The sequence below is a fragment of the Antechinus flavipes genome, chromosome 1 (genome assembly GCF_016432865.1).
Source record: "Antechinus flavipes isolate AdamAnt ecotype Samford, QLD, Australia chromosome 1, AdamAnt_v2, whole genome shotgun sequence".
NCBI classification, from domain to species: Eukaryota; Metazoa; Chordata; class Mammalia; order Dasyuromorphia; family Dasyuridae; genus Antechinus; species Antechinus flavipes.
The window spans coordinates 253,993,466-254,065,554 of record NC_067398.1 but is presented as its reverse complement, the minus strand read 5'-3'; the positions used below and the strand labels follow the sequence as shown (position 1 = coordinate 254,065,554).

The following is a 72,089-nucleotide window of genomic DNA, read 5'->3' as shown; positions in this document are numbered from 1 at the left end:
TTTTCTAAGTTCAAATCTGCCTTTAAACACTTATTAGCTGTGACCCTGGGCACCCTGTTTGCCTCAAGGAAACAGCAAAAACAAACAAACAAACAAACAAACAAAACCAAAAAATTCCCTCTAATTTCTGGCCAAGAAAACTCCTAACTGAAAAGCCAGAAAAACAATAGCTTGCACTAGCTCTGGAAAAGTCATCTGCCCCGTGCTTTTCTTATGTATCAGAGGCTCTGACTAATTCGAACTCTCACTTCACTGAATTTTCACTTTGGAGTTAGTGGTGTGAGACAGTGCTCCCCTTACACACACCTCCATTCCCACAATGGGACTGGGTAGTCTCCTCCTCCTCCTTATTCTGGGACTTATTCCTTCTAGGGGGAAAAGTTCAGCTTGAAGCTGGGAGAGAGCTCCTTTATAATTGTTTGATAAGCATCTCCTATCTAGTGATCTTTGATTTCTAAAGAAGCAGGACCCTGGGTAATAGCCTGGATTTTCCCAAAAATTTTATTATTTATTTAAAATATTCTTTTTTTTTTTTTTATTTAAGTTCCAAATTCTCTTCCTCCAGCCCCTCCCTCTCCCATTATAGCAAGTAATCTGTCCATTTTACATGTGGAACCATGAAAAAAAATATTTCCATATTATCCATGTTGCAAAAAAGCAAGAAAAATAAAGAAAATGAAAAAATTATACTTCAATTTGCACTAAAGCTCATCATTTCTCTCGGGACATGGATAGTATTTTTCATCATGCTTCCTTTGGAACAGTTTTGGTTTCTTGTGCTGATGATAGTAGCTACATCTTTCACAGTTGATCACCGTTACAATCCTGCTATTTTGGTATACAGTGTCTCCTGGTTCTGCCCATTTCACTCTGCATCAGTTCATACAGGTGTTCACCGTTCTTTCTGAAACCATCTCCCTTGTCATTTCTTATAGCAGAATAATATTAGTAATAGCTCATGTTAAGGGATGTCCACACACCTTGAGTAGCTGCCTCATCTTGGTGCGACAATTTGGGAACCATATCTAAAAAACAGTCCAATACATACACATGTATATTCATGTATGTATGTGTAACGTATATGTATGTGTGTGTGTGCATGTGCGTGCATTATGTGTGTATTTGTCTTGGACTCTCTGTAGGTGCAGTTCCAGAACTGCTATGCTAGGATAAGAGAGCAGCTCAAGGTACATGGTCCTTCCTTAACATAAATAAGGTTCTCTGACTCCAAAACCACCATTCATGTACATATGCATATATCTGATTCCCCTTCAACTAACTCCTAATCTGATCAAATTCTGAACTAGGCTGATGGCCTTGTTAGTGAGTAGAAGGTAGAATTTGTTAATGTTTGATTAATGATTGGCTCTGAGGGATGGAAGGAAGGGAAAGAAGAGAAGGAAGATATTGAGACTGTATCTGGGAACTACATTGTGCCCAGTGTTCCTGTGCCTAGAAGGATAAGAGATTGACTTAGCATAATAAATTTAGAGTTGGCAGTAGCCTCTGAGGCTGCCTAGTCCAACATCCTCATTTACAGATGAGGAAACTGAGACCCAGAAAGGCCTCTAGAGTAGGGCTTCTTAAACTTTTTCTACTCATGACCTTTTTTTGCTCACGAAATTTTTGCATGACCTGAGTATATAAAAAAGGTTTACCAATCAAAGATGATATGAGATGAAGAGCCCAAGCAAATTTGTACAAACGCAAATATAAATATAAATATATATATAATATACATATACATAGATACATATATACACACACATAAAAATTCAGAAAGAAGAAAGAAGAGGGAGGGAAGGAAGGGAGGAAGGAATAAGGGAGGAAGGGAGGAAGGAAGGAAGGAAGGAAGGAATGAAAGAAGGAAGGAAGGAAGGAAGGAAGGAAGGAAGGAAGGAAGAAGGAAGGAGGAAAGGAAGGAAGAAGGAAGGAAGGAAGAAAGGAATGAAAGAAAGGAAGGAAGGAAGGAGGAAGGAAGGAGGAAAGGAAGGAAGGAAGGAGGGAGGGAAGAAGGAATGAAAAAAGGAAGGAAAAGAAAGGAAGGAAAGAAGGAAGGAGGAAAGGAAAAGAGGGAGAGAAGAAGGGAGGGAAGGAGGGAGGGAGGGACAAGGGAAAAAGGGAAGAAAGAAAAAAGGAAAGAAGGAAAAGAAAGAAAGCAATATATTTATACATATACTTATACATATACATAGATACATGTATGGATGTATATTGGTCTTGGGCTCTGAGACTAGGAGTTAATTGGAAGAGAACCAGACTGTGTGAACCTAAAAACAAAAGCCAAAGATACTAGAAGAAGTTTTGGGAGTGAGGGGGGGATGTGGGAAATCTATACACAAACATATACATGTAAATGTGTGTATCCATGTATACATATGCTGTTTTGTAGTTAGAGGACCTTATTAGATGCATGACCTCAAATAAGTTTCTAGATCCTAGCTTCTTAAATTGTGGGTTGTGACCCCATATGGAATCTTGTAACTGAATGTAGAGATGGCAAAATTATGATTTATTATGAGTAAATTTTTGATTGGTAAACCTTTTTTATATACTCAGGTCATGCAAAAATTTCTTGAGCAAAAAAAGGTCATGAGTAGAAAAAGTTTAAGAAGCCCTACTCTAGAGGCCTTTCTGGGTCTCAGTTTCCTCATCTGTAAATGAGGATGTTGGACTAGGCAGCCTCAGAGGCTACTGCCAACTCTAAATTTATTATGCTAAGTCAATCTCTTATCCTTCTAGGCACTGGAACACTGGGCACAATGTAGTTCCCAGATACAGTCTCAATATCTTCCTTCTCTTCTTTCCCTTCCTTCCATCCCTCAGAGCCAATCATTAATCAAACATTAACAAATTCTACCTTCTACTCACTAACAGGGCCATCAGCCTAGTTCAGAATTTTATCATTTCTCTTCTTACTATTGCAATAGCCTTTTAATTGGACTTTCACATTCTCATCTCTCCCTTCTCTAATCGATTTTCCCTCAGTGACCAAAATTATCTTCCTAAAGAACATTTTTGACCACATTACTCTACTGATCACGAAACTTCCATGGCATCAGCTTGGCATTTAAAACCTTTCACTAGCCTGCAGAACCAGAACACTGTATACAGTAACACCAACATTGTGTAATGATCAACTCTGATAGACTTAGCTCTTCTCAGCAATACAGTAATCTACAACAATTTCAAGAGATTCATGATGGAAAATGCTATCCACATCATGAAAAAGAACTATGAAGACTACATACAGAAGATCAAAGTATACTATATTCCTATTTTATTTTATTTTCTTGTGGTTTTCCTTTTTGTTCTGATTCTTCTTTTACATTATTAAAATGTGGAAACATTTAATATGGTTGTATATTTATAAACTATATAGATTGCTTGGGAGGAAGGAAGGGAAGAAAAAAAATAAAAATAAAATTCACTATCTGGCTCTAGACTATCTTTCCAAGTTTATATCACATCATTCCCCTTTTTGCACTCTATGGACTAATTCCACCTAATGTGGTACAGTGGGCCTGGAACTAAGAAGACTGGAATTTAAATCCTGTCTGACATGTATATACTGATGAAATTCTAAATGGTGTGTTGGACAGAGAAAAACTAAAGAATATATATATACAGAGAGAGAGAGAGAGAGAGAGAGAGAGAGAGAGAGAGAGAGATGATATATTTATCAAGGCTAATTTCAGTAAGGTTATCTTAACTCTACCCTTACATATGAAAAACTTTTGTATGAACAAAATTTTTTCCCAAGGCAATTGGGGTTACAGCTAGGAAGAGTTAAGTGTCTGAGGTCAGATTTGAACTCAGGTTCTCCTGACTTCAGGGCTGATGCTCTCTCCACTTAACTATCTAGCTGCCCCCACATGAACAAAATTAATGCAACTCAAATATGAATGGAAGTAGTGAATGGAAGAAATATTTTTTGGCAGGAACAAAATTAATATAACCCAGACATGAATGGGGAAAAAAATCTTTGTACCAATATTTCTCAAAGTTGTGTGATAGCCAAGAAAATATAGGCAACTAGAAGCAATATATAAAACCAAAAGGCATTACCCAATAGATAAGTGACCAAAGACTATGAACAAATAAGTTTCAAAAAAAGAAATAAAACTACAATCAAGCATATGAAAGAAAGCTCCAAATCATGAGTTTTAAGAAAAAAGCAAATCAAAACCACCTTGAATTTCACTTCATAGACAGCAAATTGCCAAGATATGAAAAGCAGAAAACAGTCAATATTAGAGGGCTTATGAAAAGATGGGGACATGAATGCACTATTGGTGGAGCTGTGAATTGGTTCAATTCACAATTAGTTCCATTCTGGAATACAATTTGGAATTATACAGAGAAAGTTAAATAAAATGCCCATTTTTTGACCCAGTTCTAGATATATATTCCAAAAATGAGAGTGACAAAAAGAAAGACTCCATAAGCATACACTAAAATATTTAAAGCAGTACATTTTGTTATAATAGTTGGGGAATGCTAAGCAAGTTGTGGTGTGTTGATATAAAGTGTTATAAAACAGAAACAACCAAATATAATGAATACATAGAAATATGGGAAGAATTGTATGACTCTATGCAGAGTGAAATAAACACAATTAAGAAAATAGACAAAATGGCTATCCCAATGTAAATAGAGCAACAACAACAAAACAAACCCTGGAGAAACTGAATGCTATGAAATTATTATAACCAAAATCAATGAAGATACTTTCCCTTACTTCTTTGCAAAAATGAAAGATTTGGATTATACCATAGGTATAGTATTTTGGTGGAATTACTTTTCCCTTTTTAAAAATTCTATATAAAGGATCATTCTCTGGGAGGAAGAAGGGCCATACATATGAAAATATAGGTGATTCCCTCCCAAATATACGTCAATAAAATTTTATTATTTAAAAAGAATGCTGAACTTCATCATAACTTTTCACTTGGATAATACATATCACTGCATCCTGTATAATTATAAAGACCAAGCTTAGACTAGAAGAGTTGAAAAAAATTAACTCTCTTTGAAGAGGTGGAAAACTAAAGCTGAGGAATATGTTGTCCTACAAGTAATGTCAATATGAATATGCTAGTTGATTTTACTAAACATTTTCTTCTAAAAAAAAAAAAAAAAAGGTTTCCTTTATAAGAGAAGACTGGGGGCAGCTATGTGGCGCAGTGGATAGAATACCAGTCCTGAAATCAGGAGGACCTGAGTTCAAATGTGACCTCAGACACTTAACACTTCCTAACTGTGTGACCCTGGGCAAGTCACTTAACCCCAACTATCTCAGCAAAAAAAGAAAAAAAAAAGAGAAGACTGCCTGGAGAGATAGACATATATTAAGAAATGAAAGTGATAAAATAAGGAAAAAGAAAGAATGCGGATCAGACTTAGAGTCAGGAGACATGAGTTTGAGTAAAGTAAGGTCTGAGTCATGAGAGTTTATTTATAAAATGACAGTAATCATATTTACAGGATTGTTGTAACCTTAAAGCCTCCAGAAATGTGAGTTTCTACACATAGACCATGAATCCAGAGCCTAACTGGTATCTAATCTTTGTCTCTCTCTCAGAGGTCTGCAGAGGATAGCTGCTTAAGAATTGTGTCTTGAATTGAGCATAATTCCAACTTGCCCGAGTTGCCCCTTCATGCAAGACTAAGATTTCCCACTATTCTCCCAGAAAGAGAAAGTCGGAAGGTTGGAAAATCTATTTACCTAAGAAAGTCTCATGAATTTGCATACCTGACATGGGGCTGGCCAATATCAGTACTTGTTTGTAGGATTTCCCCATGAGAGAATAGATAGCCAAAGAAAGGAGTCAGGAGGAATAGCCTGGGGTTAGAGCGAGAAAGGTTTGTTTGGTGCTAGGTGGAGAACAATGGCCTATGCTATAGCACATCCTTTGGACTGAACATTCTATTCTTTCTTCTTAGATCAGGAATTAGTTGGAGACAAATCAGACCGGGCCAAGGTGAAAATAAGAACCAGGAGACTAGAAGAGGTGATCAGGGGGATAGAGCAGACTCAGCTCAGGAAAAAAACAAACAAAACAAAACAAAAACCTAACCCCAAGACAGAATGAGTGAGCTGGTACCAGCCCTGTGGAAAATTTTCATGTTTAGGAAGTCCAGGAAAATGAGTTTATCTTATCCTTCTCCGTATCTCTCCCCACTCCCTACCTCCCCTCCCACCACCTCACTTAGCCCAGGACTTGGCATATAGTAGCTGATCAACAAATAGTAGCTGGTTGAATGGAAAAGAAAGGTTAGTTAGCTCAAAGCTTCTTAAATTGTGGGTCACAATCCTATGTGGGATCATATAACAATGTGAGATTCGTGAAAAAATTGCCAAAATTTAATTTTTCATGTAAAAACAAGCAAGTATATCTATCTCATTAATATACAAATTTGTTTTCATTTTTCAATAAATAGTAAAATTATGTTATATATGGTATATACAATTATATGTATGTATATATATACCAAAGAATAGTTTTAAAATAAATTGCTTAATGATTTCTTATCAATCAGTAAATGTTTCTATATCTATTTTATACACCTATCCCTAGGGTTATTTCTCAGCTGAAAAGGGATCCCAAGTGGATAAAGTTTAAGAAGGCCTGAGTTAGTGGAAGTGACTTCTGCTTCATCAATTTCCCCATTTTTTTGTCCTCTTGCTGCTTCCTCCCTCCTATCTCCTTTCTGGTCCTATCCCTGATGAGCTCCTAAACTCTCAAACGCAGGATTTCTCCCAGCCCCAGCATCTTCAGTTCCAAAGAAATAAGTTCCTTACAGTGTGTGAACAGTCTGGGGATCAGGCTTGTAATTGTATTGGCATAAAATACAGAATAAGGAATCTCCTTCTACGGAAATGGGTAAGCACTTTGCTGCTTAAAGCCATAAACAATTGCCTAGGACACCAAGAGGCGGTAATTTGCCTAGGTTTCCCCAGTCAGAATTTGTTAGATGTAAAATTTGAACCCAGATCTTCCCAATTGTTTCTTTATCTACCATGGGACCTGGTCCAGAATGATCACATTGTCAGAGAATGATCTCAAGGGTCATTTAGTTCAGGCCACATATAAATAAGAAGTATTTTCATAACAGACCCCACAATGGTAGCATATCTATTCTTTTCTAAAGACCACAAATGAAGAGGAAACAACTACCTCTGAGGGCAGCCTATTCTACTTTAAGGTAAATTTACCAGTTATTAGGATATTTCTTAAACACCAAGCTAATTTTGCCTCTTTCCACCTTCCACTCATTGCTCTTGGTTCTGCCCTCAGGTACCAAGTGACCCAAGTCTGAGCCTTCTCTCATAGGACAGACCATCATATACTTGCTCCAGTCACCCCCTCTCCCCGTCCATCTCCTTTTCTTCAGATTAAGCATCTGCGGGAGAAATCCTGCCCTTCCCTTCAGAATGTTATCAGGCCTGACCTTCATTCCAGGTATTCTTACCTGTGCTCAAGCAAGGCGTGTGAGCCAGGCTGGGCCCGGCTGGAATAAGCTGGGGAATCCTCATGGGTGTAGGCGTGCTCAGAGTAGCCTGCATAAGGCAAAAAGAACAAGGGGGGGGAGGTCTTCCCCCTCCAGGCAGGTGTGAAATGCAAACCACCACCTTACCTGGCATTCTTCCCTCCCTCACCACCCCTTTTTCTTCTGAATCAGATCACTAGTTCTCCCCCCACCTTTCTATATTCCTCCCAATTCCCCTCCCAGTCAAGCTATTTCTTCATTTCAAAGAAATTCTTCCAGTAATTAGCAAAGAATGATCCCCATACAGATTGAATTTCTTAGTAAATATTTCTGCTAATGCATTCTTAGGCCTGACCTGTGGACTCTCTTCTCCCTCCAGCCATCTCCTTTCCACAGGGCAGGGTTGTTTGGAATCTGAGGGTCTCTGTACCTTGGATGCCTTTGAAAAAAAGACCCAAGGACTACAGGAGTGGTGGAAGGAGTTGAGAGAGAGGCAAAGAAAGGATAATATTCTCTCCTGTGGCGTGGGGAAGGAGGTAAGGAAAGGGCAGCGAGAGAGGTTAAGGACAATATTCCCAATCCTTAATTCTCCATCTGGGAATTAAAAAACTAGGTTCCTAGTCTGAGTTTGGCCACTGAGTTGCTATGTGACATTGGGCAGATCTCCTAACCTTTCTGAATCTTGGTTTCATCCTCCAAATTCTTGAAGGGCCTAACTCCCATAGTAAACATAGTATTCTGCCATCCTCAGATCTTATATGGAATGACTGTTCAGTTCTGGGCCCCACAATTTAAAAAGGACACTGATAAGCTGGCAGATGTCCATAGGAGAGTAACTATGATAGGAGAGTCTCAAGTCCATGTTACAGGGGGATCAGTTAAAGGAAATGAGGATTTTGAATTTAGGTAAATCTGAGGGTAGATGTGATAACTACTTTCAATTCTGGAATAGCTGTCTTGGAAAGCTTTCAAATTGCTCTGATTTTAAGGGGTATAACGAGGAGAAATGGATTGAACGTTGCCAAGAGAGAAATTTAGACTATCTGTCAGGAAACATTTTCTTTCGATTAGGACTGTCCATGGATTGGATAGGCTGCCTAAAGAGATGGTAGCCTCTTCCTTCTTTAGAGGTCTTCAAGCAGGAGCTTTAAGACTGCTAATTATAGTGGGGATTTTTCTCATGTATGGGTTGGATTCTCTTTCACCACAACCTTTATCAGCAAGGAATTCTTGTTATAGCTCATATTCCCCTAACTCTTGTCATTCTTTTGAAAGTAATAGAATACTAGATTTTATGTCACAAGGCCTAAATTTTAATTTTGACATTGCAACTTTTACCTAGTCACTTTTCTTTTATAAGCCTCCCTCCTTTGTGAAATGTGGACCATGTGATCTTTTTTTTTTGAACTGAAGCTCTCTTTTTATTTTCAAAACATGTGCAAGAATAATTTTTCAACATTGACTCTTGCAAAACCTTTTGTTTCAATTTCTTCCTTTTCCCCATTCTCTCTCCTAGATGGCAAGTAATTCTATATATGTTAAACATGGTAAAAATATATGTAAATTGAATATAGTCATACATATTTATACAATTATCTTGCTGCAAAGAAAAATCTGATCAAAATGGAAGAAAAATTAGAAAGAAAATAAATTCAAGCAAGCAACAAAGAGCAAAAATGCTATGTTATGATCTATACTCAGTCCCCACAGTCCTCTGTCTGAGTGCAGATGGCTCTTTTCATCACAAAATCACTGGAATTGGTCTGAATCATCTCATTGCTGGAAAGAGCCATATCCATCAAAATTGATCATAGTATAATCTTGTTGTTGCCGTGTATAATAATCTCCTGGTTCTGCTCATTTCATTCAGCAACAGTTCATGTAAGTCTCTTCAACCTCTCTGTATTCATCCTGCTGGTCATTTCTTACAGAACAATAATATTCCATTACATTCATATATCATAATTTATTCTCCAACCAATGGGCATCATTCAATTTCGTGTCTTACCACTACAAAAAAGGCTGCCACAAACATTTTTGCACATGGGTGGACCATGTGGTCTTGAAGGTGCCCTTCCAGTTCTAAATCATGTGGTTCTATGGTCTCTCTCACTATTTTTTCCTTTCTTATTCTCTCTCCTCCCGGCTCCGTTCCTGACTCTCCAGACTTTTCCATGTCCAGTAGCTTTCTCACCCTGGAAGATGCCCGTACCACTCTGCCTCCATCTTCAGTTGGTGAACTCTTCCCAGGAGCTCCATTTTGAGGAAGTACCCAGGACAGGCATGTTCTTACCTCCTGACTCCGTGAACTTTTCCACTTAACATTCTTCCTTCCCTTTTCCTTCCCACTCTACTTTTCAGCTCCCATTTGTGCCTTCTCCATTAGAAAATAAGCTTCTTGAGGGCATGGACTGTCTTTTTCTTTCTTTGATTGTATTTTGCATTTCCAATGCTTAGCTCTGTGCTTGGCCCATAAGTGCTTAATAAATGTATGCTCTCTCCATTTCTAATTCCTTTCTGTTGTTGTTTGCCCTTCCTTCTCCAAGAGCACGATGACATCAGAAGGTGATGGCCAGGACAAGCAAGTGAAAGGCATTAAATGCGGGAGGGCTATGCAAAGTCACCTGCCTCACTTTCCCCTCCAGACCCATCTGGGTCCAGTGGAAAGACACAGATTAGGATGGCTGGCCCTTCTTGCTCCTTGAAGATCATCTTGTCAGCTCCCTCATTTTAGAGAAGGAAGAAAAGCCCAGAAATAAGTGGGAGGAGGGGAGGAAAGAGTGGGAGAACTTGCCCGATGTAACACAGTTAGTGGCCGAGGCAAATCACAATTTCACAATTTCCACAACATGTAAAATGTAAGGATTGGATTAGTTGGTCTCCAAGGCCCCTTCAAACTCTATTTTGTGATTCTAAAGCTTAATATTAGATCTAGTTTTTGAAAAGGACCTTAGAGGTCATCTGGCCTAGATTCCCTCATTTTTATGTAGGAGGAAAGACAGGCACAGAAAATCCAAGTTCAGCATGTAAAAGACCTGAGGTTCAAACTGAGATCTTCCAATTTTCCAAATTTGTACTTCCAACCACACTATGCTACCTGATGTTGCTATCTGTATCTTCCCAAAATCAAGCAAGATTTGACTGGGAATTGACTTGTTGGCTTTTTTTATTTTAAAAGCATCTTTTAAATACCCCAAAACGATATAATTCTTATCTTCAGCATGGATTGTGCAGATTGGAACCACTGGGAAAATTGGAAGTGGCAAACTGGAAGATCTGTATTTCTACTTCACTACCCACTCCCATCCTTGGGGAGTAATGCTAGAGAAGAATGGGATTCTTGGCCTCTGTCTCATGGTGCAGAGATCCCCAGCTAACATTCCAACACTGCTCCTTGGCAGTGCATAGAGATGAGGCCCCTGGCTTTAAAAACAGAAGCTCACTGTGCTGTTTCCATTCCTCAGGGCTGCTGAAGATCCCTGGATGGAAAGGAAAGGAATCCCAGTGTCTTAGAGCTTTAAGGGATCTTAGAAACCATTCAATCCAACTCCCTCATTTTTTCAGATGAGGAAACTGAAAAGGAACGGCTTGCTCCAGAAATGGGCTTAGAACAAGGAACCTTTCTAGACCATGTAAGGCTAAGTGGAGCAGGAGGTAGAGGGGGCAAGCAGCCCCTTGTCTCCCTAGTCAACAAGGCTCCCAGTATTCATTGTACTGTCTGTGATGGTAGTCTACAATGGCAGAAGGGCAGCTGATGGCTTCATCCATTTAAGTCGGAAGACTTGAATTCTGAACTTAGTTCTCTGAACTAAATCCTTTACCTTTAAAGGATCCATTAAGCCAACCTTATCCTACTATTGCTGAGAATCAAATGCAGAGCTCTTTGTAAACAGTAATGCTCTAAATATCAACTATTATAGAGACGATTTTTGAGACCTCCATCATGGTCACCACCTTTCAGGCTGTCTACTTCCTAAGGCATAATGCCCAGAATGGAACGTATGACCCTGCGCAAGTCACTAAACTTGCTTCGGTTTCCTCAGTGGTAAAATAGGGCTTGCCCTGAAGACTTCTCAGGATTGTTGTGAGGATCAGATATTTGTAAAATCATTAGATCACAGTGCCTGGTAATTGTAGGTATTTAATATTTATTCCCTTCCCTATGAATAGTATGGGAGAATTGGAGATTGGTGGTGGTTGTTTGTCCTTTGTTCTCAAAGCGGGCCATGCCATCAGGGAGGCCATGCCACAACACCTAAGTGGATTGGATTTCAGTGAGGGAGAGCTCCGCAGGGCCACCTGCCTCACTCACCCATCTGGGTCCAGGGGCCAGAGATGGATCAGGACAGCTGGCCCTGGGGAGTTCGGAGTATCACAACTGCCTATCTCCCTTCAATAGCAGTTTCTAATAAATTCTCAAACGTTGGAAATTAGTAGCAGTTGTGAGAACTTAGGGCTCAGATCCTCAAGCTCTACTGTTTTCACAGAAGAAAAATAATTTCAAGTTACTAGAGATGACACAGATAGGTTCACAGAAACCAGGTGTATAAATTTAGTAACACTGCTTGCAACTGATGAATATCATAGGGTTTAATGCTGGAAGGGAATTTAGAAATTCTCTAATCTATTCCCTGACACTTTATATAACTAAAGCATGCTCAGGATCTGGATTTGTACATATCATGGTGGACGTCATGGCTTTATTACGTTGGAGGAGTTTCATACTTCTGGTCAGGGTTGGAATAGAAAATCCAAGGTTCCTTCAAATTCTAAGAGCCTGTGACTATAGCCACCTATTGACTACTTTTTTAATGACAAGGCCATTAGAAGGATTGGGTGCATGGGGCACACAAAAAAAATCATCTCCAAATCTCTTTCAGTCTGACATCTGCTTAGAGGTTTGCTTGGGGACACTGAGAGTGTGTTTTAGATGTTTACATGAATCTGTCTCATAAAATCCTGAAGTTAATGTCACCTTGTCATCGTTCATAGCTATCTGTTTTCCAGGCCATGTTTTTCCATGATGGGGTCTAATCCTTGAGGGAAATGCCCTGGGTTCTTTGTCCCCATCTCTTTCCCTTGCCATTAACAGAAATAAAAAAGTTGGAAATAGAGGCAAGTTTGCAGAGGAAGATCATTTATTAAATTCTGAGGTAGCAATTTTTTTTTCTATATATATAGAGAAAAAGTACCCATTGGGGATTGAAGACATGGGGTCTATATTTCAAAAGATCAGAACTGGATATATAGATTTTAAAATCAAAAAGGGACAACTGAAGACATAGTAGACAAGCTTGCCAATGGAGAAAATGTGAATGAGAGAAGGCCTAGGGTACCACCTTAGTAGCTATCCATACTTAGGGAGAAAACAGATCCAGCGACAAGAAGAAAGAGTAATGTCACAGAAGCCAGAATATTCAGGAGGGATGTCCAAACTGCCAAAGAAAGGTCAGGGAGGATAAGAACTAAAGAAAAAAAAAAACAAAAACCCAAAACTGTATTTGCCATTTAAGAAATCATTGGTGACCTTGGAGAGTATGGTTTTAGTAAAGCAGTCAGGATAGAAGACAGAGGGGACAGAATAATTAGTGGGCAATAAGAAAATAGAGGCAGAGACAATACTTCAGGCATTATCAGAGCCAAAGAACGATTTAAAAAAAAAATAGCATGATGTGAGCATGCATGTAGAGAAGCAATCACTAAAAAAAGACTGAGACAGAAGGACCAACAGATTGAAGTCTATCCCAAGGAACAGAGAAGGCAATAAAATCAAAGATACAAGTGAAAGGCTGGGTACATCATCTACCCAGACCAAAGGAAAGGGTAGAACAAGGGAAGAGAGGTTTTGAGATGTGAAGTTAAGAGGACTAAAGAGGGGCTTTTATCTTCTCAAAAAAGTGGGCAGTCAGATCCTTTGCTAATAAGAGCATGCTGTGTGCGAGGAGATTTTGCAGAGATTTTGAGCAATTACTATGGACATGTGGTAAAGTCAATCAAGGATGGAAGGATTGCCATTCAAAATGGCAATTTACAGTAAATGTCCAGTTGTATTATTAAGTGACTCAATAAGCATGGTTTTGTTACTTCTAGAAGCACTCTGGAATAGGAAAGATAGCTCCTCCAAATGGAACTCACTTATTTACCTGCAGAATATGATGTAAACCTTGCATCCATCTTACCTACCTTACCCAGCTATTATAGAAAACCAAGTGAGATAAGTATGTGAAACTCTTGGTAAACTATCAAGTCCTATGACAATGATTCTAAGACATCCATTACAGTCACCTACCTTCTCGGGTTTTCAGTGAAGCCCATAAAATACAATGCCCAGAACAAAATATAATTCTAGATATGACCTTATTTAGGCAGAAGACAGTGGGTCTATTACTTTGGACATTATACCCTCTACAGCCTAAAATTTCTGTATATCAAGAAGCAGTGTGACATAATGGAAAGGACAGGAAAAGTCCTTGGAACCTGAAAGACTTGGAGTCAAAGAGTTCAATTTTTGCTTTGTACACTTGCAAGAGAAAGAAAACTCGAAGTTCCAGTTCCCTCATCTAAAAAATAGGAAGAACACCTGTAGTACCTATCTCAAAAAATTGTTATGAAGATCAAATGATATAATGGCATATAAAATTAACTTAGAAGGGTCAGCTATTATTAGGATTCTCTTCAACTCCAATCTAGAGCTTTAATAAAACTGTTTATTCCCCACTCTACAGAGCTGTGCCTCCATTCTCATCTATCGTTATCAATCCCCCGAGAGACAGTCCTTTTCTCTCATCTCTTTTTAGATTTGGCCTAAGGTGACCCACTCTGTAAATTGATTACAAGTTCCTGACTTACATCCATTAGGGAGTACTTTTGCCAAAGTACCAAATATCACAGCTTTTGCAACCTTCTCACTACAAGAGGACTCTCCCTCAGGAAACTACTTACTCAAGCTGAAGCTCTTTTCAGCTTTAGCTTTTCTTAATTTATAATTAACAGTAATTGTTCAAGTGTCTTCATCTGTTACAAAGCAGATACTCTGGAAGGTGGGCGTATGTTGCATCATTAGCAACTGCTCTAATTGTTCTATTTAAAAGATCACATTGCAAATCAGCACTTGATCTAGTTAAGCCTGCAGATCTCTCACCTTCCTCCTTCCAACACGGCCCCCTCCTCTCTCCTTTCCTAGTCTGTGCTCTAAGAACTGGAAGAAACTGGCTGTAGGTGCTTAACATATCCACCCAAGGACAAGGCAAGTTCTGCTCAGCTCTTCCAGAAGGGCAAGGAGGAAGGGTTCCTCCTTGGGGACATTTCATCAGAGGGATTAAGTGGCTGTCTTCTAGTGGTCATGAATTCATACTGCTGTGTACTGTTTCTCAGTTCTGCAAATGGGACAGTACAGGGAGGCTCGACTCTTTATCATTTCACATTTCTCTTCTGTCACTCCAATAAAGACTTTCTCACAAGCTTCACTTGCTCCTGAAGCAGACTGGTACAGTGGCAAGTCTGGAGTCAGGAGGCCTAGGTATGAATCCTGTAGGGCCCTGATGCTTAATACCTATGTAATCATGGGACAAAATACTTAACTTCTTTCATCTGTAAAACAAGGGGTTGGAATAGATGTCCCTAAGGTCCCCTCCAGCTCAACATCTATGAGCCTTTTATTTTCTGAAAGGTGGCCAAGCACAGACAAGTCACACATAGTCTTATAATAATTAGTATTATAAGTGCACTATTCCCCCAACTCTCATATATAGAAACACTTTCTCATTATGGCATTGAGGTAACCCTGTCTCAAAGCTTTGATGCGAGGGAAGCACACAATAATTTCAGGTACACAAAGCTAGTGCTGGACTTGACACTACTTGAAGGACCAGCCTAGTTAACTTAGAGGGATGATTTTTTTGGCTCCAGCAATTCTCAGGGATCATCACTGTCCTAATTTTTTAAAAGATATCCAAAGAGGTTTAGTACCTTGTGTAGTCACTCAGTCACTGGGCACAGACATTAGAACTCCTTCCTGACTAAAGTTCCCAAACTAATCTTTATCTGTGAATAGCTTAATGAATATAAATAATAACTGACATTTTATAGCTCCTCAAAATGTGCAAAGTGCTTTTCATGTATTAGCTTATTTGAGCCTCACAACAACCCTGTGAGGTAGGTTATACAGTAATTATCCCCATTTTAATGATGAAGAGATTGAGGCTCACACAAGGTTTTTGTGGCTCCAGCCCATTATCCAAGCTGTGCCACTGTGCCAAGCTCTTCCTCAAGTACACTCTCAGCAGTCTGAAGGGAAGTGGTTCCCTCAAGTTAGATTTCAGACATTAGGCAAACACAGAAGAAGGAGAGGTCAAAGAGGAAGTCTAAGCAGGCAGTACATTAGGCATTAGATTTAATTTAGAAAATTGTGATTAAAAACAACCCACTCCAACCCTATGTCCCTTTTGGTGCTGACTCAGAACCTGGCTTCTGTGGCTGTGACGTCGACAGTGTCTGTGCAGCATTCCAATTGGACAGGACCATGGGATGGCAAACAGGCTCTCCACACTGAGCAATTGGCAAAGAAGTCGATGCCCTGGTTATCCAACCCATGGGACTGGGGAAAGAACCCCAGGGGGCCACTCTTGACTGCTTAAAAACCTTGATGGTCCCCAGTGGGAAGCACTTGGATTGGGAATCCTTCCCCTTTCCTTTTCCCACACTTACATGGCACTATGTGCACTTCCCACCCCCCAGTGAGACCACAAATGGACCCTGAACCTCTTAGGGGTTGACCCCTTGAGACACAGTTCAATGTCTTTAAACCAACCAAAGGTCCAGCCCCTGACTAGTCACATTACAGCCTCCATGTGCAAAATCTTCAAGGCTTCAGAAATTTGGGGACTGGTGTCAATCTGTCCATACATCCCAACCAAAAAGGCCCGGTGCAGCAGCACAGCTGCATGCTCTGAAAAAGGAAGCAAAGAAGATGAAGTGAGTTGCCTTACTCTGTTTCTGGGGCACCCCAGCTGCCTCTCCAGGGCATCTCTGGGACTCATCCTGGCCAGAAACATGAGCACAGTGCTCAGGCTCTGCAGTACCATTCCCTGGGGAACATAGTATGTGCTTAACAAGTGGAAGACCAGAGGAGAGCGATGCCAATCAGTTTGTCAGGTAATTATTTCTCAAAACAAGACTTCAGCTCTCCAGGCCTTAAATCTTTCTTTAAAGAAACAAGGAATTTCCTAAGACCAACTATAGCAGAGGATCCAAGACCTGCAGGTCAGGTGCACAATACTCTCCTCTGACTAGTAGAATGATCCACTTGAGGTTTCCCGGTCATGGGGGGCCCTCAGGGACAAAAAAATGAAGGGAATCCAATGAAACAACGGGACTCTGCTTCCCAGACACTGGGGACTGGCCTATTAGGGCCAGCCTGGGTGAATGCTGGAAAGGGAAATGGCCCACCTTGGCACAGGAGGGTGTATTCCGGCAGGTTCTTCAGTGCTGTCTGCATCACCTCGAAGTCCCGACTTCCAAGGCAGTACATGAACGTGGGCAAAAAGTCAGCAGCAATGCTACAACACACAGGCAGGCTCCCATCAGCACCTTTGTGCCCCTGGCCCTGCCTCACTGTCCTCCTGACAATGGCCCTAAAGGGCCACAGAGTGAGGAGGAAGGAAGAGGGCCTTTACCATTCACAATACAGAGAACGAATGAAGGCACAATTCCTAGAAGGTTTGGGCTCTATCCTAGCTGGTCTGTGATGAGGTTCCCCACAAATTAAGGATACAAACTACAAGTTTGCTATAAGATAAGAATTTTTCAGATCTGTTTCATCTCACATATAATGAGAGAGTTGGATAATTTCCAGTTCTAAAATTCTATTATTTAAATTTACTTCAGAATACACTGGCCCTGGTAAACTTCTCATTTCTATCCTTTGGATCCCCACAACTCCATACCACAGTATCCCAAAGATAAGAGCCTGAGCTGATTTCACTTTTTTAGGGGATATGTTTCTTTTAAAACTGTTTTATGCAAATGGGATGACTTTATGAGCTGTGTTATTTTTCTGTGTTGATTTTCATCTTCACTATTTGGTTGAGCTGTTAACTATGCTCTATTACAAGTGTTTTCACATTGACCAGACTCCAAATCTTTAGCAAAGGAAGCAATTTGTCAGCAAGTTCATCAATAAAAGATGAGATATATTAAGTGTGTGAAGTGACTTAACTGCTCCTCTTATTTCTCACCTAGGGTTGTTCTGTATTGAGCGAAGAGCAAGGTTGAAGGCTAGGTTCCGACAAGATTCTTCAGAAGAACTCATCAGCCTCTGCAAGTTGGTCTGAGAAGGAAATGTGAAATTATTACCTGGATTCCTATTTCCACATAGGGAGGTAGATCCCTATGCTCAGTAGGAAATGTATAAAGAAAAGAGAATTCTGATTCATCTTGGGGAGTGGGCTAGGATAGAGATCAATGATGAAGTGCCTGAGATTCATAGATCAGGGGCAACATGGTCTGTTTTGGTTGAGGCTCCAAGGACTCCCAGTCAACATTTCTGCCATTCAAAGAAAAGGGCAGCAAAGGGGCTCCTCTCTGTGGCAATGGGAACCCTAGGCTTTTTTTTTTAATGGATTAAGACACAAAAGAAGTGAAGTAGGTGGACATAACTACTAGAAGAGTTAATTTCTACAGCACTTACAGAAAAAAAGGACAAGATTTCTGGCCTCCGCCGGGACATCTCATCTATGTCACTCAGAACTTCCAAGATATCTAAATAGAGAGAAAAACAAGCTGAAGGTGTGAAAGATTAAAAAAGATATAGAATAGCACCAAACTAAAAGGGAATAGTTAAGCACATCTAAATATCCATTAAGAGGGAACCCACAAAGATTGATGGAGTTGTTCTGTACTGTGTAATGTTTCTTCAAAAAGGCACATTCCAAAAATACACTGTGCATTCCCCCCTAACTATCTTAATGATCAATAACATTTCCTGGATTTAATTTCTCTCCATTTTGTGTAAGACCAAAGAGATATAGGAAATTAGGGGTTCAGAGGTTGGGGGAAGGCTTTCAAGTCATTTTGTTTACGCTTCTGCTGCAATACATGAGCTCTTCAAACATCTAAATCAATTCACTGTCTAACTCAGTTGCAAAATTCCCCAATAACAGATCACTCCCTAGATTTATTCTAGGGTTTGGCCCATCAAAAACATGACCCCTCATATTTTAGAACAAAACCTGGTTTGTTATTGGAAATAGCTTAACATCATCCACCATATCTAAAATCCCAGGAAATAAAATGGTCTCCTCCCTTTCACAATAAACTCTTATAAACACTCCTGTTTTTTAAATGATAAGCTAATCTGCTAGGATACAAGCTTCTTGAAGACAGGAACAGGGCTACTTTTTGACTCTGTATCCTCAGCAACTGGCATGGTACATTTCACAAAGGAGATGCTTCATAAATGTTTCATCTGAATTGCTGCTTTCTCCATCCTTTCTGAACATCTATATCAGATTTAGGCTGCTGCCAATGGGCAGCAGTCACTTCATCTTGTTCAGATAGGCTCTCTCTCCAGCTGCTTACATTGTCTTTCTACCATAAGTCTGACATTGAATAAAAAATTCCTTCAGGTGTCTGCACACATATTTCTGCACATTACTATGGCTGCTATTCATGCCCACAAGGGAAGGCCTCAGAGCTTTTATACAACATACACTATTCTAAAGATACAAATGTAACTGAATACTGCCCAGCCTGTATTTCAACTGGAGTCCTTGCTTACCCTCTACGGTTTGGCCCCTGGACAATCTCTTCATATAGGGGGTCATTTCAGCTGCTGTCAGAGGAGTGAAGAGAGAGACACTGACTAAAGGAAGGGAGCCAGCAGAAGTGTCATCTGGAAGGAAATCAATAATGATAACTAAGACTTATAGGTACTTTTAGTTTTGCAAAATACTTTATGTATATTACTTCCTTAGAACATTATAACAACCATGCAAAGTAGGAACTACAGAAAATATTGCTCCCATCTTACAAATGGGGAAAATAAGGCTCAGAAAGGTTGACTTGCCTATGGTTACACAGCTACTAAACGGCAGAAAAGGATATGAACCCAGTTCTTCCTGACTCCAGACACTTTATACACTACATCACATTCAGTATGGTTAAAAAAGATCAGAAAGTTTCTGATCTAATACTTAAAGTGATTTAACCCAGCCTGCCCTGACGCCTATCAATAATCAGATTGTAGGAAGTATAACATGAAAGTTGTTTTTTAAGCATAAATATTCACCTGAATGTTGTTCCATTCAAAAGAATCACCTGAACTTATATACTTATTCTACTATTCAAAACATTTCTGAACTCGAGTTGGCAGTATTTTTTGAAATAAGTGACTTATAGAGAATCTAGTTTCTAAGGGTCAGGATGGTGACATCAAGAGCAAAAGAAGATGCCTGCAACATTTACCTCAAATATACTGGCACTGAAAGAGGTATGTTTTGCTAGACAGCAACTTCTTGGACAAGGTTTCCTCCTGTTATTTTATGATCTCTTTTTGAACCTATTCTCCTCAGCTTAGAACAAAGATTTCAAATGCAATCAAGAATTTTCATTTGGCAAAGTGGTTGGTTCCCATTATGCAGGTACTATATTTGCCTGAGCAGGAAGCCAAGTTCACAGCTAACTGAATTTTGAGAAATATTCCCACATAAAGTGGGAATAAAATATCCTAACAAATTTATGGTTCCTCTATGAATAACAACTGAGTCCTGGATATTTTTTGGGTCCAATACAATCTAAAACCTTCTTCATAGAAACTGATATCTACTTGACCTTACAGATAGTGTCCTGTGGTAACCCTTAGAGAGTAGACTTCTCTAAACTCACCATCCCTCTCTTCATCTGAGCCATGGTCAGAAACACTATTCTTGCTAGGAAGACTTAGCCCTGCTAAGAGAGACTTCAGCATCACCAGGTCACCATTGTCTGAAGATAAGTCACTGTGAAGAGAGAAAATACTAGCTGTCAGTTCAATAAAATTCCAACAGGCAGACTTGATAAAGAAAGTTATAATTACAAGGGCTAAAGAAAAAGGGAAGAAGAAAGTTTTGTACTAGGCAAACCAATGGATAGAGAAGAAAATAAAGTCTAAATAGAATACCAGTAAAACACAGAAAAGGAAAATTTCTAGAATGGATGTAAAGGGCAAAAAAATCATCTGCTATTCATGCTCTACAACTGAGACCCAAGAATCTTGGCAAAGACTTCATTTTTCTATATACAGAATTAGATCACATGGTTAACATTATTTTTAAACTACCTTTTAGTCTCAGACTTTTCGGTTACCAATTTAAAGAGTCCACCTTTCCTAGCCCATCCATCCTCACTGGGACCAATGTATCTACTAAGCCCAAAGACCAGGGAGAGTAAATACCTGAGAGTTCCCAGCTTTCTACTGTGGGTCTTTACTTGTGCAGGATGTAAAGACTTAGATCCTAGAGAGTAGGCCTTAGGAAAATAAAAATTTTATAGAAGTGACACTTACTGGAGTGAGTCAGAATGCTTCTGCAGGAAGGAGATTGCAGCTGGTGCATTGCATGTGATATACTTGTGAATAAGTTGGACGAACTTGCTGATGAAGGCAGCAAGGTGACGGGAGGATTTCCTATAATTCTGAAGGGAAGAACCCATGTGAACACATCTCATGTTAAACAGAAATGGTAGTATCAAATTCTGCAGATGCTGCTTGCCTAATTATATATTTCTGCATTTATAGAGACAAAGTCTTCCTTAAAGAAAAACACAAACATCATGCATTGGTGTACCATGCCTCCAAATTAATCAAAGACCTTCAAGAGATGATAAAGAAAAGGACAATGGTCACCTACTAGAAGCAATCGAATGAAGGAGAGAAGACAGTCCCAAAGCGCCCTCTGGTGTTCATCTTGGAACACCTGTGGCTGCAGCAGCTCTATGATCCCCAGGACATGAATGAAGAATGTCAGGTGATTCTGTTGACGAAACTCCTGGAAGTTGAGATGGGTTCGCCCATGAAGCAGGGCAGCAATCATGGCTAGATGCCTAGAAACAGAGAGACAAAACATTTTATGTTTATCCTTACTTCTACTGGGTCACCACAGCCTGTCACTGATTCAGGTAGAAATTCTTATCTTCGTAAGGTCACAGTCTGAACTCTATAATGGGATGAAGGAATGTGGTCTCCCCCTCCTTAGAGATAAAAAAGGAAATTCTCCCACCCATCACTCAAGCAGAAAAGGAAAAAATAATAGGACCTCAGCAGCAGGATAGGGTGTGCCACAGCCAATTTTCTACATGCCATGTTGGCATCTGCCACACGGCCTTCAGAAGATCTAGAGTCACTGGTGTCTGCAAGGAGGAGGATGAATCGGTGAACCAGAGCATCAAGCTAAAAGGAAATTTGAGAATTTTAAGCACTAGAGAAGCAACTCTTCACTGATTTTTTACTTATATCAATCAAGCAATAATAGTAGTAGTGAGAGGGTATAAAGTACAAAATTGCATGGAGCTTATAATTTTAAATGAAATTTACTTTCCCTTTCTCCTTAACTTAAAGTTTCCTTAGTGCTACTGAATTTATTTTTGTTGGAGGTCAGTGGTTAAACTAACTTTTCAGTTCCCAACCGATCAAGTTCTCTAGCAATAAGGCTACACAGAAGTAAATTTCTTAAGGGTAATAGATTCGAACAACACTCAGTAAAAAACTAATTTGCATGGATATTCATCCTTATCAACCTTACAACCTGAAAATTGTGACAAAAAAAGATGCTTCAAGGTTTCCTGAGGTACCTTGCTAGGATGGGAGCTTAATACAAGAGAGAGAAATATGATAAGGTCAAAATGCTGTCTTGCATCAAATGCAGGTGAGAATAGGGATATAAGGACCTCCATCAAGGTCACTAATCTTCTAATCTATTTTTTCTCCAATCTAGGCAAATACATTTTACATTTTGAAATAGAGGTCTCCAACTTTAGAAGAAAAGAACTGGAAAAAAAAAAGTCACTTCTGTCTAAATTATCCAGATAACTTTAAAGCACTAAATTCAAGTGCTAATGAAGCATTAATGGGATAACTGCCTCCATCCTCTTTTTAAACCGGTCACTATAAGTACAACACACCTGCCTTGCCTCAGCTGCAGAAAAGGAACGGCTCTGCCTCAGATCCACTCACCTTGCAGGTGCTACTATTCGTTGCCCCCTCACTGTTCAACAGTGTCTCAGGCATGGGCACCAGGAGTTCTGGCAGCTGCAGATAGAGCTGGAGGAGAAGGTCTTGGCAGCGTTTTCCTAACAAGCTGAAAGAGGTAGCATCATTTAAGGTTATATTATTCATTCTAAGGTGCTAAAAAGAAGCCTTGAAATTCTTAAGGATGTCTGAAGAGCTTCATGCAATACATTAGGCTTAACTGTGTATCAAACATAAAATCAGTGCCCACCAACATTCAACAGCCCAACATTTGCTGGTTTTCAACAATTATCACATTCAATCCCTAAGAAACAATCAACTGTAATGGGACAACGACAATGCTTCAAACACCAATGCCAATCATATCCACATTGAAACTCTGGAAATAAGATGATGTACCTTTTGATTAATGGTCATAGTTTAAGAAAAGCAGTCAGGGCCAGAATCCTTGCCAATTACATTTGCTAACTAAATTACTTTATTCAAGCATAAAGATTTCCAAAGAATATTTAGGAGTCCTCACCTGTCTCCCCATTGCTGGATGCTACCTGTCAGGTACTCTGTTACTTTTTTGATGCTCTCAACATCTCCATGGCAACAGCTAAGCAACAGGGGCAGGCGTGACTGGATAAGATTACATGAGGCATCTTCAGTGGTCTGGCTTCTGGTTTCTGACTCAGCCAAGATCAGTTCCACCAAACTTATCAGTTCTGGAGCTTGGACCTGAAGCACAAACTCTTCTCGTCGTTTCTGTAACATAAACCAGAGGGCAGTCAGGAAATTCTCTATCCCAAAGGACAGAAATACAATTTGCTGAAGGATGATGGCTAAGATACTAGACCCCAAACATGAAAATACTCAGTTACATTTCCACTCATTCATCTTGAAAAACATCATTTGGTACCTGAGGAGTCCGCTGGTCCCTTCCTTGCCAGATGCGAGGAACATGAATACAAGCCCACAGGAAATCCAAAGCAGCAGATGGGTCAAACCTGAGAGAAAAAAAGAAAAGAATACAGAACAGAAATATCATTTCAACTTAGAAACAGGAAATAATTTTTAGGAAACTGAATTATGAAAGTGTATATGTGTGAAGAGGAAAGAGGGAGACAGGTGAAAGAGTCTCACCTCTTCACAAAAAGAAAGGAATAAAAGATTTTGACTAGTACAACAAAAAAAATTGCTCCTTGGAGGAAATTAGTGTTCTCTAGGGACTCTTTACTCAGAAGCCAAACAGCATAACATGAGTACCATGAGGTATTTATGTATTTTTTTATTTTACTAATGCTTTTTAATTCTCCAGTGAAGGGTAGATAAAAAACACAAACAAGAAGTCAGTGAAAAATGAATCTGCCAAAAAGAGGTACTGCTTTCTCTGAAAAGAGAAGAGAGGGATTTTTAAGATTCAGGAACACCAGTGTCAAGAACCATGACTATGTGTCTACTAGATCTGCCAGCCATAGTCTATAAATGGCATACACTATGTACTGCACTTCAACAAAATCATGCATTATTATTCTCACTCACAATAAGTTTATGTCTTCTGTTGACTAACATTTAACCCCAAAGAACTTGTAAGGTTGTCTACCAAAAGCCTATGTGAAGGTAAACCACAGCCATCATAATGACAGAAGTCACTCTGGTTAGCAGTGTGTCTCACACTACAATCAGGAAGGAACAAAAGTCATTTAAAGATAAAAGCATCTGTACTGATGAGATAAAGCTACAAAACCAGGTTTCCTCATATGTATGAGGAGTACTCACCTTTGCTCTCGGTTTTTGCAAAGCAGAATGTGGATGCACTGATGAAGAGTACTCCAATTAGACTGGTGTGTAAGGAGAGCCAAGAGGTATGGGCGGAAAGACAGCACCTGAGAGCCAGAATGACTCTTGGACTGTGAAGAAAGAAAACCAAAAACGTGTTCACTAGTCAGTCTAAAATTAGAAAATCAAGTTTATAAGTTTATAAGTACTTTCTGGCTATACCAAACATGGAGCAAGAAACAAAATGTTCTCTTGATAACTTGTCAAAAAGAGGATAAATAAATATGAACTGGGAAAAAAAAATATGAGTAGGATCAATGGAGTTTTCTCAAAAAACTAAACAAACTAATAGGTGCTATAGGAATGTTTAATAAGGCTTTATTGAGGAAAATCAATTCCTCTCATCTTGCTACCCATTCAAAAATAGATTGACATTAGATTCACATTAGACAGCAGAAAACCACATAAACAAATGCTAGAAATGGAAAAAAAAAAGGGTCAGATATTAAGTTACTAATTAAAGTGCAAAACTTCTTTGAAAAATCCATCATATTCCTGCTTTTTGTGTATATGTATATGATTTGTGTACATGATGATTCTTTTCCCATGCTTCTGCTAACAGCTTCCAGAAAGAAATATCTTCCTAGATTAAGCTCAGGCCAAGAGAAAAACTCAAACCTTATTCCAAGAGAAAAGAAGCCTCTGCTGGAGATCAGGGCAGCTGTTGATCACTTCAGGATCCAGCATTTCAAGCCAGTCAATCAGAAGTCCTGAAGAAGGACCAAGCCAGGCAGTTTCACTGCCACTGAAGAGAAAAAGACAATTCTAGTGTCACAAAAAGTGTTATTAAGATCAGAGAGTGCTGCTGCTTTCCCTTTTCCATAACTCACCTACAGATATCCAATTCCTTTTTCCCTGAGGCCTCCTCTCTTTCCTGAAGCAGCAAGGAGCTTACAACAGCAATTGGCTTAGTGGAAGGAAACTTGGAGGCAGTTTCTGGAGTAGATGAGAAGAGGATGGCCAGGAGCTCCTCAAGATAAGGAGATCTCACCTCTATCAGACCTTGAAGGACTAGAAATATTAAAGAAAAAACAAAGTTGGAAATGCTAGCAACCAATAGCACTGTATGACAACACAGCTATGGAGAAAACCTATTAGCTTCTGAGAAGGTTTAAGAGTATTCTTTGTGGCCTATTTCTAATGTGGATTCCAAATTGTGAATTATCTAATATGTTGATTGGGAAAGTAGTTAGGAAATTTTATTTTTACTTTCTGATATTACTCCCCCCCCCCTTTTATTTTTAACATGTGGAACAAAGAGAATTTCTATTCAAACATAAATATGCTGATATACATTTACTTATTTGAAAGGGTTTGTCTGCTTTTCCTGAAGCCATGAGACATCTATGTGACAGACAACAGACAATTCTATAATTATTTATGAAGCACTTCCTAATTTTAGAATATTCTATCCTAGTAACTGAAGATAAACTCCAAGTAACACTGAATCTCTGTCCTTGCTGAGACAGAAATGGAAGTAACTTCTTTAAAGTGGTAACCAAGAATACTTTAATTCCCATGTTCAAAGGACTATGAAACTGTGCCTATCCTTTAATCCGGCAGATATACTGGCTATGTATCCCAAAGAGATTATAAAAGAGGGAAAAGGAGCCACACATGCAAAAAATGTTTGTAGCAGCCCTTTTTAAAGTGACAAGAACTGGAAACTGAGTAGATGGCCTTTAGTTTGAGAATGATTAAATAAGTTATGGTATATGAATGTAATGTAATATTATTATTCTATAAGAAATGATGAGCAGGCCAATTTCAGAAAAGCCTAGAAAGACTTAAATGAACTTATGCTAAATGAAATGAGCAGGACCAAGAGAACATTGTACACAGTAACAAGAAGATTATGTAATAGTCAACTGTATGGACATGGCTCTTTTCAACAATGAAGTGATTCAAGGTAATTCCAAAAGAGTATGAAAATGTTTAGAAGAATTGCATATGTTAAATTTATATCATATTGCATGCTGTTTGGGGGAAGAGAGGAGGAGAGAAGGGAGGGAGAAAAATTTGGAACACAAAGTTTTGCAAAGGTATCTGTTGAAAAGTATCTTTGCATGTATTTAGAAAAATAAAATACTATTATTAAAAAACAAAACAAAAAAACTCTAGTTCCAGACAGGGAATGGATGTGGAGTCTTTCTTGCTCTTCTCTCCCCAGAATCCTGCTGCTACAATCCTGGTTCCATATACAAGGGATACATCTGCTCTATTCAAAGTCATAAGAGCTCTGTAGCTTTCCACGACCACTCTAAGTAGAAATGTCCCATAGCCTTCTATGACCACTCTAAGTAGAAGTATCTCACAGATGGGTTCAAGGCCCTAGAACATACTTCTCTTTTCTCCATCAATGGTCACAGGAGAGGGATTTCAGCCCAATAATCTCTAATGACCGCCCTTAATCTGGAAATTGCAGACACTTCTGGAAGAAATATGTGCTTTGTCCTGGGTAAACAAACAATCTGAAAAAAAAATAATGCTATAGCTCTCTATTACTAAAAAGCATATACAGATTGAATTGTACAAGTACTACTTACTCCCTATCCTATTACACTAAAATTATCTGAGATAATCAACAATGTCTCAGTCCTTTATATTCACTGAACAACCCAGACTCCAGGCTTCCCAATGACAAGACTTCAGCTACCAGGCCCAATAAGGAGCTAACTGCACACTCTATGAGTAAGGTATTCTAGGCCTATATAATCTCACTTCATTTTAGGATGATAGAAACAAATGGCACATAGTCTGAATTCAGATTTTTAAGAACCCAAACATAACTTATTTATTCACTCAGATGTCTGAATCAGATCTGAACCCTAGACAACTGACACTTCCCCCATCTGATGGCTAGCAAACTCTCATTCACCTGAATTATTTCAAAGGTATGTTTGCTGAAGTGGGATCTCCTTCCCCCACCTAGTGTTGTCTACTCTCTTCTCCCTACTTACTGCAATCCTATTATCTTCTGCCATCACTATTCCCCTTATTGTGCCCTCTGGAATTCTAAGTCAGCTGGTAACTTTCCTTCATTCCTGAACTTTCTTACCATCCATATTCTTATACTTATGAAAACTTCACTCCTTCCTGAAGCCAATGCATACCTGGTAATCTTCTTTCCTGGATGTTCTTCTCTCATCTCCTAATACACTGGGTTAGGAGAACCAATTTCTCAGTGTCACTGTCAGAACATCCTATTGCCATCATTCACCTTCCACTTGACCCTGTTGCCCCTCCAAGTTTTTTTTTACCACTTAATTTTTAGTTTCTTATGATCACTCTGACCTTTCTTCAGTCTCTGACACTTTGACTAGCCCCTCCTCTCAAATACTCTCTCTTCCCTTTATTATCCAAGTATGAGATTGTTCTGTGCTGCATTCTCTACTCCACTGCTCTCTATGCAATATCTTGGTGTGCTTCCATTCCACAGTTCAAAGAGCAAGTCCAAACAGATAACTATGAAATTTATCTATTCAGTTCTATGCTATCTCCTGAAATCCAGCCCTAAATTGTCATTCTTGTTGACTCTTTGTAATCACCATCTCTTATCTATTTGTTAGTTCATCTCTTTAATGATTTTTTCTAGAAATTTCCCAGGAATGGAAGCTCACTAGCTTATAGTTTAGCATCTCTGTATTTTTTAAATAGAAACATTTGTTCTGTTCCAATTTTATGGTACCTCTGTTTTCCAAAACCTTTCATATTTTCATTATCATAATTAACATCATATAATTATATCAGCCAGTTTTTTCATTAACAGTTCACCTGGGTCTCCTTACAAAAACTGTTAACTCCTTACTTAAGTGGAACTTATTAAATATGCTGAAGTTGAACCTCTTTGATTCACAGTGTCTTCATGTATAAAACAGATAATAATGCCCATGTGGCACAGACTCAGAGGATCAAATCTGGTCATGTATATAAGTACCTCAAGTAATCTATATGTAAACATGCACACATACACATGTATCTATACATATGTGTATGTAATTATATATGTATAGACTATCAGTATATGTATGTAGACCAGATCTGTGATTTCCTTAGTAGAGGGAATGCCTCTATCAATAACAGTTTGGGATCTGCTCTGCAAATTATAGCCTTAGAATACTGCTTGGCTTAAGTGACTTGACACATAAAACTAGTCATGTTAAAGGAAGGACTTGAATTCATGTCTTCCTGACTTTAGCCAACTCAAAACATCAGAGTGCCTCTCAAACAACTACATAAAAGTCATCTACTTATTATTGGGTCAGTACATCCTCTTTGGAGTGGGATAGATGATCAAGAACCAAAAGGCATTATGAAAGATAATGATCTTCCCCCTCCCTTTTCAGGATCAGTCAGGAATATGTTCCCATCCCCAATAACATGAAAGGTTCCTTCTGCAGGGAGTTGAGGCCTCTGGCACTCCCTGGAATTCTCTAAAGGAAACTTCCTCTAGAATAAGACTGTACCTTTGCCAATAAGTTCAGGCTCCACACTGCATTTTTCCCCCGACTTCAAGGTAGCAATGATGGCACGCACTGTGGAGCTGACTGCCTCAGAGTCTCGGCGGAAAGCCAATGTTTCAGCCAGGTGCAAGAATCCACCTCGTACTGCAGGAAAACATTTCAGCATCATCACTCTAGCCACAGAAAGGAGACTCTACCCTCTTTAACTTCATATTTCCTTATAGTTATGGCTACCACCATTCATTCCTGACAATCTGTTCCCTCCAGGGGAATTTTACCAAGGGAGAGTTATCCCCCAGTGAATGCACTGTCTGAAACTCAAGCAATGTCCCCTTTGTACTACATAAGCTCTTTCTCCCTTGGTCAGAGAGACCAGCCCTAAAGGAAATTTTATCACTCTAAACTCTTAAATTATGAAATCATTCAGCCACATTCTTATTAACACCATTTCAAATGCCTATAGACACAGAAGTTCTGACAAATTCCCCTTAGTTAATGAGAAAATTGTTTTCTCCATATAAGTTAGAAAGAAACCATGAAAAAAAAATCTCATCAGGGAACTTTTTCTATTTTCAGCATCACACTTTGCTCCTCCCGACTCTTCATACCATCACTGATCCTGTGTCGTGAAGAGTACTGGGCTGCAAACAATTTGAGCTGGGCCTGGAGAGGGCCATCTTCCACCGCAGGGTTTTCCAGCCACTGCAGCATTTGCATGAGGACTTTGAAGAACAGCGAAGAGAAGGCTGTGTCCTGTGGAACACAACGCTGCAAGAGAGTAAAGGACCAAGAGTTACAAGCATGACTCACAGCATACAATTCATAAAAGAGCAGCACTGATGTAATGGTCAAGAAAGCAATTATCCCAACCATAAGAGATTAGGTAATGCCTTCTGATTAGTGTATAAAATGGTATGGTCATTGTATCTACTCATTACCTACATGGTTATCCCTTCCACATGGCAATTTTCCCATCCCAGGGGGTTCTGACAGTATCACAAATTGGCATAAGAAATTAAATGGAAATTTGGGGGGAGTTTTGTGGAAGCTGTAAAGGCCAACAGATAACAGAAAAAAAAATTAGAAATTCAGAAATGAAAAAATATACACATATAGTACTGTGTAACATCAACATAGTTTATCTTTCAGATACATTTCAGACTTCTCTGGTATGAACAGAGGGCCAAAAATTTTTACACAGATTTTTTTAGATTGTGGAAGCGCCATGCCTCTAACCCCTGTTATATGGTTAGTTTTTCCCTTCCCCTGTTATATGGAAGGGAAAAACTGTAAAAACATCTTAGTATTTTTTTTTAATGAAAATTAAGTATCACCATCACCTAAATTCTTTTAGAGAAAACTCTCAAAAATCATCCTAGCGGCACTTGAGAACAAATAGGAGGCAAGATTTGCTAATCTTAGAGATTAAAAATGATGTTCAAAGGCATTGAGTGTGGCTAAGTATAAACAGTGGCAATGATCAAGACAGCAACAGACCAACCTCCAACACTGACTATGCAAGTATTTTTTGAGTGCTTTTAGGACCACTATAAAATTGGATACCTCAGGACAGAACCCTGTACTGGTTAATGAAGGTGTTCAACAAAAATGCTCCTTGTCCTCAAGAAGCCTCTTACCTAAGAGAGAAGGTAAGACACATGCACAAATACAATACAAATTCAAATATGACAGGCACTTAGTATTTGAAATCAGGATCTGGGTTTGAATCCAATTCAGTCACAAAGTCAGCTTTATGACTGTGACTTAACTTCTCTGGGTCTCAGTTCTGTCAACTATAAAAAAGGGGACTGGACGAAATGACTTTTCAAGTGCTTTAAAGCTCAACAGTTACAATCCTATGAGTAAAGATTAATTCAGTGGCAGGCAGAGTTGGTGAAAGCTTCATGGACATGTCACTGAAAAATGGCAAGAATATCAGAGGGAATTTGGGAGTTAGCGACAGTGTGAGCAAAAGCATAGAGACAAAAAAAGGCAGGACATGTCTACAAAATGGTCAGTAACAGTTTGTCAGGAGTGTAGATTATTTAAAAGGTAAGAATCTGGGATGATGTGAGAAAAATCAATGCCTTTGAACACCCAACTAGCACCCAACACACACTTTATTCAATAGGCAATGGAGAGTCACTGAAGACTTGGAACAGAAAATTGACATGACCTGTGCATTAGGATGATTAAACTAGCAATAGAGGGTAGAATGGATTGGTAAATAAAGAAACTAGAGGTAGAGAAATCAAAATGTTTCAAGTGAGAGATAATGAAGGCCTGAAATTAAAGTAAGAATAGAGGAAGAAGACAAGAGGTAATGAATGTGAAAGATGTTTCAGATGCAGAATCAACTGATTTTAGTGCCTGAGAAAGTAACCAAAGAGAAGGGGAGGGGAAAGGTAATAAGAAATGATTAAGAACCAAAAATTCCATTTAATAATTCATTTTTCTATATTGATTAAATATCTTTGTTCCAAAAACTTGTGGGCTAACGTTTTTCATATGCTCATAATCTGCTGATTTTCCTAATAACTATTCAAGTTACTTACCCTAAAAGAGTTAACATCTGTTGCTTCATAAAACCACAGTAGGATAAAGTTGGAATGAAGCCTGGAAGATTTTCTAGCCCAATCCTCCAATATTTAAATAATTGAATCAACTTCCCCTCTTTACATACATAACTTTATTTCAGAATACTCCTTTCCATGTACTGTTTCAACCACACTACTATTAGCTATTCTCTTATTTCAATCCTATATTTTCCCTACTCCATGTCTTTCCACATGCCATCCTATATTGTACTTCCATCTTCACCTGATTTTTCCTTTACCTTAAAAACTTGTCTCCTTCCAAAAAGCTTTTATTGATACTAATGACACATGATTCTTCCCTTTATGAATCTTAAGTCACTGTTTTTCCTTCCCAATGCACTTAATCAGGGCAGCTAGGTGGTGCAATGTGACTACAGTGCTGAGCCTGGAGTCTGAAAGACTCATCTTCCTGAATTAAAGTCTGGCCTCAAAACACTCACTAGCTGTGTGAGACCCTGTTTGCCTCAGTTTCCTCACCTGTAAAATGAGCTGGAGAAGGAAATAGCAAACCAGTCCAGTGTCTTTGCCAAGAAAACCCCAAACAGGGTAATGAAGAGTTGGACACAATAGAAATAAATGAACAGCAAAATGTACTTAATCATTTCCTAAATTGTAAAATATTTATCTGTGCATGCTACTTCAGTTTAGCGAGAGGGTACGTGACAAGACCAAGCATTGTTACTAATGCTTAAAAAAACTTGCTGAAATCATAAAAGCTTACCTGGTATTGGTACAGTTGCCGTATCAAGGGGCAGGAGATGAAGTGGTTCCGATGCATTGATATCACCAAGGACCCGCTGTGTGGGGAATTCAATAAGGCTGACACAGCCTGCAAGAGGCGTACCGCTATACCTGTCACTTGAGGGTTTCCCTGACGGACCTTTGCCAATTCCTGCCCCAAAGCTTGCTGGAGGGCCAGGGAAATAGGGCGAGGGTTTGAATTCTGCCATCGAGGATCAGGACTCAGTGTAAAGAGCTAGGACAGAAAAGAGGGAAGGTTAAAGTTTTTGAGCAAGAATAACAGAATGAAGCTAGGAAATACTTCCTTTCCTTCAACATATCAAGGAGGTTGGGAGATGTTCTAGCCTCAAAACTGAATTCCCTCATTCACTTTAAGTCTTTGGTTCAACCCATCCAAACCAATTTTGGCTGCCTATGCCAATTCATTCATGAGACTAAATTTATCAAACTCTACGAATCTGTTCTATCTTCAAAAAAATATATTTGCAAATAAATGCACAAAATGTGTAATAAGTAAGGTGAACCAGGGCTTCTAAAACTGATTTCACAGGTATCACTAAGACTTGGTAAAATGAGACCCATAGCTAGAATACGGTTCTACAAGGATGTATCTTATATAAAAACAAGAGAATAAGCAAAAGGGACAAGGGGAATAAAACAGCATTTTATGATCAATTCTTGGAAACAAATCCAGGAGTCAAAGCAGGGAAGCATGATAGAGAACACTGAACAGTTTGCAAAATAGATGCAATATTGTCATTGGAGCAAAATATGACTATATAGATATAAAAAAGATAACCACCTAAAGAATTAGAGGTATTAGAAATACCTTTTTTTCTCTTCCTTCAATCCCCAAACATAACAGTTAATAATTTCCTGAGTTCTATTAACAATCCTTTAAAGGTTAATAAGAGAAATTTTTATTCTGGATCTATTTTACTCCCCTTAACCCTTTTACATGGGTGGTGAAAGATAGTGAGGAATCTTAGATGACTCCTAGGTTATAAGCCTAAGGAATTGGGAGGATGGTGTTGCCCTCTATAATAATAGGAAAGGTAGGAGTGGGAAAGGGTTTAGGGAAAATAATGAGTTCTGTTTTGGACATGTTGAGGAGTAACAATTACTTGGCAGGCTTTGAATCAAACTCTACATTAAGAATATGCCTTCTGAGCTTTAAGTAAATTAGGACTCTGCGTTACTTGATAATACAGGAAAATAAATTATTGGAATGAGTCAGAGGATAAAATATCATTAGTCTTGTCCTTCTGAAGAGAAAGGACTTTTGCTCTTTTCACTGATCTAATCTCAATACCTGAAGGAACATGCTGGCCAAGTCATCCTCTGGTCCCAGAACCCGGATCTGAGTGATGGCTCGAATCCTTCCTTGGCTCTGTGAATGTTCTGGACTAGTTTTTGGTTTAGGTGCATCTGTACTATCTGGAGGAAGATAAAAACAAAGGTGTTAAAATGACAACAAGTTTATAAGGATAGAGGAAATGTTTTGAAACCAAAACCGTAATGAAAAGAACATCGAGTTTTAAAGTCAGCTGTGTGACCTCAGGCAAATTACTTTTAAGTCTCACCTATAAAATCGGGATAAACATTTACACTACCTATCTCGCAAAAATTTTACAAGGTTGAAATGAGACAACAAATGTGAATATATTTTGTAACCATAAAATCCTGTATAAACATGAATTAGACAAAGGATGGTGAGTCACAAGCAGATTCCACTCCAGGGTGCTAAGTAAAAACCCCTTATTATCCCATGTGTTTGTCCTGGTCTGGATCAGTGCAGATATCCACTCAAGGGACAGATATTAATCAGGAAGCAGGGATACTAGTTCAAGAATTCAAGATAACAAAAGACACAGCTATAAACACACACACACACACATACATTCAGGATATTCACATCAGGCTTAGAAAACTGGATTTTGTCTTGTGCATACAGAAACATACCTCGTCGAGAGGGCAAAGAGGCAGTGAGCAGAGAGTGGAAAGTCTGTCCGCCTGTGGCTCCTCTTTCATGTTGAACTTCCACTAGATGAGCCATATAATCTGCAAAGCATTATGTCAACAACATAAACATACAAGCATAAAGTACAGCTCTTCCCCACAGAAACCAAAGCTGAAAGACAGAACTCGAAGACTGGTTTCCAGCAATGTTCACCAAAAGTTTGCAAAGACTCCAGCATCTGAGCTACAAGATCTTTGTTGGCAAAACCTCAGCTAATGGGACAGAGCACCAAACATAGCACTGACACGACAGCTTATGCCCCAAATATGTCACTCATTAACCTGTCTGGCTCACCTAACAGCTGGGCCAATGAAGCTGGCAATCTGGCATCATAATAGCAATTTAGACTCCAGAGACCAGACTCTCCTTCTGCAAACTTTGCCTAACTACTCCAACTCACCCTGCTTCCTTTTTTTGAACTCCTTTTGTACTTATAATCAATGCCACACAGATTAGCACTTAATTATTCACTAATTGCTTCTTGTAAGTTTTATCTCCCCAGTTAGACCACAAGCTCTGTAAGGGCAGCACCACCTTCACCCTCCAGATCTCTTTGGCTCTCCTACCAAGCCCAGTGTACTGTTCATTGTTCAGCAAACAGTAGGCGTTGACTGACTAACTGATTGATCCTTGGTTGGGCTATGGGATATAGATGAAGCAGCTCTTACTCTTGTCCATGATGTTTTGCTCCAGGGTTTGAGGATCATGGGACACAGCCTGGTCCAAGTACTGCAGGAGTTTACTCATGCTGGAGACAGGAATTCCAAAAGATTGAACAAAGAGAAGCAGCTGCTGAGGCTCCAGATCCTGCAATGCTAGAATCAACAGGTTTCTTCAGCAAACAGAAGGTGAACATTTGGAAGAACGAAAAGGAGACTGGGTAGGATATAAATAAGAGGAAGAAAAAGAGGTTGGGGAAGCATTGTTTTTTCCCAGATCTCTACAGCTTAGGCCTCTCTTGCCTCTGGTGACTAGTGGCAAGCTAGGCAGTGACTCAGGAAGACAGGTAAAGAGAAGAAAAAGGTAGCTTCAGAGGCAAGGGTTAAATTCACAGACTTCAAAACTTTAAAAGGTTCATAATTTCATCAGGGCGTTCTCTACTGATCTAGCTTGCAACCTTTGATCGTTTCACGAGTTCTGTGACCAAAATAATTCATCACCTGATAACCAATCTTCAAGTGATGAGCCTCTCTAAACTTATCTAGGTGGGTTCCTCAGAAGACACTCAGGGGCTGAGGGTCATACTTGAAGCATTTCCAGAGCAAAGGAAACTCACTCTAAACTTATACTTCACTGGCATAGCTACAAAGAACTTAGGATCACTTCCATGCCAGAAGTAGGTTATGAACTCAGCCCCTAATTCCCCTTATCAAAGTCAAGCCAAATAGTCCCCTTCATAACCCTGTCAGTCACATGATGCTTTTTTGTGACTCCTGTTTCCCTACAATGTTAATGGATATTCATTTTCTATTTACTTTCATCTGGTTCCGACATTCTCAAATAAGACATATGTAAAACACTTAGTACAGTATCTGGCATACAGTAGATGCTACATAAATACTTATTTCCTTCTCTTCTTCCCCATTACTGTGACATATGTAGTATTCCTCTAGGTTAGTGGTTCTTAAAATGTGGTCCAGAGAATCTTAGGGAGTCCCTGAAACACTTTCATGGGGTCTACAAATTCAAAATTAGTTTTTAATTCTAATATGGGAAATATCTATAAATATAACCCACATAAATAAAAATTCTTTGGACAGACCCTCAATAATTTTTAATAGCACAAAAATACTGAGAACTAAAATTTGAGAACCACTATTCTAAGTTACAGGCTTGCTTTTGGTTCTAATGCTCTGAGAGTAGCATTTTAAATAAAGTTATTATTTTTTGGAAAAACAAAAACTTCCTTTTGGGATAGGATCTTGCTTAGGTTATTTTGTTTTTCTGTACAGAATTTATGAGAATTTCAATTGTGGCTCCTCCAGGATCAAAAAATAATTAATGAATCCACCAAAATTGTCATCTGTCTGTAAAGTCTTCACTGTCATTACCCATACTCACTTCTAAAATTCCTACAACTGGCCACCATGTTCACTCCTTTCCAAAGCTGAAGGGTGACAAAAAAGGGTACAAAAATCATGCTAGGTTTTGGCTGAAAGAACAGGATATGTCAAGTCGGAAGATTTAGGGAGAACATGCTATGTTCAAACATGGCATGTAAAAAAAGGAAAGAAGTTTTTCTTTAGCCCCAGAAGGCGGAACAAAGACCAAATTACAAAAAGGAAAATGCTGGCCTAATATAAGGAATACTTTCCTAACAGAGTTAGATAAATATGATATGGGTTTTCTCACAAGATAGTGAGTTCTCTGACACTAAAGGACATGTGGCAGCTAGGTGACTACTTGTCATCCTATTTAGGAATGGTTTGGTCTAGATGATTCTCTGATTCTATGAAATTGTTTAAATCACTAATCCATGAAAACAAAATATACCTGTAACATATGTACTCGAAATTCCTCTAAAAGCAATAAATCCCCCCAAAATCAATTTAATCAAGAGTTAAGAAAAAGGAAAATTTATATTGATTTTATGCCTGCAGCTTGATCTTTTTTAGGCATATGCTGATTTTCACAGTTCTTAGAAAACCTGGGAACAGTGGTCCAACAGAGAAAAAGCTAAACTTAACTTTATTCACTCTTCCCAAAATGGGAAAGCAGCTTTAGGAATGACCCATCAAGTGATGAATTATATTCATAAACTAAACCTGTGTATTTTCTGGAAGACAAGATTCTGGCAATTCCTAAAGTCTCTCAGACCCTTTTCCTTTTAAACATAACATCTGAGAGGGATCAAGGAGCACATATGAGTCCAAAGTTTAATACCCAGAAACTCTCCATTATTTATTCTCTTTCCAATGAAATGCTCCTGAGACAAAGAGTGGCAACTGAATCTGGCTTACCAGCATCCACTAGGCGAGGTACCTCTGAGCGGATCATACGAAGCTTCAGCCAATCAGGAAGTAGCAGGGCTTCCTCAGATGTATCCACGAGGAAAGCAGTTGGCAAGGGCTTCTTCTCTGGGAACCAGATGTCCAGTAAAGCATGGAATTCAGCATCCCCAGCTTCAAAAGAGGCCACGACAAAATAAGCATCATGGTTTAATTCAATTACAAACAGTCCAACATTTACACTTTTGTACCAGAAGTGTTTTTCTTTCATACCTGTTGCATGATTTTTTTCATGATATGAATGCTTTACTTTGTTTTTAAATAACCTTGTTCATGATGGAATTTAAAAACAAATGTTAATTGAAACCATCCTCTTCTACAGTTTTTCCTAGTCCAAAATGAAGCCATATTTATGGCAAGGTCAGTATATGAATGACACCATTTAAGTACTTTACTTGCTTATATTGATTTCAAAGACATGCCCCTATCTTCAACAAATTTATCATCTAAAATTGCCATTCTGTCTTTATTTTACTTTTTATCACTTTATTTTTTTGGATTTTTTTTTTAGTTTATTTTTAATACACATTGTTCTATGAATTATGCTGGGACAGAAAAATCAGAGCAAATGGGAAAAACCATTGGAAAGAAAAAAATAGAAAAAAGTGAACATCAGCATGTGTTGATTTACATTCAGTCTCTTTAGTTCTTTCTCTGGTTGCAGATAACATTTTCTGTCCAAAGTCTATTGGGATTGCTTTGGATCACCAAACTACTAAGAACCTTTGCTTTTCCTAGTTGATCATTCCACATCCTTGCTGTTATTGTGTTCAATGTATTCCTGGTTCTGCCTGTTTTGCTCAGCATCAGTTCGTGGAAATCTTTCCAAACTTTTCTATAATCAGTCTGTTCAACATTTTTAATAGAACAGTAATATTCCATTACTTTCATGTACCACAACTTGTTCAGCTATTCCCCAACTGATGGGTATCCACTCCTTTTCCAATTCTTTGCCACCACAAAAAGAGCTGCCACCAACATTTTTGCACATATGGGTCCTTTCTTCTTTTTTATGATTTCCTTAGGATACAGACCCAGAAATAGTGGTGCTGGGTCAAAGAGTATGCACAGGTTGACAGCTCTTTGGACATAGTTCCAGATTGCTCTTCAGAGTGGTTGGATCATTTCAGAACTCCACCAATAATGCATCAGTGTCTCAGTTTTCCTATGTCCCTCCAAAATTTATCATTATTTATTACTGTTATCTTAGCCAATCAGAGGTGTGAGGTGGTACATCAGTTATTTTAATTTACATTTCTCTAATCAATAGTAATTTATGTGGCATGGTTTCTTTTAGACTCTAGGCACATGATTCCATTTTGTATCCACAAGTTTACTCACAAAGTAAAAGCAAGATCAGAGAGGAGGTGCTAGATCCACCTCTTTGGTCAATTAAGGAAAAAATCCAATGCTCAGGAGATGGTCTCCAAGGGAATTAAAATTTCTAAGTAAAAATAATAGAAGACAATGGCAAAGACTACAATCAATCAAACTTCAAAAGAAATAAAATTGGTAAGTGGACATCATCAAGTTACTTATGTCTTCTATGTGGGACTCAACATTGCCTTTAACTGTTCAGAAAAGGATGTCAAGGACTCAAGGATCCTATTCTACTTCTTTTCAAGGTTCAAGTAGGAAACAAAACTCAAGAAATCCCAACTCACCTTGTGGAGGGCCCAGTGTCAAGAGAATGACCATGGCATGGACTACAAGTATATGCATAGTGGCTGTTTCTCCACTGGTCCATCGAAGAAAGACCTGGTCCTGGGACTCTGACTAGAGGGATAAAAAGGATGGGACAAGTTTCCAAAGGAGAAGAAGCCAGCTCACCTCCATTTTATGACTGAAGTATTAAGATGAAAGAGCAAGCCCACAAGGAGGCAATTACTTACCCAGCTATACACCTCCTCCCCCTCTTTGCTCTTGCGCATTCGCCTCACATAGCGTGAGAAGATAGAGAGCAGAGCCACTAGTACTGCATCAGACTCTGCGCTGTAGGAAAGTTTTGAAAAGAGGTGGGACATGATGGTGGAGCGTTCAACAATTAGTCGGGCCACATCCTGGGGGGAGAGAGACAAATTCTTATGGACAGCAACCATCTGATCTACCCCATGCATGCTGATCATCCTTTCTGTCTGATAGCAGAATTTCTCCCTCCCAGCTAGGTTTCTATTACCATAGAAAGCTTTGCCTTCTCTCTTGTATCCCTTAAGGGTACTTATACATACTGAAATAAAAGTCTGATTAGCCAACAGGACAGAGCAGGTCTATCATAGAGGTATAAAAAGAGTTTAATGCAGAGTTTTTTAATCTGGTACCCATGGTACTTGGTTAAAAAAAAATCCCTTAATAATTGTACCTAACCACAATTGGTTTCCTTTATAATACTGTATATTTTGTTTTATACATTTAAAAATATTATTCTGAAACCTCCAGAGTTCTTACCAAATTGCCAAAGGGATCTATAAGAATCTCTAGTTTATACTAACACATGGCAACTACAAATATCATCATGGAAAAGAGAAAACAAGAAGAATGAGATTAAGTTTTAAGGCTATAAATGTGACTGCCAGAACTATGAAAGTTAAATGCTGCACCAAGTACTTGAAATGAAATAACCAAGTTATATGACTTGCTCAAAATTACACAACTAGTTATGGCAGAGTTAAGGAGAGAAAAACTTCAAGTATTACGGCTCTATGTCACATAAAGAAGTAGTTAGGTGCACCTAAAGGTTTGAACTGATCTCAAATGATTTAACATAATGGCTTCTGAAGTCCCTTCTAATTACAGATCTATGATCCTACAGTAATTGGCATTGATACAAAATAATCTTTTGGGATGGGATGTCATGTTTAGAATGCTCTACACAAGGCTTACCCATTCATTTATTGTACCATATGTTGTGAAGGATCTGTTTTTGTACAAGTGAGCTCCCCTATACTCACTCCCCTCCTCTGGCATGTAAGATGTCCATGAAAGCAAGGTCAGCCAGATGCAAATTCTGGCAAGTCTCTACAACACAAGCCTGACAGGTTTTGAGTAGTGAGTGGGTTATGAACTTCATGCCTGATGTCCAGCACCAACCTAGCTAGATCTAGAAAGGCCCATGATCAAAGTGGCCAGCCACAAAGAGATGGAGTATACATATTAATAAAATCACATATCCTTGAAATACAGGAGATAGTGACAATGTAGGGAAACCTCCATGACCATGCTTGCCTTGTCATTCCACACCTTCAAGGACAAACTGAAGATACCACTGTTCACCTGATGGCAGTTTATCCTAACTGTAGGCAAAGTGTGTACAAGAACTAAATAACTTTTTGAACACTGTATTTCCAAACATGACATGACAACAGAAAACTCCAAGCTCCCTCCCTCAAATTCTAGGGTACTCAAAGCATTATTCAAGCATAAGCTGGTTTAAAGCCAAGCTTCAGACAGAATATAACAAATGGCTATAAATGACCAAACAACCAAAGTTTACTATGCTAAGAACTGCAATGCACATCTTTAAAGAAAACACCAAAAATGTTTTCAATCCCTGCTTACCAAAGCAAGATCATTGTGCTGTCCCTGTTCCTCCACTGGGGCATGCTGGGAGAGGTACACGAGGTAGGCACTAATGGTCTGCGGGTCTGTTTCCATGTGGATAGCCTAGAGTGAAAGCAAATTTCCTTGAAACCATCAGCAAAAAAAGGAACTTGATTCTATAACTACTGCTGTTCTCCTTAGTCACCACTACCATCCCACCCTAGTTCAATACAACCTTCAAAGGGAGCTGGCATCTCTTTCCTCCCTTGACATGCCTCTGCATACTCTCACCTGCTGCAGGGCCAGAGCTGTTGTGTTTCTGACACTATCAAACAGTGGTAATCGTGGCAGATCTCTCAATAGCCACTGGTATCCCTGAAGCATTTCTGAGTCACCTGAGTCTTCTTCCATGGGATGGTCTTTCTCTTCTCCATCACGAAGCCCGCCTTCTGACAACACCAAGGACAATCCCTGCAAGTGTACACATAAGAAAATCATGCCTGAGATTCCATGAAAGTCTGATGTCTTTTGCCAGAAACAATGTATTTACAACAGTTTGGGTAACATAACATGATTTCCAAATAGGATTCTGGAGAAACAGAAATTTATCATTTTACATAGTTTATTTTTTCATCTCCATAGGGGGATTTTTTAAAAGACAAAGAACTCTTTTCTATCAAACTATTAGTGTGAGATATATTTCCTTAACAGGGACCACCAACTGCCCATCAAACTCCAGTAAATAAAGATAGTCTGGTCTATTTTGACAATCTTAAATCAAATTTTTCAGTTCTCATCTAGTGTAGTTATGCCAGACAAATGAATTTAAAGTTTTATATTTTGCCTTTTCCTTTCTCATTTTAATAATTTTTTTTAAACACCTATAAAGGTAAGCTTTTAATTTTTTTAGTATCTATTTGTAAGACATCATTATAAAGAATCCTACTAGACTATCAATTATGGCTAAAATTTAGTTATCTGCCTAGCAAGGTATTGAATAAAAGTTTTAATATTGCTAAAGGACAGGATAACATATTTTGAAGACCATAAATTCCTTTCCCAATTAGTATTCCAATGTGAGTTTTACCTTCATGGCTAATACCCTGGAGGCCACTTGAGAGGAACTAAGGCGCCGCAGGAAGTAGTCCAGCACCTCACAAGTAGTCTGTTCATCAGCCTTAGGGCCTAGCAGCAAGTCCTGCAGGCGGCCAAGCAGCTGTCGCTGCTTCTGCTGTCTCTGCAGAGACAGGAGAGGTTGCTTCTGATGAGATTGGAGTGGAGAGGCTCGGTTCAGAGCTGAGCTCCTGCCTGAGGGAGCACTGACCTGGCGTTTCTTGGCCCTCTGCTCTTTGCTCTCTCCCTCCTCCTCTTCCTCCCCTGAGGTGACATCATCGGCAGCATCATGAAGCAGGAACTCACACAGACACTGTACTGGCAACACATCCAAGGAGCCCTCACTGGATTGAACCAGATCTGCTAACCAGGGCATGGACTGGGAAGAGGCCTATGGATGGAAAAGAGAAAAACGTTAACTAAAAGATTTATTGTCTTCTCTCTGTAGAACACACACATATACACACTGTCAGAAAGGATATGAGGTGGCTTACAAAGTGAAACAATCTATTAAAAAGAAATGAGTTTTTTTCAAGTACAAGACTGAGTGATTGCAGCTAAATAGTGAAAACAGAATCAAAGCATAGTCCCTTTTAGTTATTTAAGCCTCAAATCTGCCCACAAAGGCTTTCTGTGATAATGCCCCACATACTTCACAAATCTTCTATTTCATTAATACAAATATAGTTCATTTGTATACTTCCCCCCTCAAGTATAGACATAACTTAAGTATTTATGTAATCATATGTGTAGCACCATTACATTTAAGAACACCAAAGTGACTCAGCTTTTATTGCTGCTAGCACTACAGAGTTTTCATGTCCCTGGACTGAAAGCAAACTAAATTTCCCTTCAAAATGCCTTTGGTCCAAATCCTCCATTACGTTCTAGCTCCATGAAGTTAAAGTGATTCTTGAATATCCTTGTAGCTTTTTACCCTAACACTCTCAAACTTCTATTTACTCACCTGTCTTTGAATGATGTCAAGGAGAAAGTCTGGGTTTCTGCTCCTACATAGGAGATGACCAAGGCGGAGGGACTGATTAAGTCCTTTCACTTGCTCTAATATGTGAGGAGGAGGTCTTCGTGGGGAGCCCCTACAAGAGAAAAGGTGAACTAACAAACTTTTGCACAATTACAAACCACTATGCCATCCATATTTTGCAATATGGGATAAAACAAGCCACCCATATGCTGAATGTTCTTTTCTTCTTCCTTTGTACTTTTTTTTTTCCTAAAAAAATTACTGGTTATAAGGAATGATTCTCTAGAAGAGGAAAAGAGATACAGGAAATGATAAAAGTAAAATATACCAATAAAGCTCTGTTAAAAGGGGGTTAAACAATCCACTTAGAATAAAGGAAAGGGTATTTGGCTAGAGAAGGTAGAGCTCATTCATGTAATCAGACTTAAAATTTCAGACATGCACTTAAATGGTAGGGGAGAAGACAGTGAGGACTCTACAAGTGGGTAAAGGTAGGAAGGCAAAGAATTTCTTACGAAGACTCAGGAAAACTACCCCAGATAGAATGCCTTACTGGGGATCTAAGCTGGTAAGCTGAGACAAAAGGAGGCTGCTGCTCTCAGTGATTGTTTGCTTGGTGGATGCAGCTGCTAGATGTCCCTCGAATGCCAGGATTTCCTGCTTTTCCCGCTGGGAAATCTGGAGTTCTCGATTAATCATCTCAGTCCGGGTCTCCTCATCCGTCAAGGTGCAAGGAGGATATGAGTAATTACTAGGGACCAAATTAGAAGAAATTTGTTATCATACTCTGTGTCAAATGATAAGTCCCACTAGACAGCACTGAAAGTCAAAAAGGGTCAAAACTCATAATGGTACCACTTACTTGGTCACAGCTTGAGCTGTCATCATGGAAGCCCCTATGGAGCTATGAAAACACTAACAAAAGCTAAATCTTTTCTAAGATTTTTCAACTTCAAAAAACTTACTATTATCACCACTACTGGTTCAATAAATGTCATTCAAGAATACTTCATTAAACTTCTGTGTATCTTTCCCCATAATTAATACCAAATTTAAAGGGAGAGAAAAAAAAATGGAGTACAAACAGAACTTCTGCATTTGAAAATTTACGATTTACACCATGAATTTTTCTTAATATGGAGCCTATTAACTTTTCAAAACTTCAATATGATCAGTTCCCTTTGTAAATTTCTATATTTTATACACTTCAAAACATTATTCGGAGAAGGGGTCCATGGGTTTTACTAGACTGCCAATGGGTCCATGATACAAAAAAAAAAAAAAAAAAAAAAAAAAGATGTTAATCCTGATCTAGTATAAACTACACAGAGGGGAAAAACTTACTTTGTCATCACCATTTCCATCAGCATCTTCAAAGTAGGGTATTCTTCCCAAGCTGCCAAACCTAAAGGATAAATACACAGCAATAAGGAGCAGGCAGGTGAAGCACTATACCAGGTTGTTTTTTTTTAAATAGTGTTTATCCATAAAATCAACTAACAGGCATCTGTCAATGCTCAAATAGTGGGAAGGTCAGGTCTCCATGCAGTCAATAATTTGGTTTCAATTTTTCACCTAGTTCTCACCCCTCAAAGAGAATCCCCCAGAAGTTAGACTGTAATCCATATTCTACAAGGCTGGCATTTAAATCACCACATTCCAAGAAGTACTTTTTGTACCATAAAAAGTAGTAAGTATGCTTACCAATATTTTCAGGATTAAATGCAGCTACCACGAGCAGGAGAGGCCATGCCTTCCAGTAAAGGGTTGAAATAGCAAGATTTGGGGGCTTGTATCTAAAATAACAGTGGAGAGTAGCAATCAGAATATATAGCTACTCTGAAAATAAATACAAAAGTTAGCACATAGTCAAATAGGCCATAGCATGAAGACCTTGAAGAGACAATCCCAATGCACCCACAGTCTGAAGCTGGACTCTGAAACAGTGATTTTAGAATGATGTCATTCTGGAATGGGCAGCTAGGTGGCATAGTGGATAGGGTGCTGAGCCTAGCATCAGAAAGACTCATCTTTCTAAGTTCAAATCTAGCTTTAGACACCTACAAACTATGAGACCCTGGGCAAGTCACTTTCACCCAGTTTGCCACAACTTCTTCATCTGTAAAATGAACTGGAGAAAGAAATGGCAAACCACTCCTGTATCTTTGCCAAGAAAACCTCAAACTGGGTCATGAAAAGTCAGATACAATTGAAAACAACTGAACAACAACATTCAAGAAATGCTACAAAGAACACTCTATTTTTATATTTCAAATTCATTACTTGCAAAATGGGTTCATAGACCAGTGCTAAGAATTGCTGGCTTCACTCAATCTAATTTTTACCCTTTATCTGTTTACCGAATTAGATCAAAATTCACTACAAATTTTAGAAGATCAATAAATATTTGAATCATTAAATAGAATTTTATTCATATTTTAATAGATTTTTGTAGAATATCATATTTGGGCAAAATTATTCTTTAAAATTTTTTAGTGGAACATGAATTACTGAATGAAGTCAGACTACTTCCACAGATATCTTCTTTTGAAGAACAATCTAAAAGGACTGTTCTCATTTAAAATATATGAAGACTGAAGTACCTTATGTCACATAATACACACAAAAACTGAAGTCTAGAATTCAATCCATTAGATGAACAACAAGCAACATTATAAAGCACCCACTACATGCTACTGTTAAGTGCTGAGGATACATAGACAAAAATGAAATAGCTCCTGGACTCAAAGGAGTTACATTCCATCCTACATACACACAATACAAATACAAAGTAATACAAAGGTCCTACGACTTTTGCAAAAGATGTCACTGACCAGGCTACTCCTCTTATATTCTATTTTCTAAGAAGCAAGTACTCCTGGGAGAAAAGGTTGCACTTGCCAGATATAAAGAAACATATTCTACTTAGAAAATGTTCAGCTTGGCACTTCTTGTTCAAGGTCCTGACATCTAAGGCATCTATCTAACCTTTCACTTTTTATATTTTTTTAAAGTCAGATGTAAGTTGATATTCAAACACATTGTTCTCTTGGGGCATAAGGCCATATCTAATTTTAGTATTTCAAGCAAACAATGTTGGTCTGAATTAACATTGGTCATGAAATCTTAAGTGAATTTATAAATAGATAACTCAATAAAGCATTGTGAGACATTGAGATGTAGATTTTTTCCTTTCTTTTTTTAGTTCTATAAGCAGAGAGAAGATGAAAGGGACTGGTTTTAGGTAAATATTATAATGTTACTTTTTTAGTAATATCTTATGTTTTTATATAACAATTTCATGTAAAATAAATACTTTTATTACAATAAAAAAAAAGACAAAAAAAGTTCAGCGTGGAGGCTGACGTCTGACCTTACCCAGGAGGGAGCTGGATATTCTCTGGATGATGGTATGTGCACAAGTTCAAAACAGCATCAATCAGCTGAATCCTCTCTACCCTTAGGACTTCCACATCTGAGGAGAAAAGAATATCCTATTCAAATATATGTAATAAGCATTATTAGTTGCTCTGAAATCCTATACCTTACAGTCTGCGATAAGAGTTTATTGGAATGACAATAAATAACACCTCCAGAGTAAAACTTCCCAGCAAATAAAAAGGGCTAGATAAAAGGCTTGGCCATTTACCTAACCCTTTTCAAATGGGGCAAGTAAAAAGTTAAACAGAACTATTGTGGGAGAGACCAATGTCTAGAATGATGACTAAAACTGTGGGGTGAAAAAGACAAGTGTCCAAGTAAGGGATCACTTTTGTTGACAAGTCAAAGAAGCAGCCTTATGAGAGTCCTAAGAGAACCTTACCGTCTGCCTGCACTGCTGCAGCTCGCTTCACTAAGTGGTCAGCAAGCTCCATGGCATCAGCAGGGCCCAGAGGGAGTTCCCTGGACAGCCCAATCACCAGGATACGCATCAATGTGTCCTCCAAGATAGGAACCTCTGAACAGAGGCGGAGGAAAAAACTGAAATTGGAGAAGGAAGAGGTCACTGCTGTTTCAATTTAATTTTCAAACCAGTGAGAAACACTGCCCAAAGCCACAGAGACAATGCTAATTATCCCCATTTGGGGAATTCCCCCAAATTCTAGGACGCCATCTTCATAAGGCATGCATTTTTGAACAGAATCTCTACGTAAATTTGTTTAACTAAGCATAGCTGTCATAAGGGATTTTTTTTTCCTTTTTTCTTAGGGTAGGAATGGGGGCGGGGTGTAAAAGAAGGAAAAAATGCTTAAGTGAAAAAAAAATTTTTAAGAGCATAATTTTTTTTTAAAAGAACTTAAGTTGAACCAAGAATTCTAGTTAGAATTAAAGAGTTCTAAAAACTGTTCAAGTGAAATCTACATTCCACAGCTATCCCTCAGATTGTCCTAAGCTAGAGAAAACAAAGTAAAACTTACTTGCGGTCACTTTCTGGGGGCCAATTGTCCCATTTGTAGTAGGTTTCTGGCTGTTCTGTAAACAGCACTTTGTGGAGGCTGCACGGAGAAGGAAATAAAGAAATTCAACATATAAGAAACTATTATCACAGATTATTTCTTAAGTTTTAGAGTTCTATCAACACTGGCACAAATAGATAGCTGGCTAAGCAGTCAGGAAGACCCAGGTTCAAGACCCCACTTCTGACACTTCTGAATATGAAGAATCATTTAACCTCTGTCTTATGCAGTTCTCAAAAACTGTAAGTTGAGAGCAAATGCTGACCTGCACTGGTGGTACCAAGAAGTTAACATTTATATAGCATTTTAAGATGGAAAATATTATCTCTTTTGATCTTTACAAAAACCTTAGGAGGCAGATGAAATTATCATCTCTATTTTACAGATGAGTAAACTGAGACTGAAAGAGGTAACATGAATTGCCCAGGGTCTCATAGTTAGTGTCTACAGCAAGATTTGAAGACAGCTCTTCCAGATTCCAGGTCCAGCGCTCTATCCATTGAGCCACCAGCTGCCCCAGAGCCAGTTTGATTACAGATCCTCAAATGCAATGAAGAACTCTCTCCTAAAGATTTCAAAAGACTTTTCAGTTTACCAAGAAGCCTATAACAAGAATCTCCTCAAGGGTAGGAAAAATGCTCTGGAGCTTCTCATAGTTAGTCCCAATAGTGCCACCCCAAAATGAGGACTACTGACAAGTAATTGATATCTAAGTTTCATTTGATATTAGTGTCATAAAACATAATTCCAAACAAGACACAAAATATTCCCCTTGAAACTGAAAAAAGAGCTACATAAGCCTCCCACTGACAATGATAGTATTGTCATTTAGTTTGAAAGGATCATTTAACTTTATTTTCACTAGTAGTTCCTAAATGGAAGCAATCAATGAAGAGTGTTCTCTCAATGGTCACCCCCTCCTCCCCCCGACTTCCTCCTGCTGCTCTAATTTGAACCCCATCATAGGCTACAAATTGCTAATAAGATGACACAATTTACAAAAAGAAGGCCTGAGGCAGGTGGTTGTTTTTGTTTTCCAAAGGCAGTTTTTAAAAGAAAATCATCAGAGACTCATACCAATGTACATAGTCTTTGGGAGCCAGTTTGCTGATAGAAGGGACAACAGTGTGGAGCCACCAAACAGCATCACGCTGAATTGCAGCTATCTGGTTCTGGAATGATCGTAACACTTCTAGATCTGAAAAAGAACAAATAAATATTCAAATGTGACTCCACATTAGCTTAAAAGGGGAGAGAACAATATATGGTTATTTACTTTACTTTGCAAACATTTATTAAGTAACCCCAGTGAACAGGGCATTGTTCTAGGGCCTGGGGGAGAAGTAACTCTGAATAAAATAGCTCATGTCTTCATGGAGATTGGTCTAGTGGGGCATATAATGCACATAAATGAATCTAGACTGATATAAGATGTGACTTCATATGTGTGACTGGGGAAAATCATGATCAACTCTGGTCATGAAATCAGGAAAGTCCAAAAATCATTAAGGAATGAGGCTCCATGAAGCTAGCAGTTATACATCAAACCAAGATGCTGGTTTGGAAGAATACCCCAATTACTGAACATGAACTAATGTAGATACTTGTCCAAGTAAACCCTGAATGCAACAAAAATGCAAGCTGAGCCCTTTGCTCTATTAGCATTCTTTGTATTAAGACTATGCACAGTAACAGAGAATAAGACTTAGAGCCAAGAAGATCTGAGTTCAAGTTCTATCTTGACACATACTAGGTGTAAGTCATTTAACCTCGTTACAGTGAGTGCACTAGGCAACTTACCTCTAAAACTATACACTGTGGAGGTGCTGATCTCCATTGGTAGAAGGAATTTCTTTAAGAGAAATCTTTAAACCAATTAATACTATCTCTCTCTCTCTCTGTTAAAAATAAAGTAGACTGATCTTTCTAGGCCTTCAACACCTCTCTTCATCCTTATATTAAAATCACAGAAGACCACTATTGCTGGGCCTCCATTTGCTCATTCATGAAAATGAAAGAGCCAGACTAAGATCAATATCATCAACTCTAATAGCAACAGATCTCTATGGGCAGCATGATAATTTAGAAAAGCACAAATTAGCCTTATCTATGTCTTGCTATGTTTTTATTTTTACTAACATTTCTCACTAACATTTGCACATCTAGTTTAGCCTCCCTGGCAGCCTAGGGCCAAACGAATAGTCTGGACACCTCTGGACTAGAGGACCTTTGAGGCCCCTTCAAATTCAAACTTCCCATGATCCCAAGATTAAAATAATAGCATCAAATGTTAAAAAACTAAAATCTACAAATAATCAAATAACACATTTCTCCTTAAAGCTATTATTAGAATCAATAGCCAAACTGATTGAGATGTCATCCACACCCTTCCCATTTGTCTCCTAAACTCCACTGAAGTACTTACAAAGAATGCAATGACCAAAACAGGAGCAGTAAAAGAAGCCAAGAAAATAAATTTCGCAATTAGCCAGCCAGCCCCTGAATCCAAAGCTGAAATGCTTATGTTAACACTCTTAATTATATTGACAGAAATAGAAAAAGAAAAATCTCCTTCCTTGCTGTTTTTAGCACTCTTCTCTACAAGGCTCCACCATGTTCCCTCAGCTGACTACTTAAAGGTGCGGAGGGGTTTTGGAGGCTTTCTGCACCTCAGTCTCTTGCCACTGCTACTCCTGAACTTCCCCATCACCCATTCTTGTCATCTGCCTTGTTTCCAAAAGAAGTAAGTTCTCCAGGACTTACTTTTCTTTTCTCCTTTATCCCATGCAATCCCAGCCTCCTTCACTTGGGCAGTTATACCCAACATCATGGATACAGCCAGCAGGTCAGTTATGTGGATCACAAAGCGCTCCTAAAATCAAAATATGATACACACTCAGATCAGAAGAGCCTAATATTTTACTTTCCAATACCTTTTCTACATGTTTACCTCATTAAGATGATATGGCAAGAAATAACCAAGAAATTTATCTACAAGTAGAGAGGTCACATGATAATAAAGAGTAAATCCCTGAGTTAGGCAAGGGAAGATTGATTTAAATAGTAGAGAAATATGCATACATATATATAAAAAGGGGGGAGGGGGGGAAATATATTGCATGAACCAAATAAATGAAAATTGAATAAAAATTCCAGTGACACCAAAAAAATGAGAGGCCTGTTCCTCATTCAAATCTCACCAAGCTAACTAAAAAAATCAGCATGTATGTGAAATGTAATAGCCAAACATAGAAGGTTCCGAGATATAAATACCTTGAATTCCATTTCTAGATATTGTGGTTCCTTGCGTTCCTGCATGAGCCCAAGGCAAAATGCCTGGAAATTAATCTCATGCTTGGTCTGTTTGATTATCTCTCGAAGCAGGGCCCGGGAAGCTCTCAGGTAATCATCTTTATTAGTCAACAGATCCTGGAACACCATTGCTAGGAACTACAGCCAGTTATCAACAAACAAGTAAAGACAAGATCCTGTTAAAATCATACATAATCTAATGTTTTTAAAAGTCAAGTATTAAATCTACGGCAGTAAAATGCAGAAGGTTCCAAATGGTCTATACTCTACTTAAAATATTACACTCTCAAAGATGAAAGAAAGTCAGATATAAGAACTGACTTGATAATTACTACTATAACCTACACAAATTCAGTGCTTTACGTTAGTGCTTTGTTTCAACATAACATTAATCATCAACAGGTCTTTTTCTAGAGCCTTTATAAGTAATTCTCAAGAGGAAAAAAAAAACACAGATTCAAGTCATTACTATAAATGCTACCATCAGCCAAATAACACCAAAAATCAAATATCAGGGCTCTGGAAATTAAGTTAGCCTGAGAAGATGATATAACTAATTACTGGCACCTTGCCATATTTAATTATTGACAGTCTAAATCAGTTTAAAGATTCTACTCTTAATTACAAGCTGGATCTCCTGTAGGCTTCTACTTGCTACCTCTGAAATGAAAATGACCTACAATCACCCATCAAGGAAAGCTATCCAAGAGCACCTTTGGGGCCAGTTCTGAACTATGCTGCAGCACAGTGTACAAGATCTGCATGTTGTTTGGGTTTCTTGCATTTGAGAGTTCGTTGAAAATCACAAACTTGACTGTAGTGCCCAGATTATCCCTGTGGGCATTTAGTAGTTCCCTGGAAACAAAACCAAAGACCAAAGTAAATGATTATCAGGAACAGGTTACTAGGACAAAACTTTACTTCTCTATATTTACATCCTCTTCTCAAGGTTCTTACCTGACACAGAGCATGTAATGGTTGAGGAGGACTTTGGGTTTGAGCCGGATTTTGATAAGGCTGGAAATGACTTCCATATCTTCTGAACCATGAGTGCCACAGTTCATGCAAACAGACATCAACAGGTCCTGGGCTGGCCTAGTCAACTACAGAGATGAGAGATGAGTGATAATACTGAAGGACACAATGACCTTTCTGGGTCCAGTCATACAGATCCTCATGTACATGAAGATCATGCTGATTCTGAAGGCAATTCCTTCCCTTGCTCCAAGAAAACCACTCACCTTAGGGTTCTGCAGCCACATCTCCAGCCTTTGCACAGCCATCAGCCGCACTTCTTTATAGCCACAGGTTGCAGTTAGGAGCCGCAGAAGATTCCGAGAGACATTGTCCATAGGCTGTCGACGGTTCAATTGGTCTCGAAGCATGTCAAGGACATATTCTTCCACACTCTCGGCAAGGTCCTCATACCTAAGGAAGAAGATAGAAGGCAATCCTAAGTCAACTCAAGTCTAACTCTTCCTGTCCTTCCAGTTAAGTAAGGAAAGGTCTCTGATTCACAGCCTCTTAATACTCAATTAAGAGTAGCTTAACCAAACAGGAAAATAAATGTTCCTTATTCTCAGAAGGATTGGCCAAGACCTCCCCTGATCGGTACCATTTTGGTCTCTAGTCCTGATTCACTGGCAACAATCGTGATCAGCCTCCACATACCTGGGCATGAGCTGTCCCTCTTGCTCTGGGCTCAGCTTCTCCTCTGCAATCAGCAGTTCAGTCTGACTGTCTTCTTCCTCAGTAAGGGATGGATGAGGACTGTTACCTAGACAGACAGGGATCTTCGTGATACAAACTTTCTTCACTTTTAATTCTGAGGCACCCTCAGCACCTAGATCACATGGCACTTTCTATAAAGAAAGAAGTTTGTGGCCTCTTTCTTTGGCCCCTACTGTGTGTCAGATATATAGATAAAGAGATAGAGATATAGCTGGGTACATGAAGTACTAGGAATTCAAAACTAAAGATATAGGCCTTGCCCTTAAAGAATATACCTTCTACTAGAGAAATATAACTTCTACATGAAGGGAGGCTATATGTAGACAAAAAAGTATGCTATCCCACTTTTTTTACTTTATTTTTCTTGGGTTTTTTTTTTTTTTTGATCTGCACTTTCTTTGACAACATAAATACAGAAATATGTTTTGCATGACTGCATGTATATATCTTATATCAAATTGCTTGCCTTCTCAAGGGAGCAAGAGAATTTGGAACTCAAAAATTAAAAAAAAAATTATTTAAAACTTTTACATATAATTAGAAAAAATATTTCTTAAAATAAAAAAAAAAGTATGCTACCTGGGACAGGGACAAAGGAGAGTTTCAGACAAAGTTCTATACAAAAAAACTAAGCAGAAAGAAAGTACTTTATGATCAAGGGGAGGGGAGGAGAGAGTTCTGAGATGTAGGAGAGGAGTGTATCAGTGAAGGAATAATTTTTGGAGGTGGAGAACTGAACTAAACCTTAAAGAACGGAGAATTATCAAACCAAATTAGAGGCAACGAAGTGCTTCTATACAATCACTAACTTTCACTCTCTTAGTATCTTCAGTCACTTTTAGCACCTTACCAGCACTGAGGTCTCCTCCACTGCGCCCCATCTCTCCTTGTAACAACATGCTTTTGGGAGGCATCTTGGTGTTAAATGCTGTCTGGATATTATCAACAAAAGTCTTGCAGTGAGGGCTATCCACCCAGATCCGCTCCCCTAAGGAATCTTCAATGTAAACCTGAACAGGATGGCAAGACCAGAAAAATAATCAGATAGAAAAAGAGAGAACACTCGTAGTTTGCTCCATATCATAAAGTATTCTCCTGAATTTCTCTTTTATTTTAGGAGTAAAGGCCTCTGATCCCCAACTAAGATTTCTGCTAGATGCTGGGGAAACAGGGGAGGGAGAGATAGAGGAAGCAGTATCCTATCCATGGAGCTCACCATCTGACAAGAGGATCTGATTCAAATGTCACTGTACAAGAACTATTGAGAACAGTCTAAAAACAGTGCAGCAGGGTGGTACAATGGAAGACTGCAGAGTGTAAAGACAGAGGACCTAAGTTCGAGTTCCATCTCTACAATTTAACATTTGTGTGACCAGAAGTAAGACACTTAAAACTCTTCAGCCAGTTTCCTCATCTATAAGGAAAATGAGGAAGCTGCTTTAAAGTACCTATGAATTCCCTTTCAGCTCCAATGCTATGGAAAGTACAAGTGCTGTGTGAGATTCAATCATTACTAATTAGGAAACTGAAGTGTGGTTTCCTACGATAAAGTGGCATTTAAGATGGACATCAATAAGAATAAAAGATAGCATTCTAGGCATAGAGAATAATATCAATAAATGCAAAGAAATGAAAAAATTCTGAATACATATGAGAAGCAGGTAGAAATTCAGTTTGTCCAGAGCACAATGGATGTGTAAGGGGACAGTGTGAAAGAAGGCTGAAAGGGTAGAAGAATGCTTCCTAAAAATAGAACAGGTCATCTTGGGGAAAAGTGGAGAAGGGGTCCCTTTTACTGCAGGTCTTCAAGTGGAGGCCAGATAACCATTTGTCAGGTGGGTTAAAAGAGGAATTTATTTATTTTCAGATAATGGTTGGACTTGACAATCTCTAAACTCCTTTCTAATTCTCTGACTATATGAGAATGTAAAAGGCCTTGAATGGCAGATTAAGAAAGCTAAACTTTATTCAACTGGCAACAGGGATTCACGAAGGACTGTTTAGAAAGGATTAGATCTATGTGTGCATAAGGAACATTTAATATGGAAATAATGTGAATGACAAAGTGAAATGAGGAGGGACTAGGAAGCAGAAAAACCAGTTAGGAGATTACTGTAATAGTTGAAGCAGATAGTAATGAGGTCCAAGTCTAATGCAGTAGCAATGTTCAAAATAAAAAGGAAGGAATGTGAAAGATATCTGTGGGACAGATCAAACAGAACTTGGTAACTGATTAAATCTGAAAGATGAGGGAAGATAAAAAGGAGAAAGGAGGAGGGAATAAATATTTATACAGTGCCTACAATCTGCCATGATTCTATAATAAACCATATACAAATAGTATTTCATTTGATCCTCACAAGCACCCAGAAGGTACTGTTATTATCCTATTCTTACAGTTGAGGAAACCGACGCAATCACAGGTTAAGTGATTTGTCTAGGGTTACACAGCTAGCAAACACGTGAAGCAAAGTTAAAGCCAAAGATTCAAATATAGGAAAATGGGTGAATGCTGGGTCTAATGACAGAGATAGGGAAGTCAAGAGGAAAACTTAATTTTGGAGGAAAGCTGGTAAAATATTTAGTCCCAATAAGTCTGAGATACTACTGAACATCAGCAGCATATTATAGTGGTTAAAGTGTCAGACTTAAGCGTTAATAAGACCTGGGTTCAGATACGACTTCTGATACTAGCTATATAATAACAGGCAAGTCATTTAATCTGAGTTTCAAATGCTAAATTATAAAACGAGGAGACTAGACTAGATGCCTTCTAAGATCCCTTCCAATTTCTAAATCTGTGATCCTATGATTAAAGTATAGATGTACTGTAGGTCATTGGAAATCTAAGTCTCCAAACACAAAGAGAATTCAGGGCTGGAGGCAGAGATTTAGGAATTATGTGTACAGAAACGATAGTTGAAACACTAAGGGTGGATAAATAGAATATAAGCTCTCTGAGGAGAAAGTATGTTTTATCTCATTTGTAGATATTCAACAAATACTTAGTGAAATCAAAGAAACAAAGACAGCGCTCAATGAAGGAAAGGTAGCTCTTTAGAAACATGCTGATTCAGTCTATTATCTGTCCTGGAGTCCTAATATGTCACTCTTCCTTCACCTTAGATTATCCCTTCATCACTCTATACCATAATTTCAAATTACCTTGACAAAGATTTCAGGCCAGTTCTCATCCTCTTCATATGCAGCCATGAGTAGATTACAAGCTAACACAGAAACCAGGCTGTTTCCTTTGGCTTTGAAGTTAATGGAAGCATCACGACGAAGAAGACTGCACAATGCCTGGAAGAGATCACCCAGAAATCAACCCTTATACATCACAACAAAGGGGAATAATTGTTAAGAGCCAATGTGGGAAATTCTCATTTATCTTGTGCTTTTATATAGCCATTAATATATACCATAATGAATGTGACTTCGAACAAAGAATATATATAAGACAGGGATTCTTTGAGGACAAAAATGGGAACTAGAGGTTTCATTAAGCTCCATTAAACAGTTTACCATATGTCTCTTACCTCAATAACTCCCTCTGTGGCAAATATATTGGGTTTGATTTTTGCCAAGTACATCAGGCTCAAGTACAGAGTGGTGTCTGGTTTGGCTCGGGTCATTTTAAGTTGTTTCACAGCTCCACAAAGTACGCCCTCAATTCTGTCATCATTTCCCTCAGACTCTGAAGCTTCAATCTCATCCAGCAGGACTGTGGGCAGAACTGTCAAAAACAACCGAGGACTAAGTCAAAGTGAGAAAGTAAAACCAGAACAAAGCTGACTATTTCTTTGGCTATTACTATTTCTCGAGTGAATCTAACTCAAAATTAACTATTTTTAGCATCTCAGTGAAAATCCACATGATTTTGTCATCAAGAACCAAGATGCTATACAGCATTTTATGCTTTTAAAAGCACTTTCACATTCTTATCTATTGTTTCATTTGGGTCCTCATTACTCTGGTATTTCTCAGTGTAATTTAAAGCAAAGAAGACAGACATGGGGGAGGGGAAGGAGAGGGGTGGGGGAGGAGACTGCTAACCAATAACAATATTTCATACCTATATAGTATTTTTAACTCTCTCATCAATTGCCTTATTTGCTGTTGCTTATCATGGATTAAAAACCCTTCATGAACCAGTTTCCCTGTATTTTGTAGTACACCTACTCATACATTCTCTGTCCTAGCCAAATAGGATTATAAACTTTTCCTGAACCCCAAATGAACTATTTCTCTTTTCTCAGAATCCTAGTCTTAAAGGAATTCAAAACTCTCAAGTCAGATGTCACCTCTTCCATCTAGCCTTCCCTGATCCCCTGCAGTTGTTAGCTCTCAATTCACTCTATTTCTACTTATTTGTATATATACTTATATAGTTACAAGAATGAATACTTGACTTATTTGTATACATGTTATATCCAGAGTAAAGAGTGACCTCCTTGAGGACAGGGACTGTTTCATTTCTGTCCCTGTAGCCCCAGTGACTTGCTTACAGTGCTTAATAAAATGTTAAATTGGATCCACATATTTGTAAAGCCCTGTAAAGTTTACAAAGCCTTTTCATAAACATATGATACCACTTGTTCCTTCTATAAAAACCTTATAAGATGAAGAAATGTATTTCTTAAATGGATCCTTATCAATGCATTTAATCCTTTTTTTCCCCTTCAACACCCTAGGAAATACCCTGTAGTAACTGTTCCTAACAATTTCTTCAAACTTCTAACCCTTTTTACCACCTCTTCTCTCAAGTTTTAAAGTGTAAAAGAGGTGAAATTGAGGAACTCTTCATAGGAGACTGTTATTTTCTCAGTTAAACAAGAGGTGAGGTTCCCTTAAGTCCTCACTCATTCATTTCTCCTTCATTCCAGGCTCAGAGGATGAAGTGTCCTTCCTATCTGCCAAGGTCAATCCCTCCACCTAGGCTCTTAATCCCATCTCATATCCTCCAAGAGTGTTGCTTGGTCCAATGATTTCTCTCATATTTAATTTCCCCCTCGGTACTGACTTCTCCCAAACCTCCAATCCCTTCATTTTACAGATGAGAAAACTAGGCCTGAGGAAAATTAAGTAATTTTCCCAAGGCTGTCACAATCTATTCCTAGCTTATCTTTCCAGAATTATTTCATACTTCAGAATTCATCATGACATCTCCTGCATTTATGCCTTTACTGCTGCCCCCCAAAACCTAGAAACACCCTGCTCACTATCACTTCTAAGATTTCTTAACTTCCTCTCAAAGTTCAACTCAGATGTCACCCCCTACCTAATAAAAGTGTTTCCTGATCTTCCCAGTTGTTGGTGCTCTGGCTATTTTCCTCAAATTACCTCATATTTATATGACATATCCCTAGTATAACAAGGCTCAGAGCTATTCTTTTTTATCTCAGTACCTTAGTACGGTGCTTTGCACATGTCAAGTTTTTGACTTTTGACGTTCACACTGGTTTACAAAGTACTTTACATACATTCACAACTTTGTAAAAAGTATTATCCTCCTTATTTCATAATCCAGATCTCTTCTGACTCCAAGTTCAACACTCTTTCCAAAGCACCAAACTACTTTTCAAGTCCTATAGTGACTTTCACAGTGTTAAGAACACAGCAGATATTCAGATAGGTCCTTTGCTGAACTAATTATTTATAAGACAGGCTGCCTGGGACAATCTAGGGAAAATTACTTTACCTTCAATTGGTACCACAGATGGTTCCTTGATAGAGGGGGAAATGGCCCGTTTTTCTGCCACAGCTGCCTCAGCCAGGCGCCCCAGAGCACTGAGTGGAGGAGTGGAGGAAAGCTTGGGACGTTTTGTGAGGCCAGTCAAGGCTGAGGCTCCCGATAAAGCAGATGCAGCATCTCGCTTCCTTTCAGAGGGTAAACCTGAAGGAGCTGGCTTCAGCAAGGCTACTGTCGCTTTTGACTCATTGGCTTGGCCTTTTGAGCCTAAGGCGATGAAATCCCCAGGAGGAGGGTGCCCTATGACAAAGAGAAAAAAAGAAACCATAGAATCCCAGAACTGACAGGTCCCTTAGAGGCCATCTAATCTTTTCCTAAGGCCCAGAGATGAAGTAACTGAACCATTATATCACATGGGTAGTAAGTGATATAGAATTAAGTAGTTAAAAAGTTAGAAGTTAAATATTTTTCTTAACACAATCAATGTCCCTTCTATTATATCATGTCTCTCTTAAAATAAAGGCTTCAAAGGGCAGTTTAAGATATCAAAGCAGCTATTGTCTTGGGTGGTATCTTTTGGAGGTTCATTTCCTAAATTGTCTTTGGCATTTTGGTGAATCCTAGTTTACTATGAGTACCATGTTATCCACAGTTTAAAAAAACAGGAATTTGCCCCAACAAACACTATCACTTTTTGAAGTGCACTTGACATAACTCCACTTCTGCCTCATGAAGCCTATTATATACTGGGATATTGTTCTCTGTTTTATGACTGAAGTATTACTATCCCCATGTTACAAAAGAGGGAATTGAGAGGAAAAAACTGCACGAACTGTCCATGGTTGCAAGACTGCTAAGTCCTACAGACAGAGATGCAAACCCCAGTCTTTTCTGAGTCGGGGATAAAAGCTCCATCTACCTTACACAGTGCTGCAAAAATTTTAGTGCAGTTATGAGCCTTAAGAGTTTAAAACTGAGCTAAGATTGTAGGAAACCATGTGTAAGAAAAAGTCTCTGTGTAGTTATACAGCAAGAAGTTTCGGAATTCATGGAATGCTCTTAAGAATCCAAATCCAAGTCCTCAAACCGAGATCCAAGGATCAGAACAGGACAGAACCTAAGTCTTCTGACTCCAGATTCAGTCTTATTAGTTCATAGAATTTGTTATCTACAGCAGAAGGAAACCCCCTCTTGGGGGTCGCCAGGTTCCAAGCCCCTCATTTTACAAATGAGGAAACTGAGGCACAGAGGACTTAAAGAGACTTGTCAACAGGGGCTTTCTTCACTGCCCCAGGCGGTTTCCGGGCTGACACTCCCATTTTGCAGATGGGGAAACTGAGGCGCCCAAGTCTTTGGAAGCTCACCGGAAGGTTTGGCCACGGCGCTGGGCCTGCGGACCGTGGTCGGCTTGGCTCGGTTCATCTTGCCCAGTTTGGCGTTCCCGGGGGCTGCGGGGTCGCCTGCAGAGAGAGCAGGTTGGAGGGGAAGAGGGGCGGGAGTCAGGTGGGCCAGAGCGAGGACGCGGCCCCGAGCAGGCCGCCACTTTGGGGGGTGGGGGGGAGGGGGGGTGGTCCCCGACGCCCCTACGGTGGCTCAGAGGGCCAAGAGGGGAATGGGCGGGGGAGGGGGGGGAGTGGTGGTCTAGGGGTGGGGGCGGGGAGGTCAGAAGAGCCGAAGGGGAGGTTCCCCCGAGGAGGATTATGGGAAGGTGGGGGTGCACGGCGTCTCAGGAAGAGGCAGCCAGGCGGGGCCTGGGGGAGGTGACGTCTCGGAGCCGGCGAAGGGAGCCTGAGGTCGGAGCCCAGGCGGTGGAGTGTCCCGGCGAATGCACCCAACTCACCCACCTACAGCCCACAACACGGACCCTCAGTTTTGCCGCCGCCGCCGCCACCGCCACCCCCGCCACCGCCGCGCCGGATCCGGAAACTCATCTGCCTCCTCTCGCTCTCTCGCTCTCTCCGTCTCTCTCGCTCTTTCTTTCTTTCTTTCTCTCCCTCTTCTCTCTCTCTCCCCCCACCTCGAGTTCCGCGCCGTCCCGGAACCAAAATAGCTCGGAGGAGCATGGGATTGGGATGGAGGCGGGGACAGGGAGGCTGGGCGGAGTCTACGCAGTGCCTACAGCGCCTCCACGGAATCGCGCGGCCAGGAGGCGGAACTGCAGCTTCGCTCTGGTCTACTCCGCCCTTTCCCGGGAGCTGTTTATCCCGAACCGAGGATGCTTCTAACCCCCGGAGCGATGCAGCTGTTCCGAAGTGCCTTCTCCTGCTCTTTATCCGCGCTGGCTGCCTTTCTCTGATTCTGTGCCTCCAAGGACTCCACGGACTCAACGCTCGGTGTCTCTTGTCATCCTTCCCAGGACATCCCCGGCAGTGGGAGGGATCCGATAAGGATCGGAAGTGAAAGGGAGCACCAGTGAATTTCCTTTTGCAGAATGTCGCAGGAACGTTCCTCCCTTCTGCTCTCCGCAGAACGATAGGAATTGCGGGTTTAAAGGGATCTCCTTTCCCCTCCTCAGTCAGCAATCAGGAGTTCTGCCTCTGACATACCAAACTCTGTGACCTTGATTAAGCTTCTCAGTACTCTCAGACAATTGCAGTTCTCCAAGCAGCAGAACAGTTGCTGAGCTGCATTGGTAGAGGGAGTTTCCTTCCTGGGACTTCTCCACAGCATTTAAATGCAAATCAGCACCTCCTTCCTCCCCCCCCCCCAAAAAAAAAAAAAAAAAAAAAAAAGCAGGCAACCAATGCCAGAAATGGCCAGGTTTGGTGAAAATACCATTGATTTTGGGGATGAGAAGAGGAGATTTCTAATCCACCCCCAATCCAAAACTTTCATTATTGTTGTAATTGTCTCCTAACTGGTCTGTCAGCAGCTCTTCTCTCCAATTCATTCGTCTATTACTCTACTTGCAGTGGCTCCCTTTTGCTTCTAGAATGAAATGTAAATGCCTTCATCTATCATTCAGGGTCCTCCACAATCTTACTCCAATTTAATTGTCTGTTTCTTAATACTCTCTTAATGCAATCTATGTTCCAGATAAATAAGACTACTAACCATTGTCCTATATTATTCTACTCTCCAACATCTGCATATTTATATGGTGTATGTTTCATGCCTAGAATGGATTCCTCCTTCCCCACCTTTGTTGAAATCCTTCCTTTTAATGTCCATTTCAAATGCTACCTCCTCTTGGAGGCCTTTCCTGTTTATCCTATATCTATAAATGATCTTTCCTATGCAATAATTATATCTGAATTGTATTAAAGCTATTTGTGTATTTTTTATCTTCCTTTTTAGCTTATGATTCCTTTGGATATGGGCAGGGGAGAGGGGGGCAGTGCATTGAGAGTGAATAAAGGCTGACACTTAGGTTTTAAGCCTGAGTGACTGGGAGAAGAGTGGTGCCTTTGACAGTAATGAGGAAGTTTAAAAGGGGGAGATAGTTTTTTGGAGAAAAAGAATGAGTTCAGTTTGGGGTATGTCTGGGGAAAGATATAGGATATGTAGTTCAAGATGTCCTATAAGCAATTGAACATGTGAAACTGGAAGTCAGAGGAGAGGCTGGGGCTCAATAAGTAGATTTAAGAATCATCAATTTAGAAATAATTAAACCTTGGGAGCTGATGAGATTAACAAATAGACTCATATAGAAGAAGAAGAGGGCCCAAGACAGAACTTTGTAGGACATCCATGGTTAGCAAGCATGACATAGATGAAGATATTAGCAAAAGAGAATCAGAAGTAGTCAGTATTCATTATATTAAAGATCAGTTATATTCAGGATTTTCTGAACTATCCTACTATAGTCAGGAACAAAAAAAAAAATAAAACCGCTCCCTGCCCTCAGAAACTTACAGTCTAGTGGAGGTGGGGAGGTAGAGGTGGAGCGAAAGACAACATACAAACAAATACATATATTTAAAGTAAACTACGCAGGGTAAATAGGAAATAATTAAAAGTGTTAAGTGCTGGAATTAAGAGGAGTTGGGCAAAGCATCCTGTAGAAGAAGAATTTTTAGTTGGCATTTAAAAGGAAGCCAGGAAGATCAATAGAGTGGAAGAGGGAGAATGTTCCAGGCATGGGGGCCAACCAGCCAGGAAGCCAATGTCATTAGACAGCCGAGTACCTGAGGGGGAGTAAAATGTAGGAAGATGGGAAAGTTTCATATAAAGTGTGGGGAAAGTACTAGACCTGAAATCAGAGAAGCTGGGATGGCGTATTTGCAATGAGGTGGTATGATAGAGTTCCAGATCTGCAATGAGGAAGACCTAAGTATAAATCCAGCCTCAGACACTAGCTGTGTGAACCTAAGCATGTAACTTCACTTCTGTCTCAGCTTCCTTCACTTGTAAGATGAGTTTCAGATGGAAATCACTTCAGTATCTTTGCCAAGAAAACCCCTAAAGGGATCACAGAAAGTTAGATACTGAAATACAACAATCTATACTATCTATATGGGCTTAAGCCATTGATTTCACTACTTTGGGTCTCAGATTGTGCTAGATAAAGACTGAATCTTTTCTTGTTGTTATGGACCCTTTGGCAGTCTGAGGAAGCCTCTAGAGGGAACCCTTCCCAGAACAATGCTTTTCATGAATTGAAAGGAATGTTAATTTTCAGTTAAAGGTTATTGAAAATAAAGATGTAATCCCCCCATCCAAGTTCATGGATCCCTGCAAACTTATTCACAGATATCTATGGCACCCATCGATGAACCCCAGCTTAAGACCAACTACAGGTTAAGGCTAACTGTCTGTATCCCAAAGAAAATTTTTTAAAGGAAAGGAAAAGGATCTATATGTACAAAAATATTTATAGTAGTTCTTTTTGTGGTGTCAAAGAATTGGAAATTGAGGGGATGTCTATCTTTTGGGGAATGGCATAGCTATAAATAATGACAAGCAGAATGGCTTCAGAAAAACTTTGGAAGACATATGAACTGATGCATAGTGAAATGAATAGAACCAGAACATTGTACACAGGACAATAATATACAATGAACAACTGTGAATGCCTTAGTTATTCTCAGTAATACAGCGATCTAAGACAATTCTATGATGAAAAGTTTTGTCCACCTTCAGAGAAAGACTTGATGGAGTCTGAATGCAGATTAAAGGATAATTTTTTCCAGTTTTTTGACTTTTTCCTGCTTTTTTTTTTTTTTGCAACATGGCTAATATGGAAATATATTTTGCATGATTTCACATATATAATTGATATCACATTTTTTACCTTTACAATGGATGAGAGAGGGATAGAAATGAGGGACAAAATTTAGAAATAAAAAAATTTTAAGTATTAAAAGTAAATTAAAGGAAAAAAAAAAAAAACCCTGAGCTAGATAATTTCTAAAGCCCCTTCTAGCTCTGCATGCTAAAACCTTTGGTCTTCTTTGCAAAGAAGTTCTCAGGCTGGTGTCCTGATGGGGAAGTGGGGGAAAGGACTTTATCAAATACAGAATCCTCAAGAGTAGTTTAGCATAACTACAATCCCCATCACCAATGAAGAGCACTTGAACCCCAAATGAAAAGACCTTAAGTACTTGAGATGTGAATATTCCTTCGTGAGCTTTATTAATTTTTTTTTTTTACACTAAGCAACCAAAAGAATTACACAAGTATATTTACAGTGTGTTTCAGACCCTGTGAGAATTCTTGACCCCTAGGTCTGCATGCCTCTTTTTGTGCTCCCCAAGCTTTCCAAGGTTGCACAGACTTTCACAGTTAGTCTGACAATGATAACCCCCCCCATAAAACTGATAAGCCCACCCACCAACCGTTAAGGGCTATCTGGGTATCTTCTTCCATAGAGTATATATACAGGCACTGCCTGGGAATAGTCTGTAAAACAAAGTCAAGAATCACTAGGATCACAGTCTTTTCTTCCATGAAATACTGTCTTTTCATCAAATCTCAGCAGCAGGAAAGACCAGCATTTCTGAGGTCAAATGAATAGCATATACTCCCCAACTGTTGGAGGAAGGGAATCTATGTCTATGGGTAAAGTGCAAACAAATTTTGAAATGGAAAACCCTGTCTGGGGTCCTCTGGAGAACCTATCCAAGTGTGTAATCTGACATAATCACAGTTTTGAGGTAGGGGGGAAAAGAGGGGTCTTGAGGACTTTAAAGCCTTTAATGGTGATTAGGGCAGTGTCTGCTGTCTGGTTTGGAAAGGGAGGATTATTCCTGAGCTGCTACAGACAGGGAGACCTTCCAGCAGCTTCACGATATGCTGCATCAATGACACCATGCGTCTCCATTTTAGGCTCTTTTGTTACACACTCATACAAACACACACATACACATCCATTTGCACTTTGGGATGCAGTAAGCAAGGGCTGGAAGTCTTCCCCAGTCCTAGGCACAAATTCTGGGATCTCAAATCCACTGTATGGAGAAGGACTGGCTGAGATTCAAATTAAGGCCACTCATGCTGAGAACCTGTGGGACAGGAGAGTTCATTTTAGTGAGTCACACTTCTTAGTAAGAATCCCTTTTTGGCCATTCCCCTGTCCCCATGTCCAGGTATGACTAATAGAACACAGGATTCAGGGAAGGAGAGCATAACAAGGACAGCCAGGGAAAATGTTGGGAATATGTACTTTGCACAAATTTTGTATCACATGTATAAACATTATTTCTTCTAATATATGCCAGCTTTGGAAGGCAGGGACTATTTCATTTTTGTGTCAAGTTAAGAAACATTATTAAGTACTTAATACGTGCTAGAACTGACAGTGGAGTGACAGGGAAACGAAGAAAGGCACAAACAGGCCTTCACTCCAAGGAGCTTAAAATCTAATAAAAAAAATTCTACACAAAATACAATTTTTGTTTCTGTATCCCCAGCACTTTGCACAGAGTAGATAATAAATGCATATTGAATGAGTGAATCAATGCTCTTTACAGCACTAAGTTTAAGACCTGATATATGGCCCAATTCCCTAAGCAGAAAGATAATTGATCTTGAAGGGAAACAAAGAAGCCCATTGGAGAAGAAGCTTCCAGATCATGTAACAGTTGTAGCCCAGAAAGTTTGTTAGATGATCAAGAAGCAGACCTAAGGACTCCTCCAGGTCATTTGGGAATATGTATGCCTAAGATCAGAGCAGGATAAAGGCAGGGAAGGGTACAAGGGTTATAGGCATTGTGGGAGTTAGGGAGGAGAACTGACAGGTCTAAAGAGAAAGAAATTGGGGGCGAGACAAGAAACAGATTTTACCTGGTTCTCCAGGTAGGAAAAGGGGATTTCTTGGCCATTAACAGTGACCACCTGAGGTTGTTTCTGTACTCCATAGACTGTCAATCCATCCACTGTGATATAAATAGCTTCCAAATTGCAGTGAAGGACCGTGGACGTGAAAATATTCTGTGAATGAGAAATAGCTGAACATTGAAAAAACCATAGTTATGAGTTGAAGGTACAGTCCATGTTCTCTCTCCCTTTCATGTTATAGGGCACGTCCTTCTCTGTTTTGAACCTTTCCCTGCCCTAGTTTGACATAGCTTCTCACAGAGATGGTAACTCCTGAGAGTTCCAAGATATTGGCTTCTGAGGTTAGAACCTTTGCTTGAAGCTTTTAAAATACATATATATACTTTTTATATTTTACACTAAGCAACCAAAAGAGTTACACAAGTATATTTACAGTGTGTTTCAGACCATGTAAGAATTCCTGACCCCCAGATCTGCATGCCTCTTTTTATGCTCCCCAGGCTTTCCAAGGTTGCACAGACTTTTAGCATGATGAGCATAAATACCAACTCAAAAAGGCTTTCATGAGGCCTTTGATGATTATGCAGGTGCAGGTTTCTTCCTGAATTACCTTATATTTTAAAAATTTGACTTAATATGCATTTATTTTAGATGCAAACACACACATATATTTTTTCTCATATAGCATGTGAGATCCTTGAAGAAGAATTTCCTTTATATCATTCTATTTTTACAATATCTGGTATATCATAGGCACTTTATAAATGTTTTTTTATTAGTTGATTCAAGTCATACTTGCTTAATAAAACCTCCTTTCTCTTTCTTTTTCCTCTCCCTTCTCCAAATTCTTTTTTCCAAGCTATGCATAACAATAGGCTTGTCTCTTGTTCTAGATAATCAGCACTTTTAACTAAACAAGAACTATCTTCTGCCAGCTACATAGTACTTTAAAAGTGATTACAAGGTACTTTAAAAGTGATTTTATTTGACTATACCTGTGAGACGTTAAATACCACATAGGAATAGTTGCCTCTTTCAAAGGTGTCCAGGCTCTCCCCATCATCCCAGAAAAGGTCCCCCCAGGCTATGCCCTCCTGGGACAGAGCAGCTACCAGAAGCAAGGGGTTTCCACTGCTCATCCAGCTGGTGATGTCTGGTTTCTGAGATTAACAAAGAGAAATAAAAATCAACCTAGTGGACATGTGCTGAATGTCCTAGTTCTCAGGGCATGGATGAGCATTAAGGAAAGACTGCTCATACAGGACCTGAGAATGTAGGAGGCTGATGATCATGGCTCTGCCATTTACTGCCTGTATGATATTAGGTGAATAACTTAATCTTTCTGACTGACCTTCATGATACTCATCCATAAAATGAAGGGTGTAGACTAGATCAATGGTGTTAAATTCAAATAGAAATGGAGCCCATTAAGTTGTCCACAAGGATTTCTACAGACCACATAATTGACTTAGTTTTAAAATGTAATATTTATATTTTATTGCATCTTTATTTTTGTTCAATATTTTCTGATTACATTTTAATCTGATTTGGGCAGCACTTGGGACTGTTATGTCCCAAATGTTTGATGTCTCTAGACTTGATAACCTCTAAATTTCTTTCATATGGCACAAAGGTCTCTGACAGAATACAGAAGAGAAGAAATGTATTTAAATCACAAATGATACAAACTATAAATAAGGAAGAATTTGTTGACTGTAAGAGACATTATAAAATTACCAGTGGAAGTCATGGAATCCCCTCAAAATTTTTTAATGGAATAGCTATTTTCAAATGACCAGGACAGCTTAAAGCAAGAGACTGGACACAATGAATTGTCAAGTTACTGTCAATTCTAGGATTCATGATTAGGGAATATCTATCTCACAGGTTCCCAGCAACTCTGGAGGAGTAGGGTAGGGAGTCAGGGAAGAAAATCTTGGGGTCTCTCCAAGATACCAGAATCCTACCTGGGTGGGGAGGACAGCACCTTCACGAATGTGTACATTTATATGGTTAAGAGGAGCTGCCAGCTTCACTTCTTCTCCTTGGCTTTGCAGAGATGAGCCCTGAGTGAATACAGGGAGAAATAGTTCTGAGGCCTAAGAATTGGGAGTTTGAGCGCAGCTAGACAACACAGTAGGTAGAGCACTGGCTCTGAAGTTAGAAGGACTTGAGTTCAAATCTCACCACAGACACTTAACATTTACTAGCTGTATGTCCCTGGGCAAAGAACTGAATTTTCTCAAAAGGTACCTCTTGGAGGAGTTTTTTCTCTTTTTCTCTCTGCCCTTCTCTTTCTTTCTTGTCTTTCCTCTATTCTCTCCCCTCTTATCCCTATGGGTCTTTCTGTCTCTCACTTGTGACCACAAATATATGTTTGGAAAGCAGAATCTGTGTATGTGGTTATATGAGGAAACCACTTTATAACTGCTTAGAAACGGTTCTGTTTTGGTTCTGCATGCTCCTCTATCCAACTCATCCTTCAAACAGCTGCCTGATTAATCTTTTTTTAGTTCATTATCAGAATCATGTTACTCCTATGCTCCATATACTTCAATGGTTCCCTATTATCTGTCAAGTAAAAATAAAAATTCGTTAGCCTGGCAATCAAGGCCCTTCACAAGGCCCTTTGCAAATCTATCTTTCCAGTCTTATTTCATGACTTCCCTCATTTGAGCTACACTAGTTAATGCATACTACTAGCTGTCTCCAATTCATAGCCAGCATTTCCTCATCTCTGTACTTTTGCCAATGTCATTATTTATGCTCGGAATGCATTTCCTCCTTACTTCCAACTCACTTCTTCTACTGAAGGCCTACCTGTCCTATACATAACAGATCAAATGCTATTTCTTCCCTAATCTTCCCAGTAAGAAATAATTCTCCTTCTCTCCTAGAACCTAAGAATTATATTTGGTTTGTATCTTTCTCATGTAGTCGTGTAACATGCGTGAACACTTGATAAGCATCTATTCAATATACAGCTTCTAGCCACTACAAACAGGGCTGCCACAAACATTTTGGCACAGACAGGTCCCTTTCCCTTCTTTAGTATCTCTCTGGGATATAAGCCCAATAGAAACACTGCTGGATCAAAGGATATGCACAGTTTGATAGTCCTTTGGGCACAGTTCCAAATTGCTCTCCAGAATGATTGGATCCATTCATAATTCCACCAACAATGTATCAGTGCCCCTGTTTTCCCACATTCCCTCCAACATTCGTCATTATCTTTTCCTGTCATCTTAGCCAATCTTAGAGGTGTAGTGGTACATCAGAGTTGTCTTAATTTGTATTTCTCTGATCAATAGTGATTTAGAGCACCTTCTCATAAGTCGTATTATTTTGTAACACAGTTATTTACCTATACATTGTATTTCCCTTCCATACTGTGAGCAGGGACTGTGTTTTATTTAACTTTTCTCATCCCCACCACGGCTTAGCACAGTGATCTACATGATGGGCCCTTAATTCATCTTTGTTGAAGTTGTTCAGTAACCAACATACAAGTGAGTAAAGTCCTTTTCTTAAAAAGAGAGCTGGGCAATGTAGGGGATAGAACACTATACCTGGACCTTGCAAGACTTGAATTTGAATCCTACCTCAGATATTTCCTAGTTGTATGATCTTGACCAAGTAACTTAATCTTTTACCCTCAGTTTCCGAGTCTATAAAATGGAGACATAATAACACCTAACTTACATATTGTTATAAGATCAAGTGAAATAATCTATATAAAGCACTTTGTGAATTTTAATTTTCCATATAAATGTTAGTTATTACTAATATTAATAAAAGCAAAACAAGGAATACTAGCTAAAAACAAAGTTTAGAAAAGTACCATACCATTACAAATTATTTACATGTACTTATTATGTCTTGTGATAGTCAATATCCATTAAAAGTTACATGAAAACATGCGTAACCTATACTAGATTATTTGCTGTCTAAGGGAGGAGGTAGGTGGAGAGGGAGGGAGAAAATTTTGGAACACAAGGTTTTGCAAGAGTGTATATATTGCAAGTATTTTGAAAAAATAAAAAGCTATTATTATTTTTTAAATGATGTGAAAATCTGAGTATTTACTATTAGTTTAATAAGAAGTATACTTTATTTTTTTAAAAAAAGCCCACAAATGATTATAACATTCCTTTAACTTGATGCTCTCAGTTTTCCTTGCCTGAAAAAAGTTATTCAAATTGAAGGCAAATGAATGAATGGATAACATATTTAAGGCACAGTATCTTAGGAGGAAATAATCAGTCTCTACAGGGATGGCTTAATAAACTCACAGATTATAAAGTGACAGAAAATAGCACTGTATGTGAGCCCATTTGCCATTTTGTGATAATTATGAAACATTTATTTTTGAGGCTCTTAAACTTTTCTACAGAGAGCAAGTGAGATTATTATGGAAGAAATACTAAACTTGTATTTTATCCTCTTATTCATAAGTCCACGATTCTTCCTGATGGGTGTCTGAGGAGAAAGAGGCCTTTGAGTACCCTGGACCCTTAGCACAGGAGTCCTGCCAAAGGCAAATGGAAGAAATTCTATTTACACATCAGTCTGTTCGGCCAAGCCTTTCCATTTCAGCCGGGACCTCCAACCCTGCTACTTACCGAATAATAGTCATACCACAGCCCGCTGGGGAAGTAGCCAGTCACGGCATCCACACCTGGCTCCAGGACAGGAGTCACCAAGAGATTCCGTCCCCATAAGAACTGCCGGTCCAGGGCGTAGGTGTTGGTGTCTCGGGGAAATCTGAAGGAGAAGCCGGGCCCCCAGAGGCCGTATTATCCCCTTATAGGAATACGTCCTACTTAGACAGGCATACGTATACATATGTGCTCATACACATCTCTGTCTTCTGTCCGACAGGCACAGCTGCATGTGCAGCTCGGAGGGAGGCTGTCCACTCTTCAGCTGCCCCGCTGCCCTCCCCCACACTACCTCCAGGCGCACAAAAGCAGCGTTCCTCCCCTCCCGACCTGTCCCTTAGGTCCCCAGAGACCCCGGGGCCCGCTGTCACGCTCACTCGAAGAGCAGGGGCCGGGCCACGGTGTCGCCCCGGTGGTGGGCATGGTGGAAGAGGGTGTAGAGGTAGGGCAGCAGGGCGTATCGGGTCAGGAGGGCTGCCTTCATGGCTGTCCGCGCCGGAGGGCTGAATACTGCTGGGTCCTGGGCCTGCGGAGGCAGAAGCAAGTCAACAGGACTGGCCCCCCCAGGAACAGACAGTGACACCTGGGGTCTCAGCCCAACCGTTGCTTCCATCCTGGTCTGCGCGACATGAACTCTTTGCTCTGTTCTAGCCGGCCGACTTGCCAGGACAGGTGGGCGCCCCCATGTCTCTATCTCCCTGGGCCCACGGCGGACACTCAGGGAAGGTCATCCATGCTCTGGACGATGCTGAAAAAGGCAAAGACCCCAGGAGATCCTGGGGCAGCTCTGGTCTCACTTGAGAGAATGCAAAGGGCTCCGACATTTCTCTCCCCTTATACCTGCCCTTCTCTTAGCCCCACTCCTCTCCATCGAGCCATATGGTAACACGAGGAGGCACTGGATGGGGCAGGAGCTATGGCCTGCAGCCAACAGAGACTTACCCTTGACTTTCAGTGTCCCCCAGTAGGAGTAGGGAATAGGCATGTCATAAAACCGTGGGAGTAAATTCAATTTGGAAAGAACCTTCGAGCCAAATTTTCACCTTGCAAAAAAGGAAACTAAAGCCCAACAAAATTAATAAGTGACTGAGGAAGGATTTGAAACCAGGTCTTCCTGCCTTCATGCTCCATTTCCCACTCTTTGCCGTCTATTCAAAGTTCAGTTCAAGACTTACTTCCTCATTAAGTCCCCCCTAAGATCCACTCTGAACCTTTTTTTACATCACTTCCCCTATGCATCTATCCATTCCACAAGGTCCAAACTAGCCACAATGTGAAAGCAAAAGTTAGTGCCTCCCAAACTACTCCTTTTATCTTTCAGGTATTATGTTTCCCCCAACCCCCCAACCCCATCTTCACCTTTCAATAAATCAGAAATGACATAAGAAAAAGATTTAAAAACTTGCTGTGGAATGACTAATAAAACTAAATGCATCACCTTTTCCAGGAGTTTTCATTTAAAGGAATGAATCAGTAATAGACAGTTTTCAGGCACCCACAAGGCGGTATGGGTAAGAACTGTTTGGAAACCTTCTTAGCGTCCCTAAATCTTCTGCCTACTGGGATTATACTAGTCCTGATCTTCTCTTGAATACCTCCCATATATTTCCATCCAGTGCTCCAGGGCCTTCCACTTCTTCTATTTCTACCTCTAAGGGGCCTCCTGTAGGACTGGGCACACAACGGCCACTCAGGGAATGTCACCCACATCCCATCAGATCTCTCATGAGCACAGGAACCAGAAGACACAGGAGCAATTTGGCCTCAATTAAGGTCAAGGGGCTCAAAAATTCAAAGGAGAAAAAACCTGAGGTCTAGTTCTAGTTCAGTCTTACTGGCTTTTTTGTTGTCATTCTGCTTAGAAGGAACAAGGTGATGAATAGCAAGCTGGGCCCGAAGTCCCGAAGATGAGTTCAAATCCAGCCTTAGATACTTATTAGCTGTGTGACTCTGAATAAGTTACTTAAGCTCTGTCTGTCTTAGTTTCCTCAACTGTAAAATACGGATAATAATAGC

General features: G+C 39.4%; 2 protein-coding genes across 7 annotated transcripts in view; both read right to left on the bottom strand.

Moving 5' to 3' along the window:
- Positions 1-15,869: 15,869 nt before the first annotated feature.
- INTS1 (integrator complex subunit 1) lies at positions 15,870-61,813 on the bottom strand. 4 transcript variants are annotated; one of them, XM_052000290.1, is made up of 48 exons: positions 60,059-61,812; positions 59,559-59,654; positions 58,204-58,494; positions 56,042-56,238; positions 55,668-55,805; positions 53,353-53,512; positions 52,443-52,548; positions 52,013-52,199; positions 51,729-51,874; positions 51,485-51,626; positions 50,733-50,909; positions 50,223-50,331; positions 48,537-48,657; positions 47,421-47,498; positions 46,826-46,983; positions 46,381-46,477; positions 44,707-44,798; positions 44,347-44,407; positions 43,556-43,753; positions 42,985-43,114; positions 42,229-42,408; positions 41,992-42,141; positions 41,196-41,375; positions 40,923-41,027; positions 39,260-39,427; positions 39,032-39,143; positions 37,320-37,481; positions 35,028-35,174; positions 34,302-34,400; positions 33,652-33,776; positions 32,320-32,574; positions 29,610-29,769; positions 29,005-29,145; positions 25,369-25,549; positions 25,157-25,283; positions 24,479-24,609; positions 23,619-23,706; positions 23,238-23,464; positions 22,700-22,823; positions 21,783-21,916; positions 21,378-21,570; positions 21,035-21,162; positions 20,377-20,489; positions 19,271-19,384; positions 18,182-18,252; positions 17,730-17,821; positions 16,942-17,051; positions 15,870-16,441 (listed from the first exon to the last, which is right to left on the bottom strand). In XM_052000290.1, the coding sequence occupies exons 1-48, from the start codon at positions 60,255-60,257 to the stop codon at positions 16,326-16,328; spliced, it is 6,816 nt and encodes a 2,271-aa protein (XP_051856250.1). In that variant the 5' UTR covers positions 60,258-61,812; the 3' UTR covers positions 15,870-16,325. The 4 variants fall into 4 exon arrangements, with proteins under 4 accessions (XP_051856250.1, XP_051856242.1, XP_051856263.1 ...); XM_052000282.1 differs by having other exon boundaries at positions 41,992-42,408; positions 60,059-61,813; XM_052000303.1 differs by having other exon boundaries at positions 41,992-42,408; positions 60,035-60,148.
- Positions 61,814-63,745: 1,932 nt separating this feature from the next.
- The window catches only part of LOC127563953 (lysosomal alpha-glucosidase-like), a 67,780-nt gene continuing 59,436 nt past the window's right edge, over positions 63,746-72,089 (bottom strand). For all 3 annotated transcript variants that reach the window (XM_052000142.1, XM_052000148.1, XM_052000158.1), the window contains exons 16-21: positions 70,451-70,599; positions 70,035-70,176; positions 67,380-67,478; positions 66,408-66,572; positions 65,419-65,565; positions 63,746-64,637 (exon numbers count right to left, since the gene is read on the bottom strand). In XM_052000142.1, the coding sequence (XP_051856102.1) occupies positions 64,575-64,637; positions 65,419-65,565; positions 66,408-66,572; positions 67,380-67,478; positions 70,035-70,176; positions 70,451-70,599 (765 nt within the window). In that variant the 3' untranslated portion in view covers positions 63,746-64,574. The remainder of the gene's footprint in view (positions 64,638-65,418; positions 65,566-66,407; positions 66,573-67,379; positions 67,479-70,034; positions 70,177-70,450; positions 70,600-72,089) is intronic.

Excerpts from the sequence above, each read along its gene's own strand:
- INTS1 (XM_052000282.1), bottom strand. The coding sequence starts at position 60,257 with ATGCTCCTCCGAGCTATTTTGGTTCCGGGACGGCGCGGAACTCGAGGT. Across the intron at positions 50,910-51,484 it reads GTTCAGAACTGGCCCCAAAG|TTCCTAGCAATGGTGTTCCA; the intron begins GTGCTCTTGGAT and ends AACTGGCTGTAG. Across the intron at positions 17,822-18,181 it reads AAATCTTGTCCTTTTTTTCT|ACCAACTTGCAGAGGCTGAT; the intron begins GTAAGTGCTGTA and ends TTTCCTTCTCAG.